Raw genomic sequence first — 72,089 nt, 5'->3', positions numbered from 1 at the left:
TCAAGAATACATAAAAAGGATTATATACCATGACCAAGTGGGATTTATCCCTGGGATGCAAGGATGGTTCAACATACACAAATCAATAACTGTAATACATCACATCAACAAAATGAAAGATAAAATCAGGATTATATCAAGAGACACAGGAAAAAAAATTGACAAAATACAACATCCTGTCATGATAAAAACCCTTAATGGATTGGGTATAGAAGGAACATACCTCAATACAATAAAGGCTATATATATGTCAAACCTATAGCTCACATTATACTCAATGGAGGAAAATTGAAAGCTCTTCCTCTCAGATCAGGAACAAGACAAGGATGTCCACTCTCACCACTCCCATTTAGTACTAGAAGTCCTAGCTAGAGCAATTAGGCAAGACAAAGAAATAAAAGGCATCCAAACTGGAAACAAAGAAGAAAAATTGTTGCTATTTGCCAATGATATGGTCTCACATATTAAAAAACCCAAAGTCAATCAAAAAACTAATTGCCCTAACTAGGACTTCTAGTACTATATTGAATAGGAGTGGCAAGAGTGGTCTACTCAACCATAAAAATGAATTTTTGTCATCTGCAACATGGATGGACCTGGAGGGTGTGACACTTAGTGAAGTAAACCAGACAGAGGAAGACAAATACTGTATGTTTTCACTTGTATGTGGAATCTAAAAAATGAAGCTAATGAATGAATATAATAAAACAGAAACAGACTCACAGATATAGAGAACAAACTAGTGGTCACCAGTGGGGGAAAGAAGGGAGGAGGGGCAAGATAGATGTATGCGATTAGGAGGTACAAATTACTATGTATAAAATAAATAGGCTACAAGGATATATTGTACAGCACAAGGAACATAGCCAGTATTTTACAATAACTTGAAATAGAGTATATAAAAATATTGAATCACTATGTTATACACCTGAAACTAATATTGTAAATCACTATACTTCAATAAAAAATAAAAATGAAGGAAAAATTTTTTTAAAAAGGAGAGAAAACTATTGGAACTAATCAATAGTTTCAGTAAAGTTGTAGGATACAATATCAATATTCAGAAATCAGTTGCATTCCTTTACACTAATGATGAAGCATCTGAAAAAGAAATAAAGAAAACTATCTCGGGGCTTCCCTGGTGGCGCAGTGGTTAAGAACCCGCCTGCCAATGCAGGGGACGAGGGTTCGAGCCCTGGTCCAGGAAGATTCCACATGCTGTGGAACAACTAAACCCGTGCACCACAACTACTGAGCCTGTGCTCTAGAGCCTGTGAGCCACAACTACTGAGCCCACGTGCCACAACTACTGAAACCCACGTGCCTAGAGCCCGTGCTCTGCAACAAGAGAAGCCACTGCAATGAGAAGCCCGCTCACTGCAACAAAGAGTAGCCCCCGCTCACTGCAACTAGAGAAAGCCCATGCACAGCAACAAAGACCCAATGCAACCAAAAATAAATAATAAATTAAAAAAAAAGAAAACTATCTCATTCACAATAGCATCAAAAACAATAAAGTACTTAGAAATAAATTTAACCAAGGAAGTGAATGATCTGTACAATGAAAAGTAAAGATTTTGCTGAAAGAAATCAAAGATAATCAAACAAACGGAAAGACTTTTCATGTTCATGTATTGGAAGAATTAATATTGTTAAAATCGCTATACTACCCAAAGCCACCTACAGATTCAGCACAATCCTGATCAAAATAGCAAAAGCATTCTTCACAGAAGTGGAAGAAATAATCCTAAGATTTGTGTGAAACTACAAAAGACCCTGAATAGCCAAAGCAATCCTGAGAAAAGAAAACAAAGCCAAAGGTATCATGCTTCCTGATTTCACACTATATTACAAAGCCATAGTAATAAAAACAGCATGGTACTAGTATAAAAATAGACACATAGACCAATGGAACATTATAGAGAGCTTGGAATTAAACCCCTGCATACATGGTTAACTAATATTCAACAAGGGAGCCAAGAACACCCAATGGGGAAAGAAGAGTCTCTTCAACAAATCATGTTGGGAAAACTAAAGAAACACATGCAGAAAAAGAAATTTGGACTGCTATCTCACATCACTCACAAAAATTAACTCAAAGTGGATCAAAGACTTAAACATAAAACCTGATGCCACAAAACTCCTAGGGGAAAAAAAAGTGTAAGGAAGAAGCTCCTCAATATTGGTCCTGGAAATGATTTTTTGTATATGACACCAAAAACACAAACACCAAAAGCAAAAATTAATCAGAACTATATCAAACTCAAAAGCTTCTGCTCAGCAAAAGAAGCAATTAACAAAATGAAAAGACAACCTATAGAATGGGAGAAAAATTTTGCAAATCATATATTGGATAAGGGGTTAATATCCAAAACATATGAAGAATTCATACAACTTAACAACAACAACAACAACAACAAAAATCCAATTTTAAAATGCACAGAAAAACTAAATGGGCATTTTTCCAAAGAGGACATCAAAATGGCCAACAGGCACATGTAAAGATGCTCAACATCACTAATAATCAAGGAAATGGAAATCAAAACCACAAGAAGATATTACCTCCCACCTATCAGAATGGGTATCATCAAGAAGACAAGAGAAAACAGGTGCTGGTGAGGATGTGGTAAAAAGGAAATCCTGCTGTTGGTGGAAATGTAAATTCATCCAACAACTATGGAAAACCATATGGAGGTTCCTCAAAAAATTAAAAATAGATCTACCATATGTCCCAGCAATTCCACTTCTGGGTATATACCCAAAGGAAATAAAAACATTATTTTGTAGAGCTATATGCACTCCCACATTTATCTCAGCATTATTCACCATAGCCAAGATATGGAAACAGGCTAAATGCCCATCAACAGATGAATGGATAAAAAAGATGTGGTATATATTCGCATGGATCATTCAACCATGAAAAGGAAGATATCCTGCCATTTGAAACAACAAAAATGGACCTTGAGCACATTATGCTAAGTGAGATAAATCAGAAAGAGAAAGACAAGTACTATATGACATAGCTTATATTTGGAATCTAAAAAAGTCTGATAGGTAAAAAACAGAGTAAAATGGTGGTTACCAGGGGATGGGGGTTAGGGGGATAAGACTGATGTTGTTTAAGGATACAAACTTGCAACAAGTAGTAAATAAGCATTTGAAATTTAATGCACATTATAATGAATATAGACAATAATATTATACTATAATTATGTAATGTGTTAAATATCACTACAATGGCAGGCATATTACAATGTATAAATGTATCAAAGTAACATGTTGCATACCTTAAATTTACATAGTGTTATATGTCAAAGTTATTCAATTAAAAAATATACACATACAAAATAAAAAATAAAACTGCTCTGGAACATAAAGTAATAAGAAAAAAGGTAGTGCAAAACAAGCCATCAACAAAATGAAAAGGTAACCTACTAAATGGGAGAAAATATTCGCAAATCATATCTGATAAAGGGTTTTAATCTAAAAAATATAAAAACTCATGCAACTCAATTGAAAAAAAAATAAACTATCCAATTTAAAAATGGGCAGAGAATCTGAATAGACATTTTTCCAAAGAAGACATACAGATAGCCAACAGATATATGAAAAGATACTCAACATCACTAATCATCAAAGAAATGCAAATCAAAACCACAATGAGATATCACCTCACACCTGGCAGAATGGCTGTTACCAAAAAGACAAAAGATAATAAGTGTTGGCAAGGATGTGAAGAAAAGGAAACACTTGTGCACTGTTGGTGGGAATGTAAATTGGTGCAACCACTATGGAGAACAGTATGGAGGATCCTCAAAAGATTAAAAACAGAACTACCATATGATCCAGCAATTCTACTTCTGGGGTATTTATCCAAAGAAAATTAAAACACTTAACTTAAAAAGATATCTTCACCCCCTTGTTCATTGCAGCATTATTTACAATAGCCAAGATGTGGAAACAACCTAAGTGTGCATCAGTGAATGAATGAATAAAGAAAATGTGGTATATGTATATATACATATATATACACACACACACACACACACACACAATGGAATATTATTCAGCCATAAAAATTAAGGAAATCCTGCCATTTGTGACAATATGGATGGATCTTGAGCGCATTATGTATGCTAGGTGAAATAAGTCAGAAAGATAAATACTGTATCATCTCACTTATATGTGGAATCTATTTTAAAAAAGGAAAAAGGTAGCCTAGATTTGGGGAAAGTAGGTTTCCAAAATCTCAGAGAAAGGAGGGCTAGGACCTGTGTCCCCACATTCATGAAGTTAGTAGCTCCAGAAACATGTGGTAAGGGAGCCACAGCAGAATTCCTAGAGAAATATGGCAGTGATCTTAATTGAAAAGAAAAGGAATGAGGAACAGTAGAGACCCATGTGGCAGCTCAAGGACCTCTGCAAAATCAGGCAGGATAAATAGACATGGAGAGCCACTGGCCCTGCAAAAGACCTCAGAGACAGGCACAGTTGGACTAAGACTCAGGCCACTGTGGTCCTACTTTCAGAGAACAGGAAGCTTCGCCTGCAGCAGGTGCTTGGCAAATCATCCACTGGTAGATTTGACTAATGTGCTCAAAGCTCAGAGGGTGTCAGGCCCTATGCTGGGGGGGCTGAGGATCCAGTGTGGGTCTTATGGCCTAGCAGGAAGTGAAGGCATCGACCACTTATATGTGGCAGGAGCATGAGAGCTAGGAACTCGGAAATTGAGAAGCCAAGTGGGTGCATGATGGGATCCCTACCTGAGCAGGGGATGGGGTGGGGACAAGGAAGATCTCTGAAAGGAAGAGAGGCCTGAAAGATGTCTCATCAAGGCCCAGGAGAAAGGGCTGGGGAGAAGGAAAGGTGCAGTCCATGCCACAGAACCAAGGGAGCCCCCAAGAACTTGATAATTACAGCAGGGCTGGGGTAAATGAGTGACTGGAGGAGGTTTGGGGGCAGGACAGAGAGGCCTTGGGGACACAAGAAGAGAGCTAGGTGTTCCCCAAGGGGCAATAGGAGACCATGGCAGATGGGTCACACCCACAATTAAAATCAGATTTTTCACTTTTAAGTATTCTTTCAGGGTACAGAAGTTAGAAAATAAAAAGTGAGAGTAGGTCACAGACATAAAAAACAAACCTATGGTTACCAAAGGGGAAAGGGGGGAGGGATAAATTAGGAAATTGGGATTAACATATACACACTATTATACATAAAACAGATAACCAATGAGGGATCTATCATAAAATAGATAACCAACGAGGAATAACCAACTGTGCTACAGTATAGCACAGGGAACTACACTCAGTATTTTGTAATAAACTAGAAGGGAAAAGAATCTGAAAAAGAATATAGATATATATGTAAAACTGAATCACTGTGCTGTATACCTGAAACTAAAACAACATTTATTTACTTATTTATTTTTATTTTTAATTTTTTAAATTTTCTTATTTTTTTAACATCTTTATTGGAGTATAACTGTTTTACAATATTGTGTTAGTTTCTGCTGTATAACAAAGAGAATCAGCTATACATATACATATATCTCCATATCCCCTCCCTCTTGCGTCTCCCTCCCTCCCTCCCTATTCCACCCCTCTAGGTGGTCACAGAGCACCGAATGATCTCCCTGTGCTATGCAGCTGCTTCCCACTAGCTATCTATTTTACAATTGGTAGTGTATATATGTCCATGCCACTCTCTCATTTCATCCCAGTTTACCCTTCCCCCTCCCCCTCCCTGTGTCCTCAAGCCCATTCTCTATGTCTGCATCTTTATTCCTGTCCTGCCCCTAGGTTCTTCAGAATCTTTTTTTGTTTTTTTTTAGATTCCACATGTATGTGTTAGCATACGGTATTTGTTTTTCTCTTTCTGACTTATTTCACTCTGTATGACAGACTCTAGGTCCATCCACCTCACTACAAATAACTAAATATTGTTTCTTTTTATGGCTGAGTAATATTCCATTGTATATATGTGCCACATCTTCTTTATCTATGCATCTGTCGATGGACACTTAGGTTGCTTCCATGTCTTGGCTATTGTAAATAGAGGTGCAATGAACATTTTGGTACATGACTCTTTTTGAATTATGGTTTTCTCAGGGTATATGCCCAGTAGTGGGATTGCTGGGTTGTATGGTAATTCTATTTTTAGTTTTTTTAGGGATCTCCATACTGCTCTCCATAGTGGCTGTATCAATTTACATTCCCACGAACAGTGAATGAGGGTTCCCTTTTCTCCACGCCCTCTGCAGCAGTTATTGTTTGTAGATTTTTTGATGATGACCATTCTGACCAGTGTGAGGTGATACCTCATTGTAGTTTTGATTTGCATTTCTCTAATAATTAGTGATGTTGAGCAGCTTTTCATGTGCCTCTTGGCCATCTGTATGTCTTCTTTGGAGAAATGTCTATTTAGGTCTTCTGCCCATTTTTGGATTGGGTTGTTTGTTTTTTTGATATTGATCTGCATGAGCTGCTTGTATATTTTGGAGATTAATCCTTTGTCAGTTGCTTCATTTGCAAAGATCTTCTCCCATTCTGAGGGCTGTCTTTTCATCTTGTTTATGGTTTCCTTTGCTGTGGAAAAGCTTTTAAGTTTCATTAGGTCCCATTTGTTTATTTTTGTTTTTATTTCCATTACTCTAGGAGGTGGGTCAAAAAGGATCTTGCTGTGATATATGTAATAGAGTGTTCTGCCTATGTTTTCCTCTAAGAGTTTTATAGTGTCTGGCCTTACATTTAGGTCTTTAATCCATTTTGAGTTTATTTTTATATATGGTCTTAGGGAGTGTTCTAATTTCATTCTTTTACACGTAGCTGTTCAGTTTTCCCAGTACCACTTGTTGAAGAGGCTGTCTTTTCTCCATTGTATATTCTTGCCTCCTTTGTCCAAGATAAGGTGACCATACATGCATGGGTTTATCTCTGGGTTTTCTATCCTGTTCCATTGATTTATATTTCTGTTTTTGTTGCAGTACCATACTCTCTTGATTACTGTAGCTTTGTAGTATAGTATGAAGTCAGGGAGCCTGATTCCTCCAGCTCCGTTTTTCTTTCTCAAGATTTCTTTGGCTCTTTGGGGTCTTTTGTGTTTCCATACCAACTGTGAAATTTTTTGTTCTAGTTCTGTGAAAAATGCCATTCGTAATTTGATAGGGATTGCACTGAATCTTTAGATTGCTTTGGGTAGTGTAGTCATTTTCACAATATTGATTCTTCTAATCCAAGAACGTGGTATATCTCCCCATCTGTTTGTATCATCTTTTTTTAACATCTTTATTGGAGTGTAATTGCTTTACAATGTTGTGTTAGTCTCTGCTGTATAACAGTGCCTCAGTTGTACGTATATATATATCCCCATATCCCCTCCTTTTTGCGTCTCCCTCCCACCCTCCCTATCCCAACCCTCTAGGTGGTCACAAAGCACCGAGCTGATCTCCCTGTGCTATTTGGCTGCTTCCCACTAGCTATCTATTTTACATTTGGTAGTGTATATATGTCCATGCCACTCTCTCACTTCGTCCCAGCTTACCCTTCCCCCTCCCCGTGTCCTCAAGTCCATTCTCTATGTCTGTGTCTTTATTCCTGTCCTGCCCCTAGGTTCTTCAGAACGCTTTTTTTCTTTTTTAGATTCCATATATATGTGTTAGCATACGGTATTTGTTTTTCTCTTTCTGACTTATTTCACTCTGCATGACAGTCTCTAGGTCCATCCACCTTGCTACAAATAACTCAATTTCATTTCTTTTTATGACAGAGTGATATTCCATTGTATATATGTGACACATCTTCTTTATCCATTCATCTGTTGATGGACACTTAGGTTGCTTCCATGTCCTGGCTATTGTAAACAGTGCTGCAATGAACATTGTAACACAACGTTTAAAATCAACTATACATAAATAAAATTTTTTTTTAAAGTGAGGGTAGGGAGACAGGTCAGGAGATCATTTCTGAGGTGTAGGCAAAAGGGAACGGTGGCATGGATGGGTGGTGAGAGTAACCAGGACACCTAAGAGGCCCAGCAAACATAACCTGAAGACAAGGGAGCCTCTGACATCCTACCCTCTCCCCAGCCAGCTTGCTCCCCACCCTTGCAGGTAATGCTAACTCACTTCATTTTTCCTGTTGCTCAAGTCCTTGGTGCCATCTTTAACTCCTCTTTGTCCCATTTCAGCCTAGTCTGTCTACAAATTCTATCATTTTTACCTCCCCAATAAACCCAGAATTGCACCACTTCTTATCACCTGGTCTGAGACACCATCATGGACAACTGGATTGTGGCAGTAGCTCCCCCTAGTCTCCTAGCCTGCCTTAGGGTTTGTCCATTTTGACAAGCCATCCCTCAGGATGCTGAAATACAGTGCTGAGCCCACCGCCTGCCCCTTCCCTGCAGACTCTAGATTAAAGTAGGATCACCATCACTTCATTCCGAAACCATTCAGAATGTGCTCTGGCCAGCGCAGCCAGATTTACATTAGGGAGCTTTGTGTTTTGTTTGGGGAACAGTGAAGCCTGTCACCTACCTCAACTAGAGCTTGTATATTAAAGCTTACCCTGGCCACTGTTTTGCCGCCTTCCCATCTCCCTGGAGATATTCAGGTGGTTTTTGGACCAGTGGACCCTCGGACTGAACCCTATCACATCCTATCTCCAACTTGAACCGTTTTCACAAGGAATTCTATTTCTGCTCTTGAGAGGGGCCCTGCCCTGTCCCAGTTATGGTCACTCACGTTTTACTTGCAGACGCAGCAGCTCCTCCAGACTGTGGAAGTGGACGGGGCTGCTGGAAATTCCACTCCAGAGGGACCCCGAGCCACTGTGTGCAGCAACCAGTTACAAATGCAGCGGTTTGTGCTTCTCCTGCAGCCCTCTCTCCCTACCTCCTCTACTAGCCTCCACGAGAGACTTTATCAGGCATTTGCTGTTGGTGTGGGAGGAAAGAGGAGCATGGATCAGAGCTCGCTAAGGGCCAGGCACTGCAGACCAAAGATGAATGCTGTTCTCAAGGAGGCCAAGTTGCAAAGAGACAGCTGGAAACAATCACAAATCAGCAGGCAAGGCCCCAAGACAGGTGAAGGCAGGGTGGGAAGAGCTTCAGAAGCCCCCACAGCAGGAAGTGCTGGAGCTGGTCTTTACCCTTTAGGATGCTTCAGAACTGCCCAGGGCCTTGTCACAAATGCAGATTCATGAGCTCCACCCCAAAACATTCTGATTCGGGAAGTCGGGAGAGGAGCCCTAGAACCCACAGGTTTAACAGGGTCTGGGTGATTCTGACTCAGGTGGATCTATTTTAGAAGCCTGGAGAATCAGACTGCTGTGGGGAGGGGAGCAATGGGCTGATGGTCATCACCGCTGCCAGAGAAGGTTTGGAGCCCCAGTATATTTCCTAGCCGTTCTAGTGGGGCTGGGTATGGGGTGTGCAAGGAGTATAGATGGGGAAGGACAAGTGAGGGTAAAGAGAAGCTGTGCTCCACAGAGGTCCCAAGATGGGCGTAAAAGGAGAACACTGTCCCGAATGTTCTCTAGGAGCGAAGGTCCTGTGTACCTTCCAGAGGAGACTCAGTGAGTGACACCGGATCTCCCAGTCACTTCTCTAGAACAGATTAATTCTTCCTTCATGCCCCTCCTTCTTGGGACCTAACAGTCCAGTGCTCAGTTTTCATCAGCTCTCCATTTGCACCAGCTTCCCAACCGCAGCACAAACACGAGGCTCGCTGACTTCCAAATTCGGTCCTGCCTCACCCTTAGAACCACCAGCTGCCGCTCTTTGAGCTACAAGAAGGCCTCCCACCGGGGATGGCCCTTGGGGATTTAAATTTTTTTAACCTGCATAGAGAGTTTCAGAACAAGGAATAGAAAAGTCTCAGAGGCACCCTCAAGGCCAGGTGAGGTCAAAACTTGCCGGGTGTGGGACTTCCCTGGTGGTTAAGACCCTACGCTTCCATTTCAGGGGGCACAGCAGGTTCAATGCCTGGTCGGGGAACTAAGATCCTGCACACCCCACGGTGCAGCCAAAAAATAAAAATAAAAAATAAAACAAAACAACAACAACAACAGAAACTTGCTGGATGTCAAACTCCAGGGATGGTACCTAACTCCTCACCTCTACTGCACCACTGATGATCTTTTTTCTCCAGGAAACAGTTGGGAAGGATGCCCACTGCTCCTGTCAGTTGCATGCAAGGCAGGAGAGGGCAGAACACAGGGCTTCAGGGAAGAGGGTGGGATGGCGGTCACTGAGTGCAGGGCTGGAGGAGATGGGAGGGGCTGGAGGCAAAGGACAAGAAGGTATTCAGGTGGGCTAGAGAGAGGTCAGAGGATGGAAGAACTTAGCTTTGTACCTTCCTCAGTGTTTACTAGACGTAAGGGGTGGTGAATGGGGTTTTTCCCTTGGGATTTAGTACTTTTCCTTTCTCCAGGCACCCCACACCCCAAGGCAGCAGAAAGCTGTTGAGAGACAACTGAGTCAGCATGGCCATGGGAGGGACTCAGCTTCCAAGTGAGAGTGAGAGGTGCTTATTGAGTAGGAGGCACTGGGGCAGGCTTTGCAGGGGGGCTGAACCAAGCATGAAGAGAGAGAAAAGCACCCCCAAAAGCAGTGTTTCTCCAAATGAGGGTGGCTCACCTGCACCACCATCTCCCAGCAGCTTTTTGGAAAAATGACTTCCTGATCCCACAGCTGATGTACTAAATCAGACCCTCTGAAGGTAGACCCCCCCAAATCTGCTCCATCAACAAGCAACCTGGGTGAATTTTAAGCAGTCATCTTGAAAAGACCCACTGATCAAGGCCCAGAGAGTCTGTCTGGGCCTTTCTCCAGTTTGTTAACAGTGTGCTGGGGAGAGAGGGCTACACTGTACTCTGCTGCTTTCGCAGCTGGATTAGCAGGTCATTTCAATTTGCTCTTCCTGCCCCGGGATTTGAGGAGGGTAGAGAAGAGGTCATCGCAAGCAATGGTTCCAAACTTTAGCTGCCTATCGGAATCACATGAATATATTTTATTTATTTATTTTGCATTTAATTGTAGTTGATTTACAATATTGCGTTAGTTTCAGGTGTGCAGCTTCAGATTCTTTTCCATTATAGGTTATTACAAGATATTGAATATAATTCCATGTGCTATGCAGTAAACCCTTGTGGCTTATCTATTTTATATATAACAGTGTGTATCTATTAATTCCATACTCCTAATACACCTCTCCACCTCCCCTTTCCCCTTTGGTAACTATGAGTTTGTTTTCTATGTCTGTGAGTCTGTTTCTGTTTTGTAAATAAGTTGACTTGTATATATATTTTAAGATTCCACATATAAGTCATGTGATATAAATTTGTCTTTCTCTGTCTGACTCACTTCATTTAGTATGATAACCTCTAGGTCCACCCATGTTGCTGCAAATGGCAATATTTCATTCCTTTCTATGGCTGAGTAATATTCCATTACATATATATATATGTATATGTATATGTATACACACACACACACACACACCCCACATCTTTTTTTTTGAGAAATTTTAAATTTTTTATAGTTATGTAAAATATTTACATGGGTTCAGAGTCAAGGCTACAGAACAAGGTATATTCAAAGAAATTTAGCTTCTATCTGTGTCTTCTCCATCCTATTCCCTCCTCCCTCTATGGTCAAGTTTTTAAAAAATTATGGCTAATACTGTCTACACCACATCTTCTTTATCAATCACATGAATATCTTTTAAAAGTTGCTTTGGCCCTACCCCGGACCAGTTAAATCAAAAGCTCTCAGTTGGGAGCCAGATAAAAGCATTTAAGGCTTGTGGGTGACTGTAATGGGCAGCCAAGGAGGAATACCATTGCACCAAAGGAGGGGTCTTAACCCTTTTTGTACCATGGACACCTTCTCAGAATGTTTGAGGTACATTCAAAATACATAGTATTACAAAGGAAAGTTATTGTATTAACACTTGCTTATCAAAAACTAAAACAAATTTTATTCAGGTGGGCCATTTTTCTATGTCAAAATGGTCTAACAACCATTAGTAATTCCACATGGTTCAACCAAATAGTAACATATACTTATTATACAGTAAATAACAAGATAGAGCAGTAGGACTAACAAATGATGTAATTGCAAAGAAGTGATAAACATAAACAATATTTCAAGGTATCTGCAACAACTGCAATATAATCTGTAAATGGCTGTGATTTTTGTGGGTGAGACACACACTACCATGATTTGTTGCTTCCATTCATAATTTTCAGAGAGCAGCGACATCTGCTGGAAACTTGTTATGAACACAAACCCCAGATGGGCTGTATCTCTGGGGTCCATCAAGACAGCAACCAGCTCCATCCCCTCTCCATCTCCAGGTAGAATTAGTTTTTCAATCAGAAATAATTTGATAAGTAGAAAGGTATCTCAATTAAAAATAATCAATAAACATACTAGTTTTTCATCTTTATTGGCTATTTCTATTTCTTCCATGAATTGCTAATCAGGGGTTTTGTCCATGTTTCTGTCAAAGTGTATGTCTCTCTTTAGTGGCTCTCTTTATATATTGGGGATGTTAATCAATCTCTCTTTTGGTGAAATTTAACAAAATTTACCAATTTGTCACTTATCTGTTTGCTTTATACATGGGTGTCTTGATAAACAGATATTATATTCAAGGATCAATCTGTGAAATTTCTTTCTTCTTAAATTTAGAAAGATCTTCCCCTGTCAGCTGAAGGTTAACATATACCTCGGTTTGCCTGCTTACTTTTAATTCCTTGCTTTTTATTTTGGAATATAATTAAAGAGGTCTGTTTATTTTCTAAATAGTAAACAAATTATTTTAACATTAATTATGGTGAGAAATGCCAGGAAAGATAAAAGAAGCCCCTAACAACCGATAAACATAGACGCAAAAATCCTCAACAAAATACTAGCAAACTGAATCCAACGATACAGTAGAAGGATCACATACAACAATCAAGTGGGATTTAGCCCACAGATGCAGGGATTTTTCAATATCTTCAAATCAATCGGTGTGATATGCCACATCAACAAATTGAAGAATAAAAACCATATGATCATCTCAATAGATGCAGAAAAAGCTTTTGGCAAAATTCAACACCCATTTATGATAAAAACTCTCCAGAAAGTGGGCATAGAGGGAACCTACCTCAACATAATAAAGGCCATATATGACAAACCTACAGCTAACATCATACTCAACAGTGAAAAGCTGAAAGCATTTCCTCTAAGATCAGGAATAAGACAAGGATGTCCACTCTCACCACTTTTTGTGTGTGTGGGGGGGTTCCCTTTTATCCACACCCTCTCCAGCATTTATTGTTTGTGTATTTTTTGATGATACCCATTTTGACTGGCATGAGGTGATATCTCACTACAGTTTTGATTTGCATTTCTCTAATAATTAGTGATGTTGAACATCTTTTCATGTGCCTCTTGGCCTCTTTAGAGAAATGTCTATTTAGTTCTTCTGCCCATTTTTTGATGGGGTTGTTTGTTTTGATGATATTAAGCTGCATGAGCTGTTTGTAAATTTTGGAAAGGTGCTTTTATTCAACATAGTTTTGAAAGTCCTAGCCATGGCAATCAGAGAAGAAAGAAATAAAAGGAATACATATTGGAAAAGAAGTAAAACTGTCACTGCTAGCAGATGACATGATACGATACACAGAATATCCTAAAGACGCAACCAGAAAACTACTAGAGCTCATCAATGAATTTGGTAAAGTTGCAGTATACGAAATTAACACACAGAAATCCTTGCATTCCTATACACTAACAATGAAAGGTCAGAAAGAGAAATTAAGGAAACAATACCATTCACCACTGCAACAAAAAATAAAATACCTAGGAATAAATCTACCTAAGGAGGTAAAAGACCTGTACTCAGAAAGTGTAAGACACTGATGAAAGAAATCAAAGATGACACAAAGAGATGGAGAGATGTACCATGTTCTTGGAATGGAAGTATCAATATTTTGAAAATGACTACACTACCCAAAGCAATCTACAGATTCAATGCAATTGCAATCAAATTACCAATGGCATTTTTCACAGAAATAGAACAATAGATTTTAAGATTTGTATGGAGACACAAAAGACCCTGAATAGCCAAAGCAATCTTGAGAAAAAAAAAAAAAAAAAAAAACGGAGCTGGAGGAATCAGACTCCCAGACTTCAGACTACATGACAAAGCTACAGTAAACAAGACAATATGGTACTGGCAAAAAAACATAAATATAAATCAATGGTACAGGATAGAAAGCCCAGAGATAAACCCACACACCTATGGTCAACTAATCTATGACAAAGGAGACAAGGATATACAATGGAGAAAAGACAGTCTCTTCAATAAGTGGTGCTGAGAAAACTGGACAGCTACATGTAAAAAATGAAATTAGAACACTCCCTAACATCATACACAAAAATAAACTCAAAATGGATTAAAGACCTAAATGGAAGACTGGACACTATAAAACTCTTAGAGGAAAACAAAGGAAGAACACTCTTTGACATAAATCACAGCAAGATCTTTTTTTGCCCCACCTCCTAGAGTAATGGAAATAAAACCAAAAATAAACAAATGGACCTAATGAAACTTAAAAGCTTTTGCACAGCAAAGGAAACCGTAAACAAGACAAAAAGACAACCCTCAGAATGGGAGAAAATATTTGTGAATGAATCAATGGACAAAGGAATAATCTCCAAAATATAGAAACAGCACATGCAGCTCAATATCAAAAAACCAAACAACCCAATCAAAAAATGGGTGGAAGACCTAAATAGACATTTCTCCAAAGAAAACATACAGATGGCCAAGAGGCACATGGAAGTGATGCTCAGCATTGCTAACTATTAGAGAAATGCAAATCAAAACTGCAATAAGATATCACCTCACACTGGTTAGAATGGGCATCATTAGAAAAATCTACAAAGAGTAAATGCTGGAGAGGGTGTGGAGAAAAGGGAACACTCTTGCACTGTTGGTGGGAATGTAAATTGATACACCCACTATGGAGAACAGTATGGAGGTTCCATAAAAAACTAAAAATAGAACAACCATATGACCCAGCAATCCCACTACTGGGCATATACCCAGAGAAAACCGTAATTCAAAAAGACACATGCACCCCAATGTTCATTGCAGCACTATTTATAACAGCCAGGTCATGGAACCAACATAAATGTCCATCAACAGATGAATGGATAAAGATGTGGTACATACATGCAATGGAATATTACTCAGCCATAAAAAGGAACGAAATTGGGTCATTTGTAGAGATGTGGATGGACCTAGAGACTGTCATACAGAGTGAAGTAAGTCAGAAAGAGAAAAACAAATATCATATGTTAATGCATGTATGTGGACTCTACCAAAAATGGTACAGATGAACCGGTTTGCAGGGCAGAAATAGACACACAGATGTAGAGAACAAATGTATGGACACCAAGGGGGAAAAGCGGGGTGGGATGAATTGGGAGATTGGGATTGACATATATACACTAATATGTATAAAATAGATAACTAATGAGAACTTGCTGTATAGCACAGGGAACTCTATTTCACTTCACTGTACAGTAGAAACTAACACAACATTGTAAAACATCTATACCCCAATAAAAATAAAAAAGATGTGGTACATATATACAATGGAACTTTACTCAGCCATTAAAAAGAATGAAATAATGCCATTTGCAGAAATGTGGATGAACCTGGAGATTATCTTACTAAGTGAAGTTAGTCAGACAGAGAAAGACAAATGTCATATGATATCTCTTATATGTGGAATCTAAAAAAAGAAAATGATACAAATGAACTTATTAAACAGAAACAGACTCACAAACTTTAAAAACAAACTTATGGTTATCAAAGGGGAAACATGGAGGGAAGCCTAAATTGGGAGTTTGGGATTGACATAGACACACTACTGTATTTAAAACCGATAACCAACAAGGACCTTCTGTATAGCACACGAAACTCTGATCAATATTCTATAATAATGTAAATGGGAAAAGAATTTGAAAAAGAACAGATACATATATATGTGTAACTGAATCACTTTGCTGTACACCTGAAACTAACACAACATTGTTAATCAACTATACTCCAACATGAAATGAAAATTAAAAAAAAAAACATTCATTATGGTGAGAAATGCCAGGAAACATAAAAGCAGCCCCTGACAACTTGAAACTGGCCTGACACCATCAACCAGCTTACGATTAGGACTTGGTGTTCTGTTGAACATAAACAATTTCACAGAACACCAGCATCAGACAAGGTCATTCCAATAAACAAAGGGAGAGAAGGAAGATACTTGTACCCACCCCCTAGAACACCCATCCTTGCAACCCCCCTCCCCATACACACACTTCACACACTTGTGCTAACAAAACCTGTTACAGCCTGAACCCAGAGGAAGGCAAGGTCCCCCTGATGCTCTGACTATCCCAGGACCCTGCTCACCTCACCCCCCAGGCCCTCCTGAGGTTCAGACTTTGGTGCTGATGTCTTACCTTGACTAGAGAGAATGGGGCCAGATTTCCAGTTTCCAGTCCAGCATATAAGGGGCTTAGAAGTCATCACTCCATCCTAACAAACAAAAAGCTGAACAAACTGAAAAATCAACAACTCCTCTTAGATCTGTCAGAGAAGTGAGGTCACAGGGCAAACCACTGCTCCCCAAATTGGGAGACAGGCAGATTCAGAGAACCACAACTTAATGAAGCCAAAAATTTCCTCACAAGCAGAAACCTCCTTAGACACTGGTGCTGGGGTAGGAAAACCTGAACTGTAATTGACAAATTGCTGGAGGCTCAGTGTGGTCAAATCTGGAAGTTAAAAACTCCAGGGGCTCCAGTCACAGGGGGTCCCCACACTTTTGTGAGTTTTACCTCCAGGAGCTCTACCAGATTCTCGAAGTGAGATCAAAGAAAAATTCTCTCCTAATCCTGGCTGGGGGGAGGAGAAAAATAACCACTTTGAAATACACCCCAGCAGTCTGTTCTTTACAAGGCTGCCCTGAAGAGAAACTTTCCAGAGTCTCACCAACCTGGGAGAAGGGAAGTACCCAAACCCCATCCCTCTAGCCATCCAGCCCCACCTAAGGGTGGGAAAACACTGAGACGCTGGTGATGTACATAGCCCAGGGGCACAGGCTCACTAAAAGTCCGGGACCTAATCATAAGATTATAAAATGCTTCTCCTCCCCCCATACCTCAAGACCACATCACTAAAGCCCTATTTATAGCAGTTCCTTTTACTCAGTACCTCGTGTGTGGCTTTTAACAACAGTAACAACAACAAAAAGCAAGGCATGCCAAAAGGTAAAAACTTTGAAGAGAGGGAGCAAGGATCAGAACCAGACTCAGATATGGCAGAGGGACGCTGGAATCATCAGACCAGGGATTTAAAACAATTATGATTAAGATGCTAAGGGCTCTAAAGGAAAAAGTAGACAACATACAAGAGCAAACAGATGGGTAATGTGTAAGCAGAGAGATGGAAATTCTAAGAATCAAAAGCAAACACCAGAATTCAAAAACACTAACAGAAAAGAAGAGTAGGGGCTTCCCTGGTAGCGCAGTGGTTGAGAATCTGCCTGCTAATGCAGGGGACACGGGTTCAAGCCCTGGTCTGGGAAGATCCCACATGCTGTGGAGCAACTGGGCCCGTGAGCCACAACTACTGAGCCTGCGCGTCTGGAGCCTGTGCTTCGCAACAAGAGAGGCCGCGATAGTGAGAGGCCTGCGCACCGCGATGAAGAGTGGCCCCTGCTTGCCACAACTAGAGAAAGCCCTCGCACAGAAACGAAGACCCAACACAGCCAAAAAATAAATAAAAAAAATAAATTAAAAATAAATAAATAAATAAATAAATAAATTAAAAAAGAGTACCTTTGATGGTCTCATAAGTATACTGGATACAGCTGAGGAAAGAATCTCTGACCTTGAGGATACGTCAAGAAACAGAAACTTCAAAAACTGAAAAGTAAACCAAAGACAGAAAAAAAAGGAACAGATTATCCAAGAACTGTGAGACAACCACAAAAGCTGTGACACACTCATAATGGAAATACCAGGAGAAGAAACACAAGAAACAATTGAAGCAATAATGACCAAGAATTTCCCCAAATTAATGTCAGATACCAAAACAGGCAGAGATCGAGGAAGCTCAGAGAATACCAAGCAGAAAAAATGTCTCCAAACCCACACCTATGTATATCATATTCAGCTGCAAAAAAAAAAAAAAAAAAAAAATTAAAGCGATAATGGGGTCCAGGCTTTTACTTGGAAAACATGAAGGAAATGCAATGAGAAATGTGTAGAACCCAAATTCAAATTCTTACCATTCCACTATCTCATCAGCTCTCTACTGCCAAGACTGAGGTGATACTGAGACAGGAAGGGGGCAGGGCACAACCTTTAAAAGAATGACATAGCCCGAGGGCATGACATAAACTGATTAGAACCAACTAGGTCCCAGATGGACCCTGACAGTTCCAAGGCTGACCATGTTAAGGTCAAAAGTGGGCGGTGGTCCAATTCCTGGAAATCCCCACCCCTTCCCCAAAATAGCTGGAATACTCTTCCAACTCATTAGCCTATGAAATTACCCACCCCTATAAAAACTGACAACCCCATACCCTGAGGCCTCTTTCCTTCCAAGATGGCCCACACTCTGTCTATGGAGTGTGTATCTCCCTGAACAAACCTTCTGTCACTTTACTATGGCTCGCTCTTGAATTCTTTCCTGCACAAAGCCAAGAACGCACACTTGGCGGCCATTCCAGGGACTCAGACGTGACTTGGGATGTGACCATCCTCTCGCACCCCACTCTCTTTCCTGCAACATCTTTTCTGGCACCCAATGCGGGGCCTCAAAGGCCATAATCTCGATCCGCCTATTGGGCTATGGCTCCCCTCTGCAGGGTGGCTGGGACTTATCCTGAGCCATGTAGATTCAAGCAGCCCCTTAAGTGGCAGCTGACGCCGCCTGCCAGGATCTGGCAGAGACCAGTTCTCTGGCCGTGAAGAAGCGCACTGAGGCCAAGGCTTTTCTCCCTCAGTCTTTCTCATTCTCCTATTGCTCTATCTCTTTGGACTTGAAAAGATCCACCCAGACGACCACCAAACATCCAAATTAAGACTGCGCGGCAGGTAATTGACAACTTGGTTGGGTGAGTTTCCCCTGTGGCTCCTCGAGCCCAATTCCCCCTCCCTACTCGCTTCATCCCAGTCCAGTTCTGTGAAGTCAGAACTGCGGGGGGCCCCAAATTGGGGGACTCCATGAGTCCTCCTAGATTTGCTGCCCACCCGCAATGAGGCTTATGGCCTCATTGCACCCCGGAGCAGATGTTGCGGGCAAGCACTTCCCTCGAGAGGGTTGCTGTCCCTTCCTCCCTAGGAAACGTCGAGGCTGTGCACCTTCCTAATCGCACTCAGCCTTCCTACTTTTTCCGGACTTTATCAACCCCTGAAGGGAGGTAGCGGGTGAGCACCTTTCTCAGTGGGCTTACGAATCTCTCTTGGGAAGCATCATTGGACACCTTCCTTACTGTCCTGGATTTCCCTTATATCTTCTTTCTCTCATGACTTCTTGGACTGTCTGTTGATCCCTGAGCCTCCTTGCTGGCTTTACCAGCAAGTTGGGTGTTACCTCTTTTACTTCTGTGGAGAGGTGGCCCTCCTCAACATCCCAAGGACCGTATCCTGAGCGGAGTTTTTGCCTTGTATTGTTATCACCGCCTTGTGGACTCCAGCCTTACCCTTCAGCTCTATTTGTTTCTCTTTCTTTTGTTTCAGTAGGGATAAAGTTAATCCATTTAGGGAGGCCCTAGGTCTCTTCCCTCCCTCTCTGAAGGATTTAGGCCCTGAGACTCTTAATTGCTTTTTCTCACCCTGGCTCTTGTTCCTTTCCTTGACTAATCCAAGGGGCCTCCTCAGGCTAACTGACCAGGCAGATTTTGGGTGCTCATAGGGACCCCACAGTTGACACTGGGAGAACGCCAGGACAAATATCTACCGTAACTACCATCTGTCCAGGATCCATCAGATCGCCGTCTTGTCAAGACATCCCAACAAAAAATGGGGCAACTACAAGCATCCCAATGGACTCCCCGCTAGGATGCATATTAGCTAATTGAGGAAAATTTAAACAGGATGGCTTAAGAAAAAAGAAATTAATTTCCTTTTGCAATACTGCATGGCCCCAATACAAACTAGGGGACCAAGAGATCTGGCCAAAGAATGGGTCATTGAATCACAATACCATCTTTCAGCTGGACCTATTTGGTGAAAGGGAAGGTAAATGGGTGGAAGTCCCATACATCCAAAGGCTCATGGCCCTATTCCAAAATCCAGGTCTAAAGAACTCCTGCCAGTTGTGCTTGGCTCACATCCCTTCAAAGTGCCTTCTCCCCCCCACAGGAACCTGATGTTTTAGATGATCTCCTTATGAGTCAACCTCCCCAAGGTCCACAACTGGGATATCCTACCTACCCCAGTTCTGAGGGGGGGACAGTTTCCAGACCATTTACCCCTAATCCCCCCATAAATCAGCTCATGGATTTGGCCTTTGGAGTATTTAACAATAGAGATAGGGTTGAAGAGGCAAAAAGGATTCAGGGCCAACATCTAACAGCACAATTACTGGAGGCAGCCCTACCCCTGCACCACCTCAGGGTTACCCTCCCTTGTGAAGACCCATGGTGAGGACAGGATCCAGGGAACCTAGATCAGAGCCACTGTCTCCTGCGAAAACATCTGTTTTAAGTGTAGCCAAGAGGGCCACTGGAAGAACGAACACTCCCTGTATGGGAAAATTTCACTGGGACACTGCCCAATATGCCAATGAGAGGGTCACTGGAATTGGGACCACCCCCAAGGGGGGTGGACTCGGGGCCCCCAAGCCAGTGATGGCCAAGAGGACTGAAGACTGATGGGACCTGGGAACCTCCCCAGCTCCCAAAGGACACCTGGTTATTTCTCTGGCGGAGCTTTGGGTAACCCTTGATGAGGCAGGTAGGAAATTTATTTTCTTATTCGCTACAGGGAACGCCTGCTCTGTGCTGACTGATTTCCCTGGACCCTTGTCCTCCCAATCCTGTATGATAACGGGGATTGGTGGAAAGCCCCAAACCAAGCTATTCACCCCTCCCCTCAACTGCTTGCTGGGAAATTTCACGTTTGCACATCAGTTTCTGCTCATGCGTGAGTGCCCTCTCCCCTCGTTGGGAACGGACTCGCCCATTAAATTCCAGACAATAGTCCAAGCTGGAGATCCTCACAGGGAAGACACCCACCAAGAAAGACAATTACTCTTCGCTGGAAGAGTCTACCCCAGTTCCAAGCCAGAGGACGTCTCCATTCCACCCCGTCTGAGTTTTTAAACTATGGGCTGTTAGACTGGTTCACAGTGCTAGAACTAAAGGTCACTTTCTTCTGAATTCCCCTGCTGCACCGAGGCTCCCAATATCTCTTTGCCTTTGAGTGGACAAATCCAGACACTGTAATGCCATGAATGCCTCCACTCTGTGTGCTTGTAAAATTCAAGCTGAGGGTGCCTACAGGATAGGAATGGAATGGATGGAAAAAAATTGGGCTAAAAATTGTCCAGCTACCTTTAAAAATGGGATCACATGAGGCTATAGGCAAGCCTCCTCAGATTAAAGGCCAGAGTGACAGCCATAATTTTAAAATTTCTTAAGCCCAGGGAGGATCCCCCAAATTGTAAATAGATAGCAAAATGAGAGGCCACTGGTCTGACTAAACTAACTGTACCTGATAGGAATTTCTGGGGAGGACTTCTCCCCTAAACTAAATGAGGAAAAGTAAAACATTCCAACATAGGTAAATGGGTATGTCAGTCCAATATCATTGAGGTAACCATCCAATTCTTTGAAAAAAAAAACAAAACTTGTCCTTGTTTTACAAATCTAGTCTTTACAGGACCAGAGGTGTGGCTCCAAAAATAATCCAAAGCCCACCAATCCATTAACCACTCCCCAAACCTTCCCTATTTATCTTAAGAGGCTTGTAAGTATTAAACAAAGGGGAAACAAAGTCATCCTAGGAGGAACTTGCTTGTACCTTTGAGATGAAAATGTCCTATCTGGTCTTCTCAGGAACGCTTATCTCTGCCATCTTTTTAAGATACAAATTTTGGGGCTTCCCTGGTGGCGCAGTGGTTGAGAGTCTGCCTGCCAATTCAGGGGACACAGTTTCGAGCCCTGGTCTGGGAGGATCCCACATGCCGCGGAGCAACTAGGCCCGTGAGCCACAACTGCTGAGCCTGCGCGTCTGGAGCCTGTGCTCCGCAACAAGAGAGGCCGCGATAGTGAGAGGCCCGCGCACCGCGATGAAGAGTGGCCCCCGCTCGCCACAACTAGAGAAAGCCCTCGCACAGAAACGAAGACCCAACACAGCCAAAAATAAAATAAATAAATAAATAAATAAATTTATAAAAAATAAAAAAATAAAATAAAAATAAATAAAATAAAATACAAATTTTGAAAAAGGAGGTAAATAATTTGGAACTTGTCAAGGACAAATAAAAATCTTAAGTATCTTTTCCATAAATATTAGTAAAAAGGGTTTAGCCATTTAGACAAGTGAGCTTGATTTGTTCCATTTGCCAGAAACCCAATTTTAATCCAATCTCTTTTGTAGACTGATGGGTTTTAAATTGCTGTACCTGACTCATGGCTGAAATTGTGGAATGGGAACTCTGAGACCTCTGTGTTTGTGTGTTTATATGTATCTACGTGTGTGTCGTGGATGTATGGTATTGCCAAAAATTAATTCATAAAAGAGCTCTATTTAATTGACTTAAAGAAAATTAAGCGCTTATATAATCAGAAATAAAAAATAATCTGGCCAGAATAAGTATTGTCTTACAGTGACCTAAGTATTGTCTTACAGTGACCTGTGATCTTATTTAACCAAGAGTTTTAAAACTTTTTGATAAACTTCCCAGATAAAAATTTTAATTAAAGTTCTTTTGATTTCCAGCTAACTTTGGGATAATTTAGAGGACCCCTAAAGTATCTATCTCAAAGAGAAATATTTAACTAGGATTACTTGGTATGTTAAAAGTTAAATGCAATCATTCATAATTCGGGTTATTGTAACCAAGTTTCTTTATCGATTGCACTGTAATCAGATGTTTAACCATGGCTTTTAAGTCTTTTGTCATTTATAGTTATTCTTGTACTCTGATGCTGTTACAAAAAGTGTTTCATCATCAATGAGATTCATAGAAAGGCTATGGAAGCAGTTACAACCAGTTCCACATCAAGGTGATGACTATGCAAGGATTCCAGCCATAACAACTCAAAACAAGAAGCTGTCCTGCCCCTGGGGCCCCTAGGTCAGGCATCCAGGCATTTTTACTCCCCAACAGGCAGGGTCGACGCCCCTACTCAGCCCTGAAACAGCTACAGAAGGCAGACTGTCGCCCCTCAACTTCCCATAAGATTATAGGACTAAAATCTCTGAGGGTGGGAGTGAGATAGGAAGGGGGCAGAGCACAACGTTTAAAAAGAATGACATAGCCTGAGGACACAACATAAACTGATTAGAACCAACTAGGTCCCAGATGGACCATGACAGTTCCAAGGCTGACCATGTTAAGGTCAAAAGTGGGCGGTGGCCCAATTCCTGGAAATCTCCACCCCTTCTGCAAAATAGCTGGAATACTCCTCCCACTTATTAGCCTATGAAATAACCCACCCCTATAAAAAATTACAACCCCATACCCTGAGGCCTCTTGCCTTCCAAGATGGCCCACACTCTGTCTATGGAGTGTGTATCTCCCTGAATAAACCTCCTTTCACTTTACTATGTCTTGCTGTTGAATTCTTTCCTGCACGAAGCCAAGAACCGACACTTGGCGGCCATCCCAGGGACTCGGATGTGACTTGGTATGTGACCATCCTCTTACGCCCCCTCTCTTTCCTGATACAATACCAGACAAGGAATATTAGGAAATTTCCCCATAATCCTTGGTGCCTGGAAACCACTTGATACTTTAATCTCCACCTAATCACCAATAAACGCCTAAGCCTCTCTGTCCGAGGGAACACGACACTTTGGTGAAGATGGAGCCTCAGTTACAGTGGAGGCCAGCAGAGGCAGAAGCACCCAGACACACCTGGACAAAGCTCAGGGCCCAAGGGAGGAGGAGGAGGCAGAGACCCCACTCTGGGTCTCCACTCCCACCCCGCAACTTCCCAACTGAGCCAGAGGGTACCTCTTGCTGGAGAACGGCCCAGTCTGCCCTATGCCTGGCCCTGGCAGCTGGAGATGTGTTTGCCTGCTTTAGGATGGCAGGAAGCCCCCAGGCCACCCATCTGCCTTTCAGGCACACTGCAGCTTTAGTCCTGGGCAGGGGTCAGAAGTCACCACCTCTAGAGCCCCAGAGGGCACAAGAGGAGACCCAGAGTGGGATGGCATGTGCCCTTGAGGCTGCAAACAATGGGAGGAGTGCCTGGCCCACACTACACTGCCTTGGGCCCTGGGGAGAAAGGTATGTGGGACTTTTGGCTCCTGGGAAATGGGAACAAGGGTCCCAGGTCTAATTGGACGTGGAAGACACTGCCCAGACAGGATCCCAGGAAGGTTCCAAAATGAATGTTGGGCAACACAAATGTTGGTGTATAATGCATCCACCCCAAAACTCATTGGCATTATAGAGAATCATTTGAAAACATGCTTCATTAATGGCATACAATTATCTATCGTTTTTTAAGAAATGCATTGATTATGCAAGTATATATGCATTTTAATAGAAAAAACTAGCAAAGAGCTCAAAGTACAAAGCAGGTTAAGTGCAGTTTCTCATTTTATCTGTCCTAAAACCGTGTGAGCTAATATCAGCTCCACTGAAAGCTAGAAAATCCTGTTGGCTTGACCTTCAAAATGTATCCAGAGCCTACCCACTTCTGCTACCTCCTGTATTTCCACCCTGGTCCAAGTGCCATCATTTCTCACCTGAATTACTACAGGAGCCTAGGGGTGGACCCTACAGAGCTGCCAGGGTGGTTCTGTGAACTAAAAATGCCACCGGCCATATCAGTAAACAAAGGATGTTGGAGCCATCAAACCATCACATTATAGCCGCCCCTACGGTAAGCCCTGAGGGAACGCAGGATGTAGGCAGGATTTGCCCACCAACTAGCAGTCAGCACTCAAGCCTGAAGGTACACCCTGAGGAAACTCAGGATGAGAAGCACAGGATACTGGACCCAAATAGCTGAGGTGCATATCAAGGGAATCATTTCAGTGAGCCCAGACTTTGCATCTTCCCATACATAGAAAAGTGCTAAATTTCATAACTTGAGATATCTGGTTTCCTTTAATTAACAGTAATCTTTTGATGTTCTGACTACATGGTCTTCTTGCAAAGTTATCTGAGGTGCTGTGTCCCGGGCATAAGTCCTCAGTTTTGTCCACTGAATAAAATATAACTCGCAGCTTTTAGGTTGTGCAGTTATTTTCAGTTCTATAAAAAAAAAGGGCAAAGCCTTACCTCCTCACAAGCCAATAAGGCCCTACAAGATGTGGGCCCTGTTTTCTGGCCGGCTCTTACTCAGTCTCCCTGAGTCTCTCTGTTCTAGAATACTGTCTTTAGTCTTTGCTCAGCTGTCCCCTCTGCCTGGAACACTTTGTATCTGTAGTCAGACTCCAAACTCTCCCAGGGCTGGACCATACCTGTTGCAGCAAAAATAGAAATGAAGTTTTTCCTCTCCTGAGAACAAGGAAAGTAAAGGGAACAGTGAACAGGCTAGAGAAGAACCATAAACGGGCCTGAAAGAGTTAATCACTCCTAGCTTTAACTGTTACTAGTCTGTAGTGTCTGTAACTAGATTTGTCCCTCACAAAGCTAACCTATCACCCCCTGACACTATGTGAATTACATCCTACACCTATCACCCCCTAACTCTGTGTGATGTAAATTACATCCTGCACCTGGTGTTTACGGTCCTGGCACTCCCTTGTAACAAATCACTCCTTGTAGCTTTTTGCATTTCAGAAAAAAGGTCACAGGCCAATAAACCAGCGACAAATAAGCCCAATTACTGGGCTGCTGGACCCAATTACCAGGACACCTGACGCCAGCTGAGACTGTTTTGAAATAATGCAAGAAGAAGAAAAATGCAAGACCTTCATGACTTAGATCTTTACCATATACCCTGGAGTGCGAACCCCACCTATAAGATCTCCTCTGGGGCTTCCCTGGTGGCGCAGTGGTTGAGAATCTGCCTGCCAATGCAGGGGATGCGGGTTCGAGCCCTGGTCTGGGAGGATCCCACATGCCGCGGAGCGACTAGGCCCGTGAGCCACAGTTACTGAGCCTGCGTGTCTGGAGCCTGTGCTCTGCAACAAGAGAGGCCGCGATAGTGAGAGGCCCGCGCACTGCGATGAAGAGTGGCCCCCACTTGCCGCAACTAGAGAAAGCCCTTGCACAGAAACGAAGACCCAACACAGCCATAAATAAATAAATAAATAAAAATTAAAAAAAAAAAAAAAAAGATCTCCTCTGATTCCCCGGGAACGGGGGGCATGGTTCTTGAGGTGCTGGTCTTCTGTGTTTTCCCCTTTGCCTGGCAAAGACTTAAGAGCTATTTTTACTTTCTTCGAAAAACTCTGTCTCTGTATTTCTGATCGGCCTCAGTGTGCAGAGAGCCAAGGGTTTTTGGCAACATACCCTCTCCTTCATCACTCTGTGTGCACAGCCACTTGGTACCCAACCCCACAGGCTCTCAGGATATGAGAGCAGGACTCTTGGGAGCAGTGTGATTGAACGATTGAGGGGAGATTTTAGGTCCAGTGTGTTCAAGGAGATCTTTGTAGAAGACATGGCTCAAGAGATGATTTCCCAAATCCCTCCAGAGCCCCTGTGATGGAGACATGATAGAAGCCAGTTCCTGCTGGGGTCTTATACTCACATCACTCCCATTCCATCTTTGGTTTCAATGATCAAGAATTAATAGTCTCGGGGCTTCCCTGGTGGCGCAGTGGTTGAGAATCTGCCTGCCAATGCAGGGGACACGGGTTCGAGCCCTGGTCTGGGAAGATCCCACATGCCACGGAGCAACTAGGCCCGTGCGCCACAACTACTGAGCCTGAGCGTCTGGAGCCTGTGCTCCGCAACAAGAGAGGCCGCGATAGTGAGAGGCCCGCGCACCGCAATGAAGAGTGGCCCCCGCTCCCCACAACTAGAGAAAGCCCTCGCACAGAAACGAAGACCCAACACAGCCATAAATATATAAATAAATAAAATTTAAAAAAGAAAAGAATTAATAGTCTCCCCAAATTCCCTGATTGCATGGAGTGATACCTTTGTGTCTTCTGTCCCTTCTGCAGTGTTATACTGACCTACAGACTATAAAAATGTTCTGGCTGTTCTTCTTTAAGATTTTATACTTTGGCACTTATATTTAACATACAATTTCAAGAAGGCACAAAACTCTTTACATTGCTTAATGACATAAGATAGATTGAAACGGAGTTTGTGTTATAGTAAGTAACTAATTAGTGTCAGGAAATGTTGGACTTACTTTATTGGTAGCTACGATGGTACAGAGGATAAAGTAAAGCCCAGAGAATGAAGGAACATTGTCCGAGGTAGCACAGCTCCTACAGGTCAGACTCCACCTCTGATCCTGGCACCACATTTCAGTGAACAATGAGCTCTGAATCGGTTCCCACTCCTTCCTCACTTTTAACATGCAATTCAGAAGAAAGACTGCCCCTAGCAATTTTGGAGAAAAGGTAAATAACGTTATCTATGTATCTACCTTCATTGGACAGAAATAGGGGTGCTCAGTGGTGGAAAGATTCATTGTGAAACTGATCACTTATCATCTGTTTCCTTGACCTCTTCCATCCAAATGTTTACAGATTGCTCAGCTCATAGCCTCACCCCAACCAGGCAGAGGGGCCCAAAGAGTAGAGAGGAGGAACATGAGCCACAAGAGGACCTGAGCTTGCAGAGGAAGGAGCAGAATAAGAGAGGAAGCCCCAGAAAGGTGGGCATGTCTACACTCTCCATCTCCCCAGCACCTTCTTCAGGGCCCTCATTACCTCCTTGCTCCTCAGGCTGTAAATGAGTGGGTTGAGCATTGGGGTGAGGATGGTGTAGAAGATGGAGGTGGCTCGGTCTCCCACTGGTGTCCTAGCAGAAGCTCTCTGTATATAGCTAAATATGGCTCCCCCATAGTAAAGGGCCACCACAGCCAGGTGGGAGGAGCAAGTGGTCAGAGCCTTCTGTTTCCCCTCAGTAGAGGGCATGCTAATCACAGCCGTGAGGACTCGGGCATAGGAAGCCACAATGACCCCCAGAGGCAGCAGCAGCATGACCACACAGCAAGCATAGATGAAGTCCTGGAAGAGCGAGGTGTCAGCACAAGAGAGCCTCAGCAGGGCGGGGACCTCACAGAAAAAGTGATCCACCTGCAGAGAGCCGCAGTAGGGGAAGCTGAAGACCACGCCCACGTCAATCACGCTGTTGGCCACTTCAGCCATCCAGGACACCAAGGTCATCAGACAACGGGCCTTCCGGTTCATGAGCATAGGGTACCGCAGGGGGTGACACACTGCCACGTACCTGTCGTAGGCCATGACCGGTAGGAGGAAGCACTCGGCCCCTCCTACCATGACCACTAAGAAGACCTGAGCTGCACAGCCACGCTGAGAGATGAACTTACTGCCCGAGAGGAAGTTGGCTGCCATCTTGGGCACTACCGTGCCATTCAGGGTCAGGTCCATGACGGAGAGCTGGCTGAGAAAAAAGTACATCGGGGTGTGCAGGCGCCTATCGGCTTGTATGAGCAGGAGGAAGAGGATGTTGCCAGTCAGGGCGGCAGCAGAGACCAGAAGGACAAGGGAGAAAAGGAAGAAGTCATATGGTGAGTAGCTGAACAGACCCAAAAGGATGAAATCTGGTAGGGAGGTGTGGTTCCAGACATCCATGGCCTTGGCCCTGAAGAAAAAATAGAGGAGCAAACATAAGAACAAAGCAACTTAACTGGTATCTGCATCACACAAGGAAAATAACTGCCTCCTGTTTCTTCTACAGGGCAGTGCCCAGTGCACTGTCATAGCCCATCCTTTCCTTCTGCAGTGAATATCCATTTGCTCTCAGATGTCCTCAGGATTTGATCTTATTTCTCCTGAAAGACTAGAGAGCAGGCCCCCAGAGGAGGAGGGTCAGAGAACGCAAGGGAGAGAGAGAAGGGGTTTTAAGTAACAGGTGACTAGCTGTAGATTTAGGAAAAGGGGATATAGATTTAAGAAGATGTAGGGGAACAAAATGTCACCCCAAAATGTCTCTTTGGCATGTGGACTATTTAGAGCTGAAAACAATCTAGGCACAAAAGACTAAAGAAGAAACTTTGACCTTCCCTCTAAGCACCTAAAAGAATTTAGACCAAGGGCCTGTCCCAGAATAGAGCTATCACCAGAGATATCTGCAAAGAACATGGACCAAGTGTGTATGTGTGGAGGGGGTGTGTGTGGGGTGTTGGGGGGACTCTAGGCAGGGTCTAGAGATCAGAGTGCACTCTGTTTCCCATTGTCACTGCATGGCCCTGCAAACATTTATTTACCAAACCTTTGCTTTTTCATCTCCATGTGAATTGCCTTCCTCCCCTTTGAAGTCCCAAACCACTACCCCCAACATCCTCTTTTGTCTTGAAAGCTGAAGATGGTATTTAAGGTGAGGGCTTTAACCCTTTTGGTGAGTTAATCAGTTTTCCTGAGTCTCTCCCAAGTATGCATGTTATTAAACCTTTGTTTGATTTTCACCTTTGAATCTGTCTCATGTCAATTTAATTCTTACAACAGCCAGAAGAACCTCGGCAGGTAAAGGAAAATTTCTTCCTCTCCAACAGGGGGAATTGAGTATTGGGCGTGGAGAAAGAGAGAGGAGGTGGGAAAGGGGGTGACAGGTATAAGGACAAACCAAAGTGATCATAAAGGAAGGGACTCCTACCCACCTCTTTCCTTAGCAATTACTTTAGAAAACTTGTAACTGTCAGTTCCTTATCTCTCTGAAATGTATGTAAACCTTTTAAAAGTAAAATAAGCTGGAAGCAGATTTCTGACTTAGGAATGTTTTCTCAAGGACCTAGAATCCACCTCTCTGAAATGTAATCTTCAAAGACTGTAGAGCCCTTACATCTCAGGTTCTGAAGGAGCGCAGGACCCTAACTTCAGCAGGCACCTTGCTCCAAGTTGCAGAACTAAGTCTTGTCTTAACAGGTGAGAAGTTTGTACTTCCTTTGAATAAAGCCAAGTAACGAACACAGATAGTCACCCCAATTACCAGGTGAATCTAGGAGGAACTCTGTGTGACAAACGGTGCTGTCAAGTCCTCTTCCTTGAGGAGTAGCTACTGTTTATCTTGAGAGCATGTATGCAATTGGTTGTCGCTGCCTGGCTATACGAAAGGTTGATATTGCTTCTGTCTTTGCAATCTCTTAGCAGATTACCTGTGATGCACATCACATTCTGATTTAATGTTATTCAAAAATAAAACTGTTTTCTTTCTCTTCTACCTTTGTAGAGAGGTTTTCAGGGTAGGGAGGACATTTCATTTTTAATTATATTTTCCCAGTGAAATAGACACTGAAACAGAGCTGTGTTGTGTCAAATGCATCATGAGAACCTCAGAACCTCAGAAATGCCTCTCTGGACATATGCCAACCCTCCACCCCACTCTGCTACTTGGGCTCTGGGGTGTATTAGGGCAGAGAACTGAACATCTCTGTCTCCCAGTTGTACATCACTCACCTTGCATAGTGCCTAACCTCTGCTGACACTAAACTGGTAAGAACCAGTGACTGTTCTAAGAATCAGTGACACTCACTGAATTTACCAAGGAAAGAATGGCCAGTGCTCACTCCACAAATGGTGGGCCTCCAGGGGTACTTTTTCGGAGTGTGTTGCTTCTGTCTTGTGTGATGTCAGAATTACAATTCTAGAATTTCCACTAATAGAAACTAGAAAGACTGTCGAAGAGAGACAAAGACTATGGAAACAATTTGATATAAGAGGATAATTATGAACAGAAAAAAAGAAGCAAGAGTGAGATTCCTGGGGTCCTGTGGTCATGACTGTGGTCATACTTGTGTCTCTAAGAAATCTGAGATTTTAAAAAAATGTGCATAGGTCTTGGTTCCACCCCGTGGTGTGGGGGTACTGGGTCTGGATGGGGCTTCATCATATATGATTTTTTTTAAAGCTCCCCAGGTGATTCTGATGGGATATAGGTTCACACACAGGTATAGGACAATGTGTATGCACAATGCACTTCTTATCTTAGCTGTGGTGAGAAAACTGTCTAGACTCAGAAGATCATGGCAGCAGACAGGGAAATCCTAGGACATAGAGAGTTACAGAGACATTCCAGCAATGGGAGCCAGATAACAGCTCAGGGAAGTAGATTCCAAGATCGGCATAGGGGGCAATGAAGCATAGCCATAGGATACCAGAGTGATGAGGGCACACGCGTGGCAATGACCCAACAGGTCTGCCTGCCTACTTTGAAACTGAGTCCAGACACTGCAGAACAAATAAAGAATGATAACAATTTTGCCCAAGAAAACTAGGATTACCATTTTTCACATTTCTGATGCTGACAACTGGCAACAAGGAGGTATCTCTGTGTCCAGCCCGACACTCTATAGGCTGAAGCCTAAAGTCAGATCCACTTCTTCCCCTTCCTGGTCACCTTTAGTCTCTCATCTGTCAGGTCTTCCCTCATCCTCTTGAGCACCTGTCACTCCCATTCAGCTCCCCACAGTTTACCTTCCACTCCTTTCTGCGGAGTTTAGCAGAGATGGGTCAGACCCAAAAAATATGCAAAGATCTAGTCCTCAGAGCAATGTATTAACAAGTGGTGGCCAGAGAAAGACTCTTACACACAGACTCTCCTCCAACTCCATGGCTCCAAATAAAAATTTATAGAACTAACCAACCAAGACGTTCTTCTACTTCCAAAATTGATGAGCTCATGTCCCAGGTTTATACCTCTAGTTATAGAGCTAATATCCTGGGAGACCCAACTCAGCTCATAATGACCCCAGGGAATAGACAGGAGCTCCATCCTAATGAGGAAGCCAAACTTAATGAAATGGCTTCAGGACAAAGTTCATTCCCCATAGCCCTGGCTCTGATAAATACCCTAGACTCCCAGCTACAACAAGGGAATCAGCCATTATCACTTGCATTTTGGCAGAGATTCAATGTCAGTCACTCTACCCTTCTGGGTTCTTAGCTGACTTTTGTAATAAAAGACCAATTAACAGAGAAAAAACAAACAAATTTATTAACATGTATACCTCATGTATACATGGGAGATAACTAGGGAAGAGTGAAAAACTCTGAGATGACTTAGAATTCAGGCTTAAATACCATCTTAATTGCAAAAGGAGTGCGGATATAGGCCGCACTTAAGGGAGAACAAGTGGTTTTTAGGAAAGATGAATGGGCCTTAGCAGAATAGACAGGACACATGATAGTTTCTGACAAATTTCATCTGGATGTGGTGTCACTTTGTATGTCTTCTCCCATGATAAGAGTTAGTTTTCCCTGTGGGATGAAACTCCTGGGGAGGGGATTTTTGACAGCCACATTCCTTTTGGAGGATATGTTTATAGATACATAAGGGGGAGTTCAGAGAAAGCCTCTCCCTGCATTCACTGTGTTTTAAGTGCTTTTAGCTCAAAATAATCAAGATAGCATAGTGGAATCTTTTGGGGTGACATACTTTCCTACCCTCCAAGACAAATAGCAGATAGGCAAGTAAGTAAATGGGGAAGAAGGGAAAACTCTTCCTTATTGTAGAATATTGACTCATAAATATAGGGAAAAAATGGGCTTAGAAAATTAACCATATTGCAAGCATCATAGTAAAACTGATTCAGGAACACATCAATGGATACTAAATGGTTGAGCCAAGGAGAGCTTAAGGAAAAACACAGCCTTAGTGTATCTCTACATAACCATTTACTAATTACAAAAAAAAAAGAGTAAGTATAGAACAATTGGTCAATGTTAACATCAACGTTAAAGGGGCAAAATATCATGTGCTCAGAATGTAATTCTCTGAGAAGGACACAACATCACTTATGGAGTATTCCAAGAAAAATGCATTGCCTGCATCTGATCATGAGGGTCAGAGAATCTCAAGTGATGGCCATTTGGTGATATAAGAGGCCTGCATTCTTCAAAAAGATCAACATCATGAGAGACCAAAAAAAAAAAAAGGCTGAGAAAGTGTTCCATCTGAAAGGAGACTATAGTCTCTACTGAACTTGGACTAGATCTTGTTCTGGGAGTGCCAAAAGGGTCACCATTGTGACTACTGATGAATTTGGAATATGAACTGTAGCTCAGAAAAAGTGTTGGGGAAATGTTAAATTTCCTGAACGCGATAAGTGAATTGTGGTTATGAAAGGGACTAAAAAGGCATGGTGTTTGCAACCTACTCTCTAGTAGTTCAGGGAAAAAATTAAATATATCTGTATATATATGAGAGAAAGAACAAGATTGAGCAAGTGCTCTAAAATGGCTTCAAAATGGTAAATCCGGGTAAAGAATGTACAGTTCTTTGTGCTATTCCTGCAAATTTTCTGTAAGCCTAAAATTGTTTCCCCCAAAATGGGGGGAGCCCTTCCTTTGTTTTTCTTGCACAGTTCCATCATTAAAAACTTTTTTGGATACTAGATCCACCTGAAATTTTGGAAATAAAGCATGAGGTTAAAAACTTGATTTTATTTCCATTCTTTTCTATTGACTTTATATTTATTGGTCATTAGCCAGAAGGCACCAGATCAGCAAGGTTCTAGTACAATTGTGTGAATTAATACAGTTGGTCCAGTCCAGTACTGGGAACCTGATGGATCAAAGGGGAGCAATGGGTAAGGTTAGGTTATACTCAGATATTCACACAATGCATATTGCAAGTAAGAATAGGATAAAAGTAGCAACTCATCTCCTTTGAAACTTGTTATTCTTTTGACAAACAAGTCAACAGTAGCCTAAATTCCCTCCCCAGGGCCTGAGGCTGTGCAGCCTCAGCCTTGCTCTCCTTCCGATTGTTCGAAGGCTCTAGTCTCCCTGGGGCAAGGGCCAGCCTTACCCTACATATCCTTCAGTACCTTGAAGAGCACTAGGGTAGGCTGCCGATGGGTAGGTGCCATCTTGGGGTCCAACCTGGTCCAGGAACCAGAGCTCCAGCACACCTCGAGACAGCGCATATGGGCAGCGTGCCTGGTGTTGAGGCTGCATGCATCCTTAAAATGCTGGAACCGCATCTCCAGTGCCAAAGCCCGGGCTGGGGCAGGCAGTTCTCCAGCAGGAGGTGCCTTCCTGCCCAAACAGGCTCCATGTCCTCCGTGGGGCACAGAGCTCCACCCAGCATGCACGAGTCTGGGAGCTTCCTCCTCTGCCATGCTCCTCTGGAGTGAGGCTGCAACTTCACCAAAGGGTGGTAGTCCTACAGGCTGAGAGGTTTAAGTACTTATTTATGTCCATTGGGATGGAGGTGAATGTATCATGTGGCTTCCTGTGCCAAGTACCATGGGTAACTCTTTAATCTTCCTTGTCTGATGTCAACTATGTCTTGGCAGGCAGAATGGATGAGCAGGACAGAGGGAGTCCTAAGAGTTCAGGTTCACTATTCACCCCTGTTTTCCTTTTCCCCATTTCCCAGGCCTGAACCCCATTGTCTCCAGTCAGGGCAAGACATCAGCATCTGAAGATCTCAGAGAGGTTCTTACCTTCCCTGGGTTTGGTGTGGACAGGCTTGTGAGCACAGAGTATGTATATGTGCATAGAGGGAGGAAGGGTGAAAATCAGGGATGGGGGAAGGGGAGTTCTTTATTATTGTCTTTACATGTTTTTGAAAAGTAAGCCTGACATTACATGTCACAATTCTGTAGGTATTTGTTGTCACCAGAGAAATAGAGAAGAGAGGTGGAAAGGTCAGCCCATCTTGGGGATTCAGGACTTTCTTCCTTAATCATATTAGTTCCAAGACCTAAAGGTGGCCCCCATTCTTGTTTCCACTCACAGAGGACTCTGAAAACAGACTCACGTATCTGATGCAAAATCAACACCTAAGGAAACCCAAATCTTCAAAGGATAGTAATACCCTCATTCTTACTCCCAAGATTCCAGGGAAAATTCAGAGTCACCACAATAGCTGGCCAAAGGAGATCCACAAAATTATACAAGGTGTTTTTAAAAACAAGCAGTAGAAAATTGGAAATTTCTCTTCCCCTATTCTGAAAATTGAGGAATAGGTGACTCAATAAATACTACAAATCAAAGTGGTCCTTGAGTCCAGAAACAGATGGACCTGTTTCACAGGTATAGGCAAGGGTTTGGAGAATTACTGCAAATCATGAGTTACCAGTTGTCAGTCAGCAAACTTGAGCAAGTTGACAAACCTCTATGAACCTCACTTTTCCTTGTCTGTTAAATAGGGATAAAGACTTTACGAAGCCATTATGAAGGTTAAAAGAATTGGTATGTGTGAAATGCATGGCAAGCAAAGGGTACTCAACCAATGATTGCCTTTCATCCTCTGTTGCTTTCCCTCTTCTGTTGACAGCAGTCATCCCAGAAAAGCATCATTCACATATCTGAGTCACAATTACCTCATCTGGAGTAGCAACAAAGATATCACAGGGTATTTGTGGTGAGTGTGTAAGATGAGATAAGAGAAACACCAGGTAGGTAAGAGGCATATATCCAGTTGGGTTGATGCTCAAAACCTCATAGCCATTGACTAGAAACAATGCTACTCTCATGTTTATTATACATATTTTTTTTCATACTGTGGAGAAGGGAGTTCAACCAGAGAGGGGAAAAATGTGACTCTTGCAAAAGTTCTCCCACCTTTCAGGTGTCCATCAAATCCAGGAGAAACCAGATGAATTATTGACAATGTGGACTGCCATGAGATTGAGGTCTGGAAGAGTTCTAAATATAATTATGACTCTCTTGATGAACAGTTCTTCCCACCAGAGAAATTCTGCTAATTAGCAGAAGGGATGGAGCTGGAAAACAGGGTGCTCTCAGTCATGGGTTAGCCAGTGTCTTGCTAGAGGTGAATGCAGAAGTGAACTGACACTACTATAAGTGGAATCCAACCCTCTCCCAGCTCAAATCCTGATATGGTCAAATAAATACAATCCTCAGTGGGTGTGACACTAAAAGAACCCAAAGGTTGTAGTGAAGGGCAGTAATCACATTTTAAACCAAAGGAGAATTGAAACTGCCTCAGCCCCAACCCAGCTCTTCTAATGGTGAGCTCAAAATGATCAGCACCTCATCCCTTTCTGGGAAAATAAAACAAATAAATGATCTCTTTCAGTCTCCAGTGTTGTCTATTCAAAATGTGCAACATAAAATCAAAAATTATAAATCATCCAAAAAAGCAAGAAAAAAAAAGTTACCTGCCAAGAGAAAACACCATCAATTCAGGTAGACCCATAGATAACTCAGGTTTAGAATTAGAAGACAATAATTTTTAAATAGCTAGTGCAAGTAGGTTAAATGATGTGGAGGATGAGTATAAGATTGAGTGACAGGAGAGATTTCCTGCAAGGAAATGGAAGTTTTGCAAGAGCAATAGTGTAATTCTAGACCTGAAAAATACAATCTGTAATAAAGAAATCATTGAATGAGATTAAGAGCATCTTGGACACAGCAAAAGGAAAAACTCGTGAACTAGAACATAAATTGGCAAACTTTCTCTAAGTTACCTGATAGTAAATATTTAGGCTTGGCAAGCCATATGATTTCTGTCACAACTACTGAACTCTGCTGCTTTTCCACAAAAGTGGCCTTAGACAATGTGTAAATGAATGAGTGTAGCTTTGTTCCAACAAGACTTTTAAAATAAAAACAGCCAGTGGACCATATCTGGCCCATGGGCCATATTTTCCTGACCTCTGAACTATAAGACTAGTCAATAGAAAGTCCTCAAACTAAACACAGAAAGAGAACTGAATGGAAACAAATAATTGTATCAGAGACCTGTGGGAAAATATCAAACAATCTTAAAAATGTGTCAAGAAGTCCCAGAAAGAGAAAAGGGAAATATTTCCCCCAAACACTTGACAAGGTACTGGCCTAAATTTTTCCATATAATATATAACCCCTGTGCATAGATCCAATAATCTCAGTAACACTCAAGTTGAATGATTAAAAAGAAACCTAGACTTCAGCACATTATTATCTAGTGGCTTAAAACATATAATAGAGAGAAAGTCTTAAAAGTAACAAAGAAAACAAGACCCATCATAATTAAGGATCTCTATCAAATATATACCTGAACTCATCAGAAACAATGGAGACAAGAAACCAATGGAAAGACATATTTACAGTACTGAAAGAAAAAAAAAAAACAACTGTCCATCTACAATTTTATAACCAGCAAAATAAGAACATTTTCAGACAAATGAAAGAGAATTTCCAGCACACTCAAACAAGACTTGTTAAAGGAAATATTTCATACTAAAGTGAAATGATAGAGATGGAAGCCAGGGAATGAAAAGCAGCAAAAATAGTAAATATGTGAATAAATATAACAAATATTTCCTTTAAAGGGTTAAAATACCACTCCCTGTCTAGACAAAAATACTAAAAATTCATTGGGGATTTAAACATATGTAGAAATAAACATATGACAATAACACAATAGCCAGAAAAACCAAAAATGGATTTAAAATATTGTAAATTTTCTATATTATACCTGAATTCATAAAACACTAAATCAAACTGTAAACTGTAGGAAGTAGAAGGGCATAGTGTAAATATTAAAACAGACACTAAAAAAATTAAAAAATTAAGAAAGTGGTATACCTTTTGAGGGGATAAAATGGAATGCCCATTTTGATTCATCAAAAAGAATGGGAGGGAGTTACCTGGTGGACTAGTGGTTAGGCTTTCAGGCTTTCACTGCTGCAGCCTGGGTTCAGTCCCTGTTGCAGAACTGAGATCCCACAAGCCACATACTGTGGCAAAAAAAGAAAAAAGAAAAAAAGAATGCCAATAGAAGAAGTAATTTTTTAAAGGAAGAACAGATGATAAAAGTGGAGAACAAGGAGCAAAATGAAGATTTAAATGCAACCTGAGCAATAACTACAATAAATATAAATAGACTAAATACTCCAATTAAAAGGAAGATATTGTTAGAGGTTTAAAAAATATAGAGAGCCTATGATAAGCTATTTTGATAAGCAACTCACTTTAAAGCAAAAGACTAGATAAGAAAGTAAAGGGATAGAGAAAAAATACCTTGCAAACATTAATCATAAGACACCTGGTGAAACTATATTAGTATTATGAAGATATTAGAAAAAGATGTTATCAGTAACACAGATATTCATCTCACATTTATAAGTGTCAGTTCATCAAAAAGACCTACATAGGATGCTTCCACCACAACCCCTGGGATCAATAGAGGCTGAGTAGAGAAACTGTACTTCCACACCCACCTGGCACTAATGAGGTGGTAACCCTCTTTTTATCCAGTGGAACAGTCTCAGAGGAGGCCTACAAAAATACAAGACAGAAAACCACAGCCTTATAATACCCCAAATGTCCAAGCTCTGATCAAATATCACTCATCATATCGAAATCCAGGAAAAACTCAAACTAAATGAAAAAAAGACAACAGATGCCAAAATCGAGATGACCGAGATGTCAAAATATATGAAAAGACCTTAAAGCAGCCAATGTAAAAATGTCTCAATAGGCAATTACAAATGCATTTGAGAAAAATGAAAAATAGAAGAAATAGAAGATATAAAGAAACACAAATACAAATTTTTAGAACTCAAAATAAATTAGCTGAAATTTAAAAACCCAGTGGTTTACTCAAGAACAAACTGGAGAAGACAGAGGAAAGAATCAATGAATTTCAAGACAGAACAAGAGAAATTACCTAACATGAACAACAGAAAGAAGATTGACTAAAGAAAGAGGACCAGAGATGCAGGACCTGTGGGACTATAGCAAAAGATCTAGCAATCATATACTCAGAATTACAGAAAACAGGTGAAAGTGGGTGGAGCTGAAAAAGTATGCAAAGGAAATGGCTGAAAACTCACCAAATGTGGCAAATAAATAAATAAATAAATAAAAGCTACATGAACCTCAAACAGGATAACCCCAAAGAAATCCATGCAATGACATCATAGCCAGACTTTGGAAACTAAACGCAAAGAAAATTTATGAAAGTAGTGAGTGAGAAATGACACATTACCTATAGAGGAAAAACAAATCATTTGACAGCAGATTTCTTATCAGAAACTGTAAAGGTCAGTAGGAAGTGGCACAGTATTATTCAAGTCCTGAAAGAAAAAATCTGTCATTTGATATCTTGTGAAAATATATTTCAGTGAAGAAGGGGAAATGAAATACATTTAAAGAAACTAAGAGAATCTGTTGCTAGAAAGCCTACTCTAAAAGAATGACTAAAAGAACTTTTCTAAACAGAAAAGAAAAGATAAGGATTCTTAGAAAAAAGAATAGAACCATTGTAAAGCAATTATACTTCAATAAAGATGTTTAAAAAAAAAGAAAAAAAAGAAAAAAGAATAGAGAAAGAACAAAAATACGTGAAATACAGTAGACTTTCTCCACTTGAGTTTTCTAAATTATGTTTGCAAGGTGAAGAAAAAATTATCACATTGTCTAATGTGGTTCTCAATAAATACAAGAAATATTTTAATCAATTAAATTACAATTGGGTTGGGTAAAGGGACATAAAGGGAGATAAAGTTTCTACACTTACTCAAACTGATAAAATGTTGATATCAGTAGATTTTGAAAAACTATGTATATATAATGCAATACCTAGAGGAGCTGCTGAAAAAAGGTATGCAAAGAGATACACTCAAAAACACTAATGATAAATCAAGAAAAAATTGTATAAGAAAAACAAGGCCCATCTATATGCTGCATATAAGAGACTACAGATATAAGGACACACAGACTGAAATTAAAGGGATGGAAAAAGATATTCCATGCAAACTGAAACAAACAAAGAAAAAAAACCTGTGTAGCTATACTTACATCAGACAAATAGACTAAAAAAAGACTATAGTAAGAGACAAAGAAGGGCATTACATAATGGTAAAGGGGAATCTAACAAGAGAATATAACATTTGAAAATATTTATACATCAAAAGTAGGAGAACCTAAATACATAAAGTAATTATTATAGACCTAAGGGAGAAATAGAACACAATAGTATAATAGTAGGACATTTTCATACCTCACTTACATCAATGAATAAATCATCCAGACAGAAAATCAACATGAAAACATTAGGCTTAAACAACACATTAGACCAAATTCAGAAAAGTCCATGCAAAAGCAACAGTATACACATTCTTCTCAAATGCCCATAGAATATTCCTCAGGATAGGTCATATGTTAAGCTACAAAAAATGTCTTAAGTTTAAGAAGAGGAAATCATATCAAGCACTTTTCCAACCACAATGATGTGAAATTAGAAATCTATTAAAAGAAAAAACTGAAAAAACCCACAAATATGTGGTACAGAACAGCATGGTATGGAACAACCAATGGGTCGAAGAAGAAACCAAAAGAAACATCCAAAAATACCTTGAGACAAAAATGAAAATGGAAATGCAACCTACCAAAACTTATGGGATGCAACAAAAGCAGTTCTAAGAGGAAAGTTCATAGCGATAAATGCCCACATTAAAACAAACAAACAAAAAACAAGAAAAATCTCAAATAAATTATCTAAATTTACACCTCAAGGAACTAGAAAAAGAAGAACAAATGAGCCAAGAGACAATAGACAGAAGGAAATCCAAAGACCAGAGCAGAAATAAATGAAACAGAGATAAAAAGACAATAGAAAAGACCATTGAAACTATGAAAACGTTCTATAAAAAGATAAACTAAATTGACAAAGCTTTACCTAGACACCAGTATAAAAACAGAATGCTCAAATAAATAAAATCAGAAAAGAAACAAACTCATTAAATGACACTACAGAAATATAAAGGATCGTAAAAGACTGCTATAAACAATTATATACCAACTAATTTGACAACCTAGAGGAAATGAATAAATTCAAGAAACATTCAACATAACCAAGACTAAAACAAGAAGAAAGAGAAAATCTGAACAGATTCATTAGTAGTAAGGAGATTTAATCAGTAATCAAAAACCTCTGAACAAACAGAAGTCCAGAACCAAACATTCAAAGAAAAATTAATATCAAACCTTCTCAAACTCTTCCAAAACACAAAAGAGGAGAAGACACTTCCAACTTATTTTACAAGGTCAGCCTTACCTTGATACCAAAACCAGACAAACATGCCACAAGAAAAGAACATGACATAGGAATACCCCCAATGAAATTAGATGTAAAAATCCTCAACAAAATATTGGCAAACCAAATTGAACAACACATTAAAAGGATCATACATGATGATCAACTGGGATTTATTCCAGGAATGCAAAGGTGGCTCCACATGCACAAGCAAATTAAGGCAATATACCACATTAACAAAATAAAGCATAAAATCATATGATTATCTAAACAGATGTAGAAAAAGCATTTGACAAAATTCAACATCTATTTACGATTTTTAAAAAACTTTCAACAGTGTGGGTATAGAAGAAATGTAACTCAACTTAATAGAGACCATATATGACCAGCTTACAGCAAACATCATACTCAGCAGTGAAAAGATGAAAGCTTTCCCTCTAAGATCAGGAACAAGACAAGGATGCCCACTCTTGCCACTTTTATTCAACAAAGCATTGGAAATCTTAGCCACAGCAATTAGGCAAGAAAAAGAAATGTGATCCAAATCAGAAAGGAAGAAGAAAAATGATCACTATTTGCAGATAACATGATATTATATTAAAAAACCCAAAAGGCTCCACCAGAAAAACCTATTAACCAAAAAATTTGGTAAAGTTGCAGCATACAAAATCAATATACAAAAATCTGTTGCATTTTTATACACTAATAATGAACAATCAAAAAATTAAGAAAACAATTTCATTTACAAATGCATCAAAAAGAATAAAATATCTAGGAATAAAGTTAACCAAGGACATGAAAGACCTATACAATGAAAAGTATAAGACATTGATGACAGAAGTTGAAGAAGACACAAATAAATGGAAAGATATTTCATGTTTCTGGATGGGAAAAATTAATGTTTTAAAATTTCCATATTACCCAAAGCAATCTACAGATTAAATGCAATCCCTATCAAAATTCCAATGGCATTTTCACAGAAATAGAACAAAAAATCTTAAAATTTGTAAAGAATCACAAAAGATCCCAAGTAGCCAAAGTAATCTTGAGCAGAAACAACAAAGCTGGAGGTATCATGTTCTATTATTTCACACTATATTACAAAGCTATAAAATAATCAAGACACTATGGTACTGGCATAAAAACAGACACATGGATCAATGGAACAAAAATGATCAGAAATAAATCCATGAATACATGGGCAAATAACTTTTGACCCAATTAAACTTCAACCCAAATGTTTACAAAATAATATTTTGAGCCAAGAAAACAAAGGGGAAAAAGAGAGTTCCTCAATAAATGCTGTTGGAAATATTGGACAGTCACATGCAATAGAATGAAACTGAACCATTATCTTACACCATACACAAAAATTAGCTCAGAATGGATTAAAGCGTTGAATATGTGACCTGAAACCTTAAAACTCCTAGAAGAAAACATGGAGAAAAAGCTCCTTGACATTAGTCTTGGCAATTATTTTTTGGATCTGACACTAAAAACAAAGGCAACCATAACAACAATAAACAAGTGGGACTCCATCAAACTAAAAACGCTTGCACAGCAAAAGAACCATCAACGAAATAAAAAGGCAACCTACAGAATAAGAGGAATATCTGCAAACCATATATCAGATATGGGGCTAATATCCAAATTATATAAAAAATTCATATAACTCAATAGCAAAAAAACCACAAATAATATGATTAAAATATGGGCAAAAGGATATTTTTCTCAAAGAAGACATATAGATGGCAACTGTCACATGAAAAGATTCTCAACATCACTAATCATCAGGGAAATGCAAATTAAAACCACAATGAGATATCACCTCACACCTGTTGGTATGGCTGTTAAAAAAGAAACAAGAAATAACAAGTGTTGGCAAGGATGTGGAGAAAAGGGAATCTTTGTGAACTGTTGGTGGAAATGTAAATTGATGCAGCCACTATGGAAAACAGTATGCAGTTCCCTCAAAATTAAAAGTAGAATTACTCTATGCTTCAACAATTCCACTTCTGGGTATTTATCCAAAGAAAATGAAAACACTAACTCAATAAGATATCTACACCCCCTGTTCACTGCAACATTATTTATAACAACCAAGATGTGCAAACAACCTAAGAGTTCATTAACGGATGAATGGATAAAGAAAATGTGATATATATATATGTATGTATATATATATATATATATATATATATATATATATATATATATATATATATGTATGTATACACACACACACACACACCACACACACACACACACACACCACGTAATGTTATTTAGCCTTAAAAAAAAAGAAAATCTTGCCATTTGTGAGAACATGGATGGACCTTGAGGGCATTATGCTAAGTGAAATGAGTCAGACAGAGAATGACAAATACTGTATGACCTCTGTATGTACTTATATGTGGAATCTAAAAAAGAGCAAAACCAAAGTCATAGATACAGTGTACAGATTGGTAGTTGACAGAGGTGAAAGTTGAAGCATTGGCAAAATGAGTGAAGAGGATCAAAAGTTACAACCTTTCAACTATAAAATAAATATGTCTTGGGGATGTAATGTACAGCATGGTTAATATTGACTATAGTTAATAATACCGTATTGCATATTTGAAAGTGGTTAAGAGAGTAGATTCTAAAGTTCTCATTGGGGGAAAAAATTTGTAATTATATGGCGACCTATGTTAACTATCCTTATTGTGGTGATTGTTTTGCAACAAACATAAATATCGGATCATTACATCGTACACCTGAAACTAATATAATGTGATAATGCCATTTATACCTCAATAAAATGGGATACAAAAAAACACCGCTCAAAACAACAAAAATCCCTAAATTTTAAGTGTATCATATTCAAACTGCACAAAAATCAAAGATAAAGAGATAATGGTGACCAGACCTCTACCTGGAAAAGAAGGAGGAAATAAAATCTGGAAAGGGAAGCACCAGAACGCATATCACTCCTGTTGTTCTGATCTGATCATCAATTCTCTCCCACAAAGACAGAGATGACATCAGACTAGGACTATTCTGGAGTTTTACATGGGACTTGACACCTGGAAGTCACTTGCTATCTTAACATCCACCTAATTGCCCATAGATAAATACAGATGGTCCCCAACTTACGATGTTTTGACTTAAGATTTTTCAACTTTACAATGGTGTGAAAGTGATATGCATTCAGTAGAAACTGTACTTCAAATTTTGAATTATGATCTTTTCCTGGGCTAGCAATGTAAGGTACAATACTCTTTCATGATGCTGGGTAGCTGCACCTAGATTAGGTGTGTTAAGCACATTTTCAACTTACAAAATTTTCAACTTAGGGTGGGTTTATCTGTATTTAACCCCATGGTAAGTGGAGGAAGATCTCTACATAAACCTCTCCACCTGTGGAACTACTACCCTTTGGCTAGTCTACAGCCTCGCTTACACCTGAAGACAGCAGAGGTGAAGGCCCCAGAACCCCACACGCTGGGCAGAGCCCTAGCCCCATGGAAGAGGTGGCCGTGTTCCAGCCCTGCGGCCTTTTCCCCAAATGACCATCCCCTCCAGGCAAAAGGGTGCCTCCTGCTGGAGAACTGCATGACCCTTGCCTGGCAGTACTGCTGGAAATATGGCTCTTCAACTTCAGCAAGGCAGACAGCCCCCACGCCATCAGCACTGCCTGCCCACCTGTGCCATCTTCCCTGCAGTTGCACTGGAACTCTGGTCCTGGACTAAGGGTGTGTGATTGCGCCCACCAACGCATGGCCTCCAATGGAGCCCCCAGATGAGAAGGAGGAGACGTGGTGTGGGGCTGGTCCAGTACCACTGACAGACTTGTGGCTGTGAACAATAGGAGGAGGGCCAGACCAAGGCTGAGTCACTTTGGACACTGGGGAGGCTGCAGAATGAATGTTGGGCAACACACATGTTGGTCTATAACACATCCACCCCAAAATTCATTGACATTATAAAGAACCACTTGAAAACTTGCTTCCTCTAAATGGCATACAACTGTCTGTCATTTTTAAGGAAATGTGTTGATTACTAAAGTCTATATGCATTTTAATAGAAAGAGCTAATAAAGGGTTCACAGTGCCCAGCATGTTAAATGCAGTTATTCATTTTATCCTTCCTAAAACTATGTTAGTTAATAACATCAGTTCTACTGTAAGCTCCTGTTGGCTTGACCTTCAAAATGTACCCAGATGACTGTATAGCACAGGGAACAATACTCAATATCTTGTAATAACCTATAATGGAAAAGAATCTGAAAAAGAATGCATATATATATATGAATCACTTTGTTGTACACTTGAAATTAACAACATTATAAATTAACTATACTTCAATTTTTATAGAAAGACAGAAAAAAAAAAGTACCCAGAACCTGACCACTTCTGCTGCCTACTATATTTCCACCCTGGTCCAAGTGCCATCATTTCTCGCCTGAATTACTACAGGAGTTTTGTGGTGGACCCTACAGAGCAGCCAGGGTGTTTCTATTTAAAAAAGGGGGGGCAGATCATACCTCCTATCTACTCAAAACCCTATCTCTTCACGTAGCCTATCAGGCCTTATGAGATGTGGGCCGCGTTTTCTGGCCAGCTCTCCCTCACTCTCTCCCTAACTCTCTCTGCTCTAGAACACTGTCCTCAGCCTTTGCTCAGCTGTCCCCTCTGCCTAGAACACTTTGTATCAGTAACCAGACTCCGAACTCTCCCAGGGCTGGACCATACCCTCTCTTTCACCACTCTGTGTGCACACCCATTTGGTTGCCAAAACTCCACTGGTCCTAGGGATATGAATGCAGGTCTCTTGGGAGCAGTATGAATGAATGATTGAGAAGAGACTTTTGTCCAGTGTGTTCAAGGGGAGGTTTATAGAAGACATGGCTCAAGACATTATTTCCCAAATCTCTCCAAATCCCTTGTGATAGAAACCTGATAGAAGCCAGTTCTTGCTGGGGTTTTCTCCTCCCATCTCATTTCCCTTCCTACTGAGGTGGGAGATAGATGGGCCTCTGGGTTGAGCAGCTGGAGGTTGTCAAGCTGGAGTAAATTGGAGCTTTGTTTTCCCTAGACATGCCAAGCACAAAGTTAATGGCAGGAGCTGAGCTCTGCTGGAGTAAAGAGAAAAGAGGACCACATCTATCACTCCTGAGGTCAACGAAACCTCCTCAACTACACATGAGCAAAAATGCTCCTTGGGAATCAAAAGGGAGGGGGTGTCATCCCATAATATATGTTGTCATACTCCCTTTAGCCATTGCACTGGAATCCGTCTTAGCAAAGAGATGTGCACGGATATTAGGAAGGGCCCTAAGGAAGTCGAGATGTGGAAAAAAGAAGTGAGATATTTGGCCAGAGGAGAACAAAGACCTGGAAGAACTGTCCCTATATAAATGATTTAACTGCCTTGTTACTGTGCATCTCCTCATTAGGGAGGATGCCTACACCCTTTTTCTCCAGGTTTGTATTTCTGCCTTGCCTCTGTCTTAAATAAATGAACTACCTCTTTGTTTGCTCACCCACGTGTTGTGCTGTGCTAATAATAATAAACTTTTACCTGTTTTTACAGTTTTTGCCTCCTTAAAACATTCTTGCTTTCAAACGGGGCAAGAGCAAGGGCAACTTTTCTTCTAACCTCTCACCCCTGGTGGATTGGCAGCTAGGATTCCTGGTTTTCATCCAGGCTACTCAGGTTCAATTCCTGGGCAGGAACTAAGATCCTGCTTCAGGATTGCTCACTGCTGTCTCTCTGAGATCACAACCTTGGTGTCAATGATAAAGAATCAATCTACCCCCCAAATCCTTCTTGCATGGAATGACACATTTGTAATCTCTTTACCTTCCATGGTGTTATTCTTACAGGAAGACTAAAAACACTTCTAGCTGTTTATCTTTGATATTTTACACATTGATACTTATATTTAATGTACAATTTTAAGAAGGCACAAATCTCTTTACATTGCTTAATAACATAAGAAACATTGCAATGGAATTTCTTTTTTTTTAATTAGAGTATAATTGCTTTACAATCGTGTGTCAGTTTCTACTCGATAACAAAGTGAATCAGTTAGACATATACATATGTCCCCATATCTCTTCCCTCTTGCATCTCCCCCCCTCCCACCCTCCCTATTCTACCACTCTAGGTGGTCACAAAGCACCAAGCTGATCTCCCTGTGCTATGCGACTGCTTCCCACTAGCTATCTATTTTACGTAGTGTATATATGTCCATGCCACTCTCTCACTTTGTCCCAGCTAACCCTTCCCCCTCCCCGTATCCTCAAGTCCATTCTCTAGTAGGTCTCCGTCTTTATTCCTGTCTTGCCCCTAGGCTCTTCTGACCATTTTCTTTTCTTTTCTTTTCTTTTTTTTAAGATTCCATATATACGTGTTAGCATTTGGTATTTGTTTTTCTTTTTCTGACTTACTTCACTCTGTATGACAGTCTCTAGGTCCATTCACCTCACTACAAATAACTCAGTTTCATTCCTTTTTATGGCTGAGTAATATTCCATTGTATATATGTGCCACATCTTCTTTATCCATTCATCTGTTGATGGACACTTAGGTTGCTTCCATGTCCTGCTTATTGTAAATAGAGCTGCAATGAACATTTTGGTACATGACTCTTTTAAAATTATTGTTTTCTCAGGGTATATGCCCAGTAGTGGGATTGCTGGGTCATATGGTAGTTCTATTATTAGTTTTTTAAGGGACCTCCATACCTTTCTCCATAGTGGCTGTATCAATTTACATTCCCACCAACAGTGCAAGAGGGTACCCTTTTCTCCACACCCTCTCCAGCATTTATTGTTTGTAGATTTCTTGATGATGGCCATTCTGACCGGTGTGAGATGATATCTCATTGTAGTTTTGAGTTGCATTTCTCTAATGATTAATGATATTGAGCATTCTGTCATATGCTTGTTGGCAATCTATATATCTTCTTTGGAGAAATGTCTATTTAGGTCTTCTGCCCATTTTTGGATTGGGTTTTTTGTTTTTTTGATATTGAGCTGCATGAGCTGCTTGTATGTTTTGGAGATTAATCCTTTGTCAGTTGCTTCATTTGCAAATATTTTCTCCCATTCTGAGAGTTGTCTTTTCGTCTTGTTTATGGTTTCCTTTGCTATGCAAAAGCTTTTAAGTTTCATTAGGCCCCATTTGTTTATTTTTGTTTTTATTTCCATTTCTCTAGGAGCTGGGTCAAAAGGATCTTGCTGTGATTTATGTCATAGAGTGTTCTGCCTATGTTTTCCTCTAAGAGTTTGATGGTGTCTGGCCTTACATTTAGGTCTTTAATCCGTTTTGAGTTTATTTTTGTGTATGGTGTTAGGGAGCGTTCTAATTTCATTCTTTTACATGTACCTGTCCAGTTTTCCCAGCACCACTTATTGAAGAGGTTGTCTTTTCTCCACTGTATATTCTTGCCTCCTTTATCAAAGGTAAGGTGACCATATGTGCGTGGGTTTATCTCTGAGCTTTCTATCCTGTTCCATTGATCTATATTTCTGTTTTTGTGCCGGTACCATACTGTCTCGATTACTGTAGCTTTGTAGTATAGTCTGAAGTCAGGGAGCCAGATTCCTCAGCTCCGTTTTTCTTTCTCAAGATTGCTTTGGCTATTCGGGGTCTCTTGTGTTTCCATACAAATTGTGAAATTTTTTGTTCTAGTTCTGTGAAAAATGCCAGTGGTAGTTTGATAGGGATTGCATTGAATCTGTAGATTGCTTTGGGTAGTAGAGTCATTTTCACAATGTTGATTCTTCCAATCCAAGAACATGGTATATCTCTCCATCTACTTGTATCATCTTTAATTTCTTTCATCAGTGTCTTATAATTTTCTGCATACAGGTCTTTTGTCTCCTTAGGTAGGTTTATTCCTAGATACCTTATTCTTTTTGTTGCAATGGTAAATGGGAGTGTTTTCTTAATTTCTCTTTCAGATTTTTCATCATTAGTATAGGAATGCAAGAGATTTCTGTGCATTAATGTTGTATCCTGCTACTTTACCAAATTCATTGATTAGCTCTAGTAGTTTTCTGGTGGCATCTTTAGGATTCTCTATGTATAGTATCATGTCATCTGCAAACAGTGACAGCTTTACTTCTTCTTTTCCACTTTGGATTCCTTTTATTTCTTTTTCTTCTTTGATTGCTGTGGCTAAAACTTCCAAAACTATGTTGAATAATAGTGGTGAGAGTGGACAACCTTGTCTTGTTCCTGATTTTAGTGGAAATGGTTTCAGTTTTTTTTTTTTATAATTTTATTTATTTTATTTATTTATTTATTTTTAATTGATTGATTGATTGATTGCTATGTTGGGTCTTCGTTTCTGTGCTAGGGCTTTCTCTAGTTGCGGCAAGCGGGGGCCACTCTTCATCGCGGTGCGCGGGCCTCTCACTATCGTGGCCTCTCTTGTTGCGGACCACAGGCTCCAGACGCGCAGGCTCAGTAGCTGTGGCTCACGGGCGTAGTTGCTCCGCGGCATGTGGGATCTTCCCAGACGAGGGCTCGAACCCATGTCCCCTGCATTAGCAGGCAGATTCTCAACCACTGAGCCACCAGGGAAGCCCTGGTTTCAGTTTTTTGCCATTGAGGACGATGTTGGTTGTGGGTTTGTCATATATGGCCTTTATTATGTTGAGGAAGGTTCCCTCTATGCCTACTTTCTGGAGGGTTTTTATCATAAATGTGTGTTGAATTTGGTCGAAAGCTTTCTCTGCATCTATTGAGATGATCATATGGTTTTTCTCCTTCAATTTGTTAATATGGTGTATCACGTTGATTGATTTGCGTATACTGAAGAATCCTTGCATTCCTGGGATAAACCCCAATTGATCATAATATATGATCCTTTTAATGTGCTGTTGGATTCTGTCTGCTAGTACTTTGTTGAGGATTTTTGCATCGATGTTCTTCAGTGATATTGGCCTGTATTTTTCTTTCTTTGTGACATCTTTGTCTGGTTTTGGTATCAGGATGATGGTGGCCTCGTAGAATGAGTTTGGGAATGTTCCTCCCTCTGCTATATTTTGGAAGAGTTTGAGAAGGATAGGTGTTAGCTCTTCTCTAAATGTTTGATAGAATTCGCCTGTGAAGCCATTTGGTCCTGGGCTTTTGTTTGTTGGAAGATTTTTAATCACAGTTTCAATTTCAGTGCTTGTGATTGGTCTGTTCATATTTTCTATTTCTTCCTGGTTCAGTCTCGGAAGGCTGTGCTTTTCTAAGAATTTGTCCATTTCTCCCAGGTTGTCCATTTTATTGGCATATAGTTGCTTGTAGTAATCTCTCATGATCCTTTGTATTTCTGCAGTGTCAGTTGTTACTTCTCCTTTTTCATTTCTAAATCTATTGATTTGAGGTCTCCCTTTTTTTCTTGATAAGCCTGGCTAATGTTTTATCAGTTTTGTTTATCTTCTCAAAGAACCACCTTTTAGCTTTATTGATCTTTGCTATTGTTTCCTTCATTCCTTTTTCATTTATTTCTGATCTGATCTTTATATTTCTTTCCTTCTGCTAACTTTGGGGATTTTTGTTCTTCTTTCTCTAATTGCTTTAGCTGTAAGTTTAGGTTGTTTATTTGAGATGTTTCTTGTTTTGTAAGGTAGGCTTGTATAGCTATAAACTTCCCTCTTAGAACTGCTTTTGCTGCATCCCATAGGTTTTGGGTCATTGTGTTTTCATTGTCATTTGTTTCTAAGTATTTTTTGATTTCTTCTTTGATTTCTTCAGTGGTCTCTTGGTTATTAAGTAGTGTGTTGTTTAGCCTCCATGTGTTCATATTTCTTACAGATTTTTTCCTGTAATTGATATCTAGTCTCATAGCGTTGTGGTCAGAAAAAAGATACTTGATACGATTTCAATTTTCTTAAATTTACCAAGGCTTGATTTGTGACCCAAGATGTGATCTATCCTGGAGAATGTTCCATGAGCACTTGACAAGAAAGTGTATTCTGCTGTTTTTGAATGGAATGTCCTATAAATATCAATTAAGTCCATCTTGTTTACTGTATCATTTAAAGCTTGTTTTTCCTTATTTATTTTCATTTTGGATGATCTGTCCATTGGTGAAAGTGGAGTGTTAAAGTCCCCTACTATGATTGTTACTGTCGATTTCCCCTTTTATGGCTGTTAGTATTTGCCTTATGTATTGAGGTGCTCCTATGTTTGGTGCATAAATATTTACAATTGTTATATTTTCTTCTTGGATTGATCCCTTGATCATTATGCAGTGTCCTTCTTTGTCTCTTGTAATAGTCTTTGTTTTAAAGTCTATTTTGTCTGATATGAGAATTGCTACTCCAGCTTTCTTTTGATTTCCATTTGCATGGAATATCTTTTTCTATCCCCTCACTTTCAGTCTGTTTGTGTCCCTAGGTCTGAAGTGGGTCTCTTGTAGACAGCATATATATGGGTCCTGTTTTTGTATCCATTCAGCCAGTCTATGTCTTTTGGTTGGAGCATTTAATCCATTTACATTTAAGGTAATTATCGATATGTATGTTCCTGTGACCATTTTCTTAATTGTTTTGGGTTTATTATTGTAGGTCTTTTCCTTCTCGTGTGTTTCCTGCCTAGAGAAGTTCCTTGAGCATTTGGTGTAAAGCTGGTTTGGTGGTGCTGAATTCTCTTAGCTTTTGCTTGTCTGTAAAGGTTTTAATTTCTCTGTCAAATCTGAATGAGATCCTTGCTGGATAGAGTAATCTTGGTTGTAGGTTTTTCTCTTTCATCACTTTATATATGTCCTGCCACTCCCTTCTGGCTTGCAGAGTTTCTGCTGAAAGATCAGCTGTTAACCTTATGGGGATTCCCTTATGTGTTACTTGTTGTTTTTCCCTTGCTGCTTTTAATATTTGTTCTTTGTATTTAATTTTTGATAGTTTGATTAATATGTGTATTGGCATGTTTCTCCTTGGATTTATCCTGTATGGGACTCTCTGTGCTTCCAGGACTTGATTAACTGTTTACTTTCCCATATTAGGGAAGTTTTCAACTATAATCTCTTCAAATATTTTCTCAGTCCCTTTCTGTTTCTCTTCTTCTTCTGGGACCCCTATAATTCGAATGTTGGTGCATTTAATGTTTTCCCAGAGGTCTCTGAGACTGTCCTCTATTCTTTTCATTCTTTTTTCTTTATTCTGCTCTGCAGTAGTTATTTCCACTATTTTATCTTCCAGGTCACTTATCCGTTCTTCTGCCTCAGTTATTCTGCTGTTGATCCCTTCTAGAGAATTTTTAATTTCATTTATTGTGTTGTTCATCTCTGTTTGTTTGCTCTTTAGTTCATCTAGGTCCTTGTTAAACATTTCTTGTATTTTCTCCATTCTATTTCCAAGATTTGGGATCATCTTTACTATCATTATTCGGAATTTTTTTTCAGGTAGACTGCCTATTTCCTCTTCATTTGTTAGGTCTGGTGGGTTTTTGCCTTGCTCCTTCATCTGCTGTGTGTTTTTCTGTCTTCTCATTTTGCTTAACTTACTGTGTTTGGGGTCTCCTTTTCGCAGCCTGCAGGTTCGTAGTTTCTGTTGTTTTTGGTGTCTGTCCCCAGTGGCTGAGGTTGGTTCAGTGGGTTGTGTAGGCTTCCTGGTGGAGGGGACTAGTGCCTGTGTTCTGGTGGATGAGGCTGGATCTTGTCTTTCTGGTGGGAAGGTCCATGTCTGGGGTGTTTTTTGGGGGTGTCTGTGGCCTTATTATGATTTTAGGCAGCATCTGTGCTAATGGATGGGGTTGTGTTCCTGCCTTGCTAGTGTTTGGCATAGGTTGTCCTGCACTGTAGCTTGCTGGTCGTTGAGTGGAGCTGGGTCTTGGCCTTGAGATGGAGATCTCTGGGAGATTTTTGCCGTTTGATATTATGTGGAGCTGGGAAGTCTCTTGTGGACCAGTGTCCTGAACTTGGCTCTCCCACCTCAGTGGCACAGCCCTGACGCCTGGCTGGAGCACCAAGAGTCTGTCATCCACACGGCTCAGAATAAAAGGGAGAAAAAAAAGAAAGAAAGAAAGAAGAAGGTAAAATAAAATAAAATAAAGTTATTGAAATAAAAAATAATTATTAAGAAAAAAAATGTTTTTAAGTAATAAAAAAAGAAACAAAAAACGGACAGACAGAACCCTATGACAAATGGTAAAAGCAAAGCTATACAGACAAAATCACACACAGAAGCATACAGATACACACTCACAAAAAGAGAAAAAGGGAAAAATATATATATATAGCATTGCTCCCAAAGTCCACCTCCTCAATTTGGGATGATTTCTTGTCCATTCAGGTATTCCACAGATGCAGGTACATCAAGTTGATTGTGGAGATTTAATCCGCTGCTTCTGAGGCTGCTGGGAGAAATCTCCCTTTCTCTTCTTTGTTCGTACAGCTCCAGGGGTTTCAGCTTTGGATTTGAACCCGCCTCTGCATGTAGGTCGCCTGAGGGCGTCTGTTCTTCGCTCACACAGGATGGGGTTAAAGGAGCAGCTGCTTCAGGGGCTCTGGCTCACTCAGGTCGGGGGGAGGGAGGGGTACAGAGGAGGCGGGGCGAGCCTGCGGCGGCAGAGGCCAGCGTGACGTTGCAGCAGCCTGAGGCGCGCCGTGCGTTCTCCCGGGGAAGTTGTCCCTGGATCACGGGACCCTGGCAGTGGCGGGCTGCACAGGCTCCCGGGAGGGGAGGTGTGGAGAGTGACCTGTGCTCGCACACAGGCTTCTTGGTGGCGGCAGCAGCAGCCTTAGCGTCTCATGCCCGTCTCTGGGGTCCGCGCTGATCACCGCGGCTCGCGCCCGTCTCTGGAGCTCCTTTAAGCGGTGCTGTTAATCCCCTCTCCTCGCCCACCAGGAAACAAAGAGGCAAGAAAAAGTCTCTTGCCTCTTCGGCAGCTGCAGACCTTTTCCTGGCCTCCCTCCTGGCCAGCTGTGGCGCACTAGCCCCCTTCAGGCTGTGTTCACGCCGCAACCCCAGTCCTCTCCCTGCGATCCGACCGCAGCCCGAGCCTCAGCTCCCAGCCCCGCCCGCCCCGGAGGGGGAGCAGACAAGCCTCTCGGGCTGGTGAGTGCTGCTCGGCACCGAGCCTCTGTACAGGAACCTCTCCGCTTTGCCCTCTGCACCCCTGTGGCTGCGCTCTCCTCCATGGCTCCGAAGCTTCCCCCCTCCGCCGCCCGCAGTCTCCGCCCGTGAAGGGGCTTCCTAGTGTGTGGAAACCTTTCCTCCTTCACAGCTCCCTCCCAGAGGTGCAGGTCCCGTCCCTATTCTTTTGTCTCTGTTGTTTCTTTTTTCTTTTGCCCTTCGCAGGTACGTGGGGAGTTTCTTGCCTTTTGGGAGGTCTGAGGTCTTCTGCCAGCGTTCAGTAGGTGTTCTGTAGGAGTTGTTCCATGTGTAGATGTATTTCTGATGTATTTGTGGGGAGGAAGGTGATCTCCGCGTATTACTCTTCCGCCATCTTGAAGCTCCTCCTCAATAAAAAATTTTTAAGATGAAAATAGCAAGAGTTGACAAGGATGAGGAGAAAGTGGAACTCTCATACATTGCTGATGAGAATGTAAAATGGTGCCGCCACTAGGTAAAAAGTTTTGTGGTTCCTCAAAAATTTAAATATAGAATTAATCATATGACATATCATTCAGCTAATTCCACTCTCAAAACAATTGGAAACAGATATCAAACAAATACTTGTACACTAGATTCACAGCAGCATTATTTACAATAGCCAAGTGGTAAAAACAATCCAAATATTCATCAACAATGAACGGATAAACAAAATGTGGAATATACATGCAACGCAATATTCTTCAACCATAAAAGGAATGAATTACTGATATGTGCTACAATGTAGTTAAACCTTGAAAGCATTATGGTAGGGGAAAGAAGCCAGACACACAAGGTCGCATGCTGTATGACTCCATTTATGCAAAATATCTAGAGTTGGTAAAGCTATAGAGACCGAAAACCAGTTGTGGTTGCCAAATGCTGAGGGGATTAGGGAATGGGGAATCACTGCTTAATGGCTACGGGCTTTCCTTTGGGGGTGACAGAAATGTTTTAGAAGTAGAGAGAGGTGGTGATTGCATGTCATTGTGAATATACTAAATGCCACTGAATTATTCATTTTAAAATAATTTTATGTTACATGAATTTCACCTCAGTAAAAAATAAATAAATAAATAAGTGACAAGAGGCGAAGGCAGAACTTATGCATATGGATACAGGAAAGAATAGAAACTTTTGAAAAGACCCTGTAATAAGCTCACCTAGGCCGGCTGTCTAGAAGGGCATACCTATTCTTCTGTAGATAAACTCAAACCACTCTTTTGTTGCCTCTGGACTCTTAATTAGTATCAGATCTCAGTATGCTTCAAGGGAACAGGTACAAAGTCTGACCCAAGAGAAAGCACTTACACTTTAAAAGAATCGTAATGTTTTGCTAACTTATGCTGCATGAAAATGGGAAATATATTGTGCAGATGCATTCTAAGAGTGTTAGATTAAGGAGGAATGTAACTATGAAATTATTGGTATGAGTATGGATTTAATGTGTAATTTCAAGTGACTGGAAGTCTTATTAACAGTTTGCTTGATTAATTGGCTGAAATTTGGACTTAAAGGTGGCCTTCACTGCAGTCTTGAAGCTAAAACTTCCGTGGAATTATGAGAGACATAAATCCACAGTAGGTGAAGTAGGAATTTTGGAGTGAACTTATGATATGCATTCACCTCCACTACATTTTCGGAACAAAAACCCAAATCTCTCTTAAGGCATAGAGAAATACATTAGTAAGGGAAAACCAGCTTCTTTTAAAAGCTCTTTGCTGACTGTTCTCTGCAGGCCAAGTATGTTGGTGCAAGATGCTGCCACTAAGAGAGGCCTCTCTAATTTTTTCAATGAATTTATGGGTTATTGGAGTAACAGGGGCCAGGTGAGAGTGATGAGCTACCAGAGACAAGGTGGATGCAGTGTTCATAATGTACAGCAGGGATGACTGGTAAATAGGATGCTTTGATCCTGAGAACCTCTGTTGGTGGCTAATTGATCACAATGTCTCTCAGAATGAAATGGGAAGCCTTAATCTACAAATTTGGAAAAAATCAAGGTCTGGTAGCCAGAAACTTGATGTAAGTCTTTACAATGATGAGTCAAGCCCTCCTACCTAGTTTCTAGACCTAAGCCAGTTCATGGACCTGAAACCTCCCAATTAAATTGGGTCCCCTTGTGGAAGAACCCTAAAACACTACCAACAGTATATACTCTAAGTCTTCTTCTAAACCTTCACCCAGAAGGATGTGTTGCTAATTACTAGAGTGACCATACATGGGGAAAACAGATATATTCAAACATTTTAGGAATTAAAAGTGTTGTCTGTTGACTTACCCCCAAAATAACACCAGAATAACCTGCAGATCAAACAAGGCCAAGATTATTACTTAATTAGAAAAGGTAAACACCATCTTGACAGAATCTTAGTTTCATAACGGAAGATCAATATTTAATGTGTATAGATTTAGGAACTGGATTTGAGTAGTTTGAAGTGGCTCTAACAATGCAGGGATCTGACTGGAACTGGCCAAAATCCATGATTTAACAGGATTGATGGTCACCATGAGCATGAGTTGGGGAGGAGTCTTGGTGAGAAAACAATTATTTGGTAAGAAGCTGAGTTTGGCCAGCTGAGTCATCCATCGTCCAGGAAAGAGGACTGATTGAACAGTCTACTGCTCAGATAAAGCTAACAATGAAGTTCTGTTCTGACTTACAGCCTTATCATCCTGGGCAAGAATTTCCTGGAATATATAGAAAAGTCTTATTGATGTAAGGGCTTTCATTTTGAATCTTGATAATTAAGTCATGTGAATGCAGATGGTCTTAGTTTGCTCTAGATAGTGGCTCTAAATTGATACTAATTTCTTGTGACCCCAAACTCCACTGCAGTCTACCAAAGTGGGGGTTTATGATGATGAGGTGATAAGCGGTGTTTTGGCCCAAGTTCAAATCACAGTGGTCCAAGTAGGTCTGTAAACCTATCACGTAGCTGTTTCCCAGATCCTTAATGTGTATTTGGAAGTCATACCCAGAAACTAGCAGGAAACCCATACTGGCTCTCTGAACTGTAGCGGGAGTTTTATTATGGTAGAAGGAACAAGTGGAAGCTCAGGAACTTCTATTTCCTACAAGACAGTAAACAAAAATTAATACTGCATCTCTAGGAGACCTGCATGTATTAATGCTACCATAAACTTGAAATGTGCACATCTTTTTTTGGCCTTTACAGAAGGTGAATGGACCTTAGAAAATTACTATAGATTGTTGTAAAGTTAATCAGATGGTAACTTTAACTGCAGTGGCTGTTACCGCCTATGTACTTACAGAATGCCTCAGATATAATCAAAGTACCTTGCTCAAAATTGCTTCTGATCAGGAAATTTTTTCACAGCAAAAGAATGGCAGCAATGAACTTGTGTCCATAGAACTGACTGGTCTTGTATGTGTGTCATCACTCAGAAGCAGTTGGCCTCAGTTATGGTACCAACTCATTTACAGTGTCATTTCAGAAATAAGACCCTGAAAATATGGAGTTCTATCTCATATAATGCAATATGTGCTTTGATTCAGTAATCAATATATGGGGCTATTTCTCCCATAACTGAACAACAATGGTCCCATCCAATAGAAATTGAAATTTTACCTGGTTATTTTAGACTTCTCATGCCAGTGAACTAATAGGTAAATAAGACAACAGCTCCACTAGAGTGGGGTGGGTTGATTCATATCAATTACAAGGGTTATAGAGGACAATCCTGAGACAGGGGATTCTCTGGGGCATCTTTCAATACTTCCATGTCCAACAGTAAAAGATAATGGAAAAGTACAGCCACCAAAAATACAGGTAGTACCACTGAGGATTCAGACCTTTTTGGAATGAAGACATAGAGTACACCACCAGATAAATTATCCCAAAGACATGAGGTTCTAGCTGAGGGCAAAGGAAATAAGGAATGGAAAATGGAAGAAGAAAGTTATAAATATCAATTATGGCTTCATGATCAATTAGCCTGGTGGTGTGTGTGTGTGTACATGTATGTGAGCTAGTTTGTTCTTATCTCTCTCTCTGCTCCTTCCTCTTACTATTTGTATACTGATTGCTGTTGATAGCTAATATGCAGAGATTGTGACTGAATATGAGCTATAACTAACATTGCCCATAGATGGATACTATAACTAATGAAGGATAACATGTATATGAAGAATAGTTACACATTGTTATGCTGTTGTTGCTATTTAACAGAAGTTCAAATATGGGTAAAATGATCTGGATGCTGAGTAGCCAAAGGGGTGAACTGTGCCAGTTCTTAAACTACTGCCTCAGCTCAAAATTCACATTTCTACACTCCAATTTTTTATTCTAGGGCTGCTTTGTCTTCAAGGTTCACAATAGGATCTGCCAATAGGGCCACTAGAAGGAGACCATAAGTCAGGGGAGGAGCTAGAAAACTCTTTCATGATTTCCTGTTTTCTTCTGTCCAACCAATCCAGCAATGTCTCTTCATCCTGGCAGTTGGCTTGACTTTGCAGTTTATTTTCACACTCACAGAACCAGTCTCATCCGGTCCTTCAGAGGCACAAGCACTAGCTGACCAACCCCTATTCCTTGGCAGTCTGGGGATAGAGACTCTCCTGTGAACTTCTGGGGTGTCAGAACCAACTGCATAGCCCCCACTTGTCAGAAGGCTAGGACTGAGCTCTGCAATCCCCTCTTTTTCCTCTAGGCTCTGGAGGAACCATCATAAGTCAGGGCAGAGCAGGCTTCTCTATGTCTCCTGTGGGAGACACCTCCATAGGTACCTCCTCAGACATCTGGACTCGAAGACTTCGGGTTTTAATGACTCTAACCTCTCCCTTTACATCCCCAGGCCTAGGAATAGTAGCTTCTTTCTGCAGGTTGTTTATTCCTCTTCAATCCTTAGTGTTCTTGTTTTGTCATTTCAGATCTCAAATATCTGGTTAACAACTCTTTACACTACATTTTTTTCTGCTAAAATAATAGATATGGTTTTATTCCTGGCTGGACCCTGTCTGATATATAAGATATAAAATAATGGCTCAATTTCTGTCTTAATTTCTGTTCTAATATTCAACTTCCAAAACATATAGTTTTACTTTTGCAGAACTTGAAGTACAGAAGTAATCACAGTTGCCACAGCAAATTTGGTATGTGAATAGTGCTTTTAAAAATGTTTTCATATATATTATCCCATTAGATGCCTCTTCCTGCATTCATTCAATAAAGTCTTATTAAGCAACTGCTGTCTCTAAGGCACAGAGCCACGTACTGGAAATACACAAATAATTTCTAAGCAGTAAAGGGTATATTTATATCTCTTAAAGGAAGGTTTATAAAGCCTCTAATGGGAGAAGACTAGGGACCACCCAAGAAAGAATTATAGAGACTCAATTTCTGCCATCTAGAAAGTTTTTATTTAAAATATCCATATTTATTAGGTAAAATCATCAATTTAACAATATAGATGACACATAAAGGAAAAAGGACAGTGCCCGGCACATAGTAAGCCTTCAACAAAACACAGTTATAACCAAGAATTAAGAAATAGAGTGAATTTACTTCAAGGACTTCATAAATGATCAATAATGACAAAAATGACAATGCATTGCTTCTTCATGGGGCTTTAGATTTACATGTAGTGATACCTACAGAATCCCTGTGAGGTTAAGGCAGGTGTCATGATTCCCATTTATTGATGAGGAAACAGACACTCCCAAAGGGTGAATGACTTTGCAACATGCAACCAGGAGGTGGCAGCACCAGGTACCAGATGCCCTGGCCGTCAGTGCCAACTGCCAATCCTGCAACGATCCAGCCCTTTCTTTAGGGCCCCCATCACCTCCCGGTTCCTCAAGCTATAAATGAGAGGGTTGAGCATAGGAGTAAGGACTGTGTAGAAGATAGAGACCACATTGTCATGGCTTGGGGCCTGGTAGCGCCTGGGTATCAGATAGATAAACATGGCTGCCCCACAGAAGAGGGACACAGCTGTCAGGTGGGAAGAACAGGTGGCCAGAGCCTTTTTATGGGCCTGAGCAGAGTGCATGGGGAGCACAGATCCCCGGAGGCGAACATAAGAGGCCACGATGATGGAGAAGGGCGGGAGCAGCATGAAAACATAGCAAGCAAAAAACAGGGTATCAAAAATGGATGTGTCTGCACAGGCCAGTTTCAATAAAGCTGGCACCTCACAGAAGAAGTGGTCCACATTCCCTGAGCCACAGTAGGGTAAGCTCATGGCTCCTGCCATCTGCATCATTCCACCTATTATCCCAAAAGTCCATGAACTCCCAGCAAGCTGGAGACAGACCCTCTGACTCATGAGGATGGGATAGTGAAGTGGGTGGCTAATGGCTACACAGCAGTCATAAGCCATGAGTCCCAGCAAGAGCCTAGCTAATAGAATTGAACAATTTATCTACATTTGTACATATCCATACCAAGAAGAATAGAAACTGAATTATTTTATGTGTCACAGGACTGTTGGACAATCCTCCTTCAATAGGCAAAATATCGGCTTTCCCATATGGCACTGACTCTTTTTAGCTGGGATTAAATGGACTCAGTAAACTATCTCTAGCAGGACTTGGACCATTTCAACCCCAAGAGATAATTCATATATGTTACAATAAAGGAAAGTAATGGAGACTTGAGATGTTCATTATTTTGCTTAGGCCAAATATCTTGGAATCATTTTTTAATTCCTCTGTCTTTTATTCCCTAGATCCAAACCATCAGTAAAGCCTCTTGGCTACACATTCAGAATACCTCAGAATCCAATGAATGCTTATCCCCACTGCAACTGCCCTGGTCCAAGCCACCATCTTCTCTCAGATGGACTATTATAGGCTTCTATCCAGTCTCTTGACATCTATCTTTGAATCCCTTGAGTCTGTTCTCATAACTATTCAAATGAGTCTGCTTAAAATGTAAGTCATATGATGTAATTCTCTTGCTGAAAGTAACTCAGTGACTCCCCAAATTACTCCAAATAAAGCCCAAATCCTTGCAGTGGCACACAAGGCCCTACATGATACACCCACACAGACACACACACACACACACACACACACACACACACACACACTCATATACACCGATACCTCTGACCTCATCTCCTACCATGTCCCCTTCACTCACTGTGCTTCCTTGAATTTCCTTGGACAAATTGGACAAACACCTACCTTTGGACCTTTGCATTTTCTTCTCTTTGGAATGCTCTTTCCTCAGATTTCTGTCTCTCATCTGCTTCAGATTTTTATTCAAATGCCAACCTCTTTAGAGATGGCTTCTGTGAAAGTCACTGAAGTTATAAATGTCTTGCATTTTCAAGCCCTCCCCTGCTCTTGGTTTCTCCACAGCACTTATAACATTTAACACACACATGCTTACATTTTAAAACTTTTATGATCTGTCTCATCCCACTGGAATAAGAGCACCATTTATTATTCACCGTGACATTGGCAGCCCCTAGAAATGTTGCCTAGTTCATAGTATAACCTCAGTACATGTGTTGATTGAATAAAATAATCATGATGAAGTAATACATGGCTGCAGCTTCCATTTTCTGAAAGTAGAGAGACTCCCTCTTTAATTGATGGGAGCTCTTGTTCTTGACCTCAATATACTAGTTCACTGCTATATTTCTTCCTCTGAGGGACAGTGAGTGATATAGTAAGAACAATATTGAGGTATTTAAAAAAGAACAGGACTTCTCTGCAAATGGATGATAGTGGCATCCAGGAGACATTTGTTTGGGGTGTATTCATGTCTACCTCACCTCCTTGCAAAGAGGAAACAAGTCAACCCCACAGAACACACTCTTTGTGTGAAGAAACAGAGTAATTTCAAAAACTAGGATAGGCCTTCCCAGATCCACCACCAGGGAGGCAGGCTCTGTGAGCTGAGATCTTACAGAATGGAGCACATCCTGACTCACGCCCAAAAAAGACATGCCCAGGTGTCTTTGCCAACAACAACACAAAGTTGTGATGTTGAAGCTAGTGGGGAGGTCCTACAGGAGCAAATCACTGTTCCTACAGCCTTCAAATACCATCTTGGCCATATCAGCCCCAGACTAAACCAATCAACTGAACCAACCAGGTCCCACAGACCTCACACCAGAAATTCCTCCTCTTGTGTTAAGGACATACTGTGTGCAGAATCATTCAGCTACATGCACCTTCAAAGACATGCACTCTACACGTCCTCTTCTTCCCCCCACACTCCCACCACCTTATACTACAATACCATAGAGTTGATTAATGACATTTAAACTCCTTTGAATTCTAATTCTTATACCACTGTGTACTCATCACCTCCACTTGGCTGTGCAATGAGCTTATGCTACCTAATGTGACCAAATAGAGTCCTTGGTCTCCTCTGGAGAAACACCTGGTCTAACCTTCTTCCCAGGTAAATTAAGGGCAGGTCTGTCCAGCTGCCAAAGATACAACACATGGGTCATATTGAACCTCTCCTTCCCGCGCACATCCCAACGTCATAAATCCCTGCTGGTTCTTCCTGCGAAGTGTATCTAACCCTGACCACTTCCCGATCTTGCCCATCCCACCTGGCCACACTGTCATCACCACTCCCCTGGTTGATGGTGGCCCCTAACTGAACTTGCCTCATCATTCATTCCATCCTTGCCCCCATCCCAGTCTCTTTGCACACAGCACTAAAGTGAGCCCATCTCTATAAGAAGATGGGTTCTTGAAGCAGAATAAAGGAATGCTTTTATCAGCAGACCTTCCATCACCACCCAGACCTCCTTTTCTTCCACTCTCCCCAGAATGCCCATGACTCTCGTCTCACCAACATCCTGTGTTTCCTCCCACACCAGCCTCGGAGGCCTTGGTCCTTGCTCTTGCCCATTCATGGAAATCTCTTCCCACATATGCTCCACCTTGTCTGCTCACCTCCTAACTAACTTTCTCAGCCAGGGCTTCCTCACACCTACTTGGAGTTGAAATCCCTCTTCCCTCCCCATTCCTTCCCTGCCTTATGTTTCTCTTAGCATTCAACACCATTGGGCATGCTACATTTAATTCATATGAATTTGTTTTCTGCTTTCCAACTAGAACCTATATCCCCCGATTCCACTTTTTCTCATGGGAGGATCCCCGGCTCTTAGAGCAGTGACTGGCATGTATTATGCTCTCAGTAAATACTGTCAAATGATTGATTGTAATATGCAAACAACTCAAGAAACTATTCTAGCATCTCGCATATTCATTTCCTGCTCATCAACTTCATTCCTTTCTGCTGACTAGTTAATGGCTGCATTTTTCTTCCTAGAAATGACACCATAAAGAAGCCACCTTGTATCTAAAATATACTTTGGGGGACAAGGTGACTCTATGTCACATATCGACCCTCTCCTTCCTGCTCCTTTACCTCCATGTCTCCCCACTCATCCTTTTTCCTCCTGTACACCACTCTTCAACCTAGGAGCCCAACACTATGGTCCCCGATCCAAACAGAGGGAAAGAGGAAAGAAAAAGGTCAATGATACATTTTCTTTCTTTAGAAAGAAAAACAGAAATAGATCAAATGAAAAAGACTAGAAGAAAGAAAGGAAAGACACATAACACTAAAAGGTATGTGCCCATCACCTACTCCAAAAAAAAAGAAAAAAGGCTGAAAGAGGCAGACAACAATAGGAAGAAGAAATGCTGATAATTTTTTTAACATCTTTATTGGAGTATAATTGATTTACAATGGTGTGTTAGTTTCTGCTTTATAACAAAGTGAATCAGCTATACATATACATACATCCCCGTATCTCCTCCATCTTGTGTCTCCCTCCCACCTTTCCTTTCCCACCCCTGTAGATGGACACAAAGCACCGAGCTGATCTCCCTGTGCTATGCGGCTGCTTCCTACTAGCTAGCTATTTTACATTTGGTAGTGTGTATATGTCCATGCCACTCTCTCACTTCGTCCCAGCTTACCCTTCCCCCTCCCCATGTCTTCAAGTCCATTCTCTATGTCTGTGTCTTTATTCCTGTCCCGCCCCTAGGTTCTTCAGAACCTTTTTTTTTTAGATTCCATATTGATGTGTTAGCATACAGTACTTGTTTTTCTCTTTCTGACTTACTTCCCTCTGCATGACAGTCTCTAGGTCCATCCGCCTCGTTACAAATAACTCAATTTCATTTCTCTTTATGGCTGAGTAATATTCCATTGTATATATGTGACACATCTTCTTTATGCATTCATCTGTCAATGGACACTTAGGTTGCTTCCATGTCCTGGCTATTGTAAATAGAGCTGCAATGAACATTGTGGTACATGACACTTTTTGAATTATGGCTTTCTCAGGGTATACACCCAGTAGTGGGATTGCTGGGTCGTATGGTAGTTCTAGTTTTAGTTTTTTAAGGAACCTCCATACTGTTCTCCATAGTGGCTCTATCAATTTACATTCCCACCAACAGTAGAAATGCTGATAATTAAATATAAATGTAAAATGACCAGCAACCAGTAATAGATGCAGCAAAGAGGAGAGAAGGGGGTGACAGGAAATGACCCTCACTCACCTTTAAGTGGGTTCCCTGAAGGAAAACCAATTCAGCAGATACCATGGGGAGGAGATTCCAGCATCAAAATCATTTCTTCATCCTTCCATGTGTTTGCACTTACTGGATCAGCGGGGTCAGGGAGGAGCCCCCCGGCTCTGACCTCCTTCCTCAGCTCCCACCGACCTCTCAGTCCAGCTGTGGGTGTCCACGTCACCCTCAGCCTCCCTGTGACTCTCTAGCTCAGACAATGGGCCTCAGACAGACAACAACCTCCTCTCAGCAAAAGGGGTGTGGAGAAAGTGAACTTAGTCAAGGAGACGGTGGTGGGCAGATGGGGACAGAGCCAGGATCCGTGTATCTGAGCCCACCCCCTGATGCCCGTCCCCCTTCCATGGGCTGCCTCCCAGCCTGGGTTGCAGAACTGTCTCCCGCTGCCCATGCAGGTGCTTAACACTGAACCTGAGTGAGGAAGGTAAAGCTGTGAAGTCCCAGGGGAGCCCAGAAACTCTAGCCCTAGAGCAGAATCTCCCAAGTTTATAATTAAAGAAATTCAAAACAGGGAGCTTGGGGACAGGACCAGAAGAAGGGCCAGTGGGACAGTGTGGGGAAACCTGGTCATGGGAGGGGCACAGGGCAGCCAGGGCACAGGAAGTGGGACAAGTTTCTTGGTGCTTTACCCCTCACCACGAACAAATTCCACACTTCCCCAGTGACCCCAAGGGCCCTCATGGTGTCTCCTCCCTTGGGTTCCTTGATAGGCTTTCTCTGCACCCCACAATCTACACATGTTTTTTGCCGGCCCCATGAAGTCAACATACATTTATTGAGAACCCATGATATATAGAGCACTGGGTGAGGCTGTTATGCTTGAATCACAGGTGGAGACTGAACACAATCCTGCCCCTGAGAAGTTTATAACCTGATGGGAGGGAAAGAAGAGCACCCACATTCATGAGACTCACAGGGTGGCATGGGACTGGGTGTCATCCCAAACCCTGTCAGTCATTTCTGTAAGCTCAGTGCCTTTCACAGTTTGCTATGGACAGTCCTATGGTCTTCAGTTATGCCCCTCATCCCAGTGTAAGCATGGATAACACTCCCTTTCACTCTCAAGGATGTCCCCGGATTTTAAAAAAATATTTATTTATTTGTTTGTTTGTTTGGCTGCACCAGGTCTTAGTTGTGGCACGTAGGATCTCGGTTGCCGCGTACGGGATCTTCATTGCGGCGTGTGGGATCTAGTTCCCTGACCAGGGATCAAACCCGGGCCCCCTACATTGGGAGCGCAGAGTCTTAACCACTGGACCACCAGGGAAGTCCCATCCTGGATTTGATGATAATTTAATAGTCACTTTAATTTTGGCTTTATGTCCCATGGAAGGAGGTCAATTTTCAAAATGGCCAATTCATTGGAAACCAAATGGCCAGATCATCAACTTATGTTGTTCTTTTAACTCTTTGATATATGACTGGTTTTTGTTTTATTTTCACAGCAGCAATAAAACATGTTTTCCTGCCATACAAAGCTCTTGGGGCCTTCAGTTGGAGACTGATGCTCAGAGAGGACAGATTAGATCAGAGGGCTGAGAGAAGGGGACTTGAAAGGAGAGGCGGGAAAACAAGGAGGTGAAGACAGAGGGACCTAGAAAAAATAGGCCTCTGTCACATTAGTTCCAGGCACACCAAACAGGTTTTTGAAGAAACTCCTTACAGCCATCTCACACTCTTCTGCTCCAGCCTCCTTCTCTATCATTTCCCGCAACCCGCTGACCTACTCTGCTTCCCTATAGGTACTTGAAGTTTTTCCACTTCCACATTTTTCTCAAGTTAACCTCCCACTAGAACTTGCACTGCCTACTTTGTCTTTTCCTACTGAAACTCAATTTATTCTATAAAGACCCATCTAAAGCTCATCATTACTATTCTCACCTTCCAAAGATTCAATCCACATCCCTTCAGCCTCTGTGAGTTCCTACAGTCTACTGTCTGTACAACTGACAATTTATTCTGTTCTGCTGTGTGAAATCTGTTACATTACTATTTATTTAACCTACATAGTGATTGGGTGAAACTTGATTGCATACAACCAAGCAAGAGCTTTATGTTTAGCTAGGACCACTTTCACTCCTGGAAAATCCTTCACCACCTTTTTTAAAAAAAATTAATTAATTAATTAATTTATTTTTGGCTGTGTTGGGTCTTCGTTTCTGTGCCAGGGTTTCTCTAGTTGCGGCAAGCGGGGGCCACTCCTCATCGCGGTGCGCGGACCTCTCACTATCGTGGCCTCTCTTGTTGCGGAGCACAGGCTCCAGACGCGCAGGCTCAGCAATTGTGGCTCACGGGCCCAGTTGCTCCGCGGCATGCGGGATCCTCCCAGACCAGGGCTCAAACCCGTGTCCCCTGCATTAGCAGGCGGATTCTCAACCACTGCACCACCAGGGAAGCCCCTTCACCACCTTTGATGGAGATCAGGCTGATCTCAGAGCTGTCTGGTCTGCTTCAGGTGTAAGTCTATTCCTACTTAGCTAATCAAGACCAGCTTTCAGGTAGGATAAGATCCAGCCTGATACAAGTCATGACTTAAATCTCTCACCAACTTCAAAATCTCCCCTGTGGCCTCTGCCTAGTTCAGATCTGTTTGGGAGTTTGGGGACCTACCACAGAGAAGGGTGAAAGATTCTGTCTTTTCACTCTTTCTCCTGCTCCTTTCATTCTGATACTTAGAGATCTCTCTTCCTTCTTTGGTTTTCTAGGATTTAAGGAAGGATTATGGATGTGGGGGGCAATGGGGCACCCTGTTGAGTAGTATATATCAGTGTCATCTGCAGTGAGATATCCAAATTCCATTGTGTAATCTATCTATCTATCTATCTATCTATCTATCTATCTATCATCCCTGCATGTTGATGGAAGTTGAATGCCCTCCCCACCCTCTGAGAATTCTGCAGTGACAGTTCCCTGACAAGGGCAGGCTCTCTCCAGTTGACCTCTTGTGACCCCCTCATTTCCTGACTCTTGCATTTTGCTTTCAGCCCCTCACACAGACCACTCTCAAGAGAGGGCTTTCCAAGAAGGCTTAAGATGGTAGCCTCACAAAGCATCTACTTGACAAACAAACAATCTAGTCATCTTGACCCTGGACTGTTGCTGCACTTTGTTCTTTTCTTGCCAGCATGAGCTGCCCCATCTTCTCTCACAACTGCAGAATTCTCCAAACACAAGTTCTACATTCACCTACATATACAGTCTCCTTGGAAACACATGCCAGGCTCTCCTTGGAGATCCCTCATCTGGTCAACTCCATGCAATCAAGCCCATGAGTGTCTGTAGTTAATGAGCCTCCATCCAGAAGTTGAGGGGCCAGTCCCCTTTCTAAGGGTGTAAGGAAGGGAACTTTTGAATCCCTTATCAATCAGGGAGCAGAGAAGTAAAATGTCACTATAGTCAAACAGAGTTAGACTAGTTAATGTTTGATGCAGCATGGAGAAAAAAGGGATGTTTAGTGGGAGGGTGTAAGAGGAACTTGTTATAAAATTGTTATGAAACTTGTCACATAAGATGACTTCTATTTTGATGTTGAATGGTTTTCTGTTAACTTGAGGCACACAAAATCCTACCAAACACATCAATTCTTGATCAAAAATGCAACCTCCTACTCTGTTTGACAACTGATGTGTTCCTGATGGTCTCTGAGTGATGCACGTTGTATTTATCTGCTCAGGCTACCATGACAAACCACCAAAGACTATGTGGCTTAAACAACAAAAACTAATTAACTCACAGTTCTGGAGGCTGGAAAGTACAAGATCAAGTTTCTGGCAGGATTCAGTTTCAGGTGTGGGCTCTCTTCCTGGCTTGTAGACAGTGACTTTGTCCTCATGTGTTCTTTCCTCTGAGCATGTGCAGGGAAAGAGTGAGCTCTCTGGTGTCTCTTCTCATAAGAACACTAATCCTATCAGATAAGGACCCCATCCTTATAAACTCCATTAACCTTAATTACTTCCTTACTCCAAATACAGTCACACTGGGTATTATGGCATAACTCAAAAATTTGCGGGAGACAAACATTCATTTAATTACAGGCACCAATGATATTTTTAACTTTGGTATCAAATAAATGTTTAACAGAATTAAGTAAAATTAAATTAAAAATTTTTTCCATGTTGAAGCTTTCTGTTTGTCAAAAAAAATAGGAAGACCTGGATAAGATAAAAGAGAAATTTGAAAGCATCAGAAAGAAACGACAGCCAAGACTTAGAGGCCAGAATCACAGAGAAAAAGGAAGCATGCTAAGGTGAACTCAGTTTTATCTGACCTTTTCCCCTTGAGTTGTCTGTTGATTAATATGTAGCATAAGGCTCAGAGGGTGAGAAACTGAGCATAAAACAGAGAAGAAAAGGTTAGGCGTCGAGTAGACCTTTTGGTAGTCTGATGTGCTGGAGATCCAAAAATAGGTGTTAGGGCTTAGCAATGGGAAGTTATTCTCCTCTAAAATTTTTTTAAAAAGAAAAGAGACTTTTCAGGTGGAATGTTGAAAAGAACACAGCCTAGAAGCAATGGTGAGCTGGAAAGAGATGAGCTCTCACAAAGACCATAATGCAGCTTTAAATCAGTTCAGTCATAGATCATATTAAGGTGAATGTCCACCTTAAAGCAAAATCCAAAAGCAAAATCAAAAGCAAACCCTCTCTTTAGGAAGTAACAACCTTCAAATTATTTCTATGGTTTATAAAATTACCAGGCATCTCAGAAGATAAGACCAAATAAACAAACAAACAAAACAGGTAATAGAAGCAGACATAAAGGAGATTCAGGCTTAAGAGTTATAAGAAATGGACTTTGAAATAACCGTTATTTATATATTCAAGGGGGAAAAATCACACAGTGGAGAATTTTACTAGATACTTGGAATCAATAAAAAAAATCAAATGGAAATTTGAGAACTGAAAAATACATTAAATAAAATCGCAATCCCAACATATTTACCTCCAAATAGAATTTGAATTTACCTCCAGAATAGAATATAGGACAGCTGAATATAGGATTAGCACCAGTAGAAAATATTCAGACTGAAGCATAAAGGTAAAAAAGATACTTAATACAGCAAGCCTGCTCTAGCCTCAGGACAAGCCTCACCCAAGAGCAAGGGAACAACATCAGCAGGACATTCGCAGCCCTGCAGCCTGTGGACCCAGCCCACCCATCAGCAGGCCAGATCCTGCTCAGGAACTAGCTGGGCTCTGGCCCCACTTACCAGCAAGCCGACACAAGCTTTGGGACACCCCAGACCTTACAGGCAGCTGTGACAGGAACCAGCCCCAATGACCAGCTGTCTGGCGCCAGCCCTGGGACCCCTGGGCCTTGCAGCAAGACCCCAGGACACAGCTCTGCCTGCCAGTGGGCCAGCACTAGCCCCAGGGCCTGGCTTCACCCACCAGTGAACAGACACCAGCCCTGGGATCTCCTGGACACTGACTCTGCCCACCAGTTAACCAGAAATAGCCCTGGGGTCCCTTGAGGTTATGCACCAGCCACCTCATGACCTGGCCCTGCCAACCAGCAGCATGCAGCATCTGCACAAAGCAGGGTCTGGCAACCAACCAGGCCAGGAGTGAACCAAGAACACCAGACCCAGTAGTCAGTTCATCAGTACAGAAAAACCCACACAGCCCACACAGGGGGACCCCTAGAGATACAGCTCTGTTGACAAGACAGGAGTGCACTGCTGAGATGCATAGGACATCTCCTACAAAAGTCCACTTATCCAAGGTCAAAAAACATAACTAACTTAGGAGATACATAGAAAATAGCAATTTAGGCAAAATGAGACAGGAACATGTTCCAAATGAAGGAACGGGATAAAACTCTTGTGAGGAAAAACAAATTGAGTGGAGATAGGAAATTTACACAAGAAAAAGTTCAGAGTGATGATCATAAAGATGATGAAAGAATTCAAGAGAAGAATGGAAGCACAGAGTGAGAAGTTAGAACTTTTTAAGAGTTAGAAAATATGAAGAACAACCAAAGATGAAGAACACAATAAATGAAATGAAAATTACACTAGAAGGAATCAACAGTAGACTAAATGATACGGAGGAATGGATCAGTGAGCTAGAAGACAGAGTAGTGGAAATCACTGGAACTGAACCAAAAAGAAGAAGAAAAGAATGAGGACATTTTAAGAGACCTCTGGGACAACATCAAGTGCACTAATATTCCCATTATAAGGGTCTCAGAAGGAGAAGACAGAGAGAAAATAGGGGCTGAGAACATGTTTGAAGGCATAATAGATGAAAACTTCCCTAACCTAGGAATGGAAACAGACGTCCAAGTTCAGGAAGCACAGAGAGACCCACACAGGATTAACCCAAAGAGGAACAAACCAGGACACAATGTAATTAAAATGGCAAAAATTAAGATAAAGAGAGATTAGAAGCAGCAAGGGAAAAGCAAGAAGTTATATACAAGGGAACTCTCACAAGGCTATCAGCTGACTTTTCAGCAGAAACTCTGCAGGCCAGAAGGGAGTGGCTTGGCATATTTAAAGTGATGAAAGGGAAAAACCTACAACCAAGAATATACTACTCAGCAAGGCTCTCATTCAGACACTCTCTTCAATAAGTGGTGCAGGGGAAGCTGGATAACTACATGTAAAAGAATAAAATTAGAACATTCTCTATGATCATATACAAAAATAAATTCAGAATGGATTAAAGACCTAAATGTAAGACCAGAGACTGTAAAACTCCTAGAAGAAAATATAGGCAGATTACTCTTTGACATAAATCGCAGAAATATTTTTTTGGATCTGTCTCCTAGAGTAATGTAAATAAAAGCAAAAATAACCAAATGGGACATAATTAAACTTATAAGTTGTTGCACAGCAAAGGAAACCATAAACAAACAAACAAAAAGACAACCTACAGACTGGGAAAAAATATTTGTAAATGATATGACCAACAAGGCATTAATTTCCAAGATATACAAAAAGCTCAAAGAGCTCAATATCAAAACAAACAAACAAACAACCCAATCAAAACATGGGCGGAAGATCTAAATAGACATTTCTCCAAAGAAGACATACAGATGGCCAAGAGGCACATGAAAAGCTGCTCAACATCATTAATTATTAGAGAAATGCAAATCAAAACTACAGTGAGGTATCACCTCA

The 72,089-nt window shown here is 41.2% G+C and overlaps 1 protein-coding gene across 1 annotated transcript; it reads right to left on the bottom strand.

Annotated features, from left to right (window-relative positions):
- Nucleotides 1–28,050: 28,050 nt before the first annotated feature.
- On the bottom strand, nt 28,051–70,343 carry LOC132363461 (olfactory receptor 2M3-like). Its single transcript, XM_059919150.1, has 2 exons — nt 70,173–70,343; nt 28,051–28,993 (listed from the first exon to the last, which is right to left on the bottom strand). The coding sequence occupies exon 2, from the start codon at nt 28,981–28,983 to the stop codon at nt 28,051–28,053; it is 933 nt and encodes a 310-aa protein (XP_059775133.1). The 5' UTR covers nt 28,984–28,993; nt 70,173–70,343.
- Between the last annotated feature and the right edge of the window lie 1,746 nt (nt 70,344–72,089).

This window comes from Balaenoptera ricei, chromosome 3 (genome assembly GCF_028023285.1).
Source record: "Balaenoptera ricei isolate mBalRic1 chromosome 3, mBalRic1.hap2, whole genome shotgun sequence".
NCBI classification, from domain to species: domain Eukaryota; kingdom Metazoa; phylum Chordata; class Mammalia; order Artiodactyla; family Balaenopteridae; genus Balaenoptera; species Balaenoptera ricei.
This window is presented reverse-complemented; position numbering and strand designations above follow the sequence as displayed.

What these genes read in the sequence shown, in the direction of transcription:
- LOC132363461 (XM_059919150.1), bottom strand. Translation starts at nt 28,983, where the DNA reads ATGGATGTCTGGAACCACACCTCCCTACCAGATTTCATCCTTTTGGGT.